The 72,089-nt window shown below is 41.2% G+C and overlaps 4 protein-coding genes across 4 annotated transcripts; 2 read left to right on the forward strand and 2 right to left on the reverse strand.

Moving 5' to 3' along the window:
- Nucleotides 1-21,045: 21,045 nt before the first annotated feature.
- On the reverse strand, nt 21,046-22,897 carry LOC137273412 (C-type lectin BjL-like). The gene is made up of 2 exons (XM_067806089.1): nt 22,723-22,897; nt 21,046-21,266 (listed from the first exon to the last, which is right to left on the reverse strand). Exons 1-2 carry the CDS (start codon nt 22,886-22,888, stop codon nt 21,046-21,048), a joined length of 387 nt encoding a protein of 128 aa, XP_067662190.1. The 5' UTR covers nt 22,889-22,897.
- Nucleotides 22,898-36,425: 13,528 nt separating this feature from the next.
- LOC137280228 (uncharacterized) lies at nt 36,426-40,306 on the forward strand. Its single transcript, XM_067811869.1, has 4 exons — nt 36,426-36,469; nt 37,073-37,135; nt 37,548-37,754; nt 39,975-40,306. The coding sequence occupies exons 2-4, from the start codon at nt 37,078-37,080 to the stop codon at nt 40,193-40,195; spliced, it is 486 nt and encodes a 161-aa protein (XP_067667970.1). The 5' UTR covers nt 36,426-36,469; nt 37,073-37,077; the 3' UTR covers nt 40,196-40,306.
- A 3,045-nt stretch (nt 40,307-43,351) lies between these two features.
- On the reverse strand, nt 43,352-45,474 carry LOC137280244 (uncharacterized). Its single transcript, XM_067811871.1, has 4 exons — nt 45,437-45,474; nt 44,976-45,038; nt 44,463-44,669; nt 43,352-43,631 (listed from the first exon to the last, which is right to left on the reverse strand). Exons 2-4 carry the CDS (start codon nt 45,025-45,027, stop codon nt 43,411-43,413), a joined length of 480 nt encoding a protein of 159 aa, XP_067667972.1. The 5' UTR covers nt 45,028-45,038; nt 45,437-45,474; the 3' UTR covers nt 43,352-43,410.
- Nucleotides 45,475-68,246: 22,772 nt separating this feature from the next.
- On the forward strand, nt 68,247-71,438 carry LOC137280260 (layilin-like). Its single transcript, XM_067811872.1, has 4 exons — nt 68,247-68,305; nt 68,849-68,911; nt 69,304-69,510; nt 71,113-71,438. Exons 2-4 carry the CDS (start codon nt 68,860-68,862, stop codon nt 71,325-71,327), a joined length of 474 nt encoding a protein of 157 aa, XP_067667973.1. The 5' UTR covers nt 68,247-68,305; nt 68,849-68,859; the 3' UTR covers nt 71,328-71,438.
- The last annotated feature ends 651 nt before the right edge of the window (nt 71,439-72,089 follow it).

The following is a 72,089-nucleotide window of genomic DNA, read 5'->3' on the forward strand; positions in this document are numbered from 1 at the left end:
AACTCAATCACTCACTCTGTCTAATTTCGAGGAATCAAAGTAGACTTTTTTCCGATAGTGTCTTAGACCTTGTTTTGCCTTCTTCAATAGTGCTTATTGCTTCTTTTTCGTCAACACAGCCTTTAGAATAAGCCATAATCCAATATATTCCTGATAAGAAATAAACCTTGTACACACCAGATGGAATCTTCCTTTAATACTTGATGGCAGATTTTTTACTGTACTGTGTCAATCTCATGCGAGATAGTTAACCCTTGGAATCCTGAAATTTTATTCCTAACAGCGGATTAAAAAACCTGCGAAACAATACAAATCTGTAAATAGCTTCTACACAGCGAAGCTTTTACATAACCAAGGGCAGATTACATATTCCTTATGAACTGAATAAAAGATAAACTACGTTTAACCGCTTCAATCTATATTCAGACAATGTATAAATGAACACTTTTATGGACGCTTCAAATCAGTATTTCAAAAATGGAGTGCATACCAATTACATTACCCATTGCATTAAATATTCCGTTCTCTTGTAACAAAGCATTTACTAACTACTGTTTTTACCAACCTGATAAATGTATTTACATATAATTGATGTGAAACTGCAACACGCACCAAAATCAATGAAAGCGAAGGTGACAGTCACATTATAATAAACAGATATTGAGCATATTTGGAGAGGTAAATTGCATTTCATACATTCATACATTATCAAGAAACATCAGTGAGCATTCGAAATTGTTACTTACTCTATGTAAGCCATACGTTTCGCCTCTTGTACTCGCACTCGGGAGATTTGGCTCCCAAACCCAAACCCGATCTCCCTCCTGGAGAGTGAGGGGTGGTGGGGTAACCTTGTGGTTAAAGCGTTCGCTCGTCACGCCGAATACCCGGGTTCGATTCCCAACATGGGTACAATTTGTGAGGCCCATTTTCTGGTGTCCCCCGCCGTGATATCGCTGGAATATTGCTAAAGCGGCGTAAAACCAAACTCACTCACTCCTGAAGAGTGTCAAAACACTAACACACGGAAAAGAAACGAAGCGTAAGTAAAATATGAAAACAGATATTAGAATGGGCAACAGGACAAGGCGGTGGCAGCAACCTAAGCGACTACATCGACACCGATGGAATGGTCAGCAACTCGCGATACGACCACCTCGTCTGCAACGTCCAGGACGAATGGACGATATCCCCAACCTTCGGCGACAAACTCTTTGACTTGAACGATGTCGAGCGCACAGCCGTCGTCAGAAACACGCAATACACGTCACCGACGACAACAAGTGGGTGCTTTTGCCCTCTCAAATCAATTGGATCATCAGCATCACGCTCTGCTCTTCCCTCATTGTTTCGGAAAACAAAGACCACTACCTACCGAAAGTCGTGAACGAGGGGACACTTCTCTTGGCTTACGTCCCTACGCAAAGACGTAGCGTGATCCCCAGCGCAATGTCGAGGAACAGAATATTCCCCATGCTATCGAGAAAACCCATAAAGGAAAACGCGAACTTGCAGGCGCTGAACGATTTGGTCGACATCCTAGAAAATGTGCCCGCGAATTCCACGCTGGTCATCCATGTCTACCTCGGCGAAGACCCGTGAAGGGTAGAATAGACCTTCAGCAACCCATTCTTGCCATAAACGGTGACTCTGCTTGTCGTAAGAGGCGACTAGGGGATCGGGTGGTCAGGTTGGCACATATCATCGGTTTCCAACTGCGCAGATCGATGTCCACACTGTTGATCACTGGATTGTCTGGTCTATACACGATTATTTACAGACCGCATTACATGCGGGTGAACGTGAATGCTTACACCAGCCTGCAGGGAGTCACCGTCAACGTGGAAGACACCATATCGATCGCCAAAAGTTTCTTACCCGAGTACCTACGTTTAGGTACAAGTGCATGTTATCAGAAAAGGCCAACTGAAGATTATTTAGTAACATACGGATAAAAAAAACCATGGGTGCCATTGCAAACGTGACTCCGCGAGCCACCATCGCGTTTTCGATCTAACGGACACGATAGAATTCGACCTTCGTACTGAAACCGCCTTGTACGTGTTGCACTTACAAAACAATGTGTACGCGCGTCTGGGGCGAGGATGGCAATGTCGTCGGACTGATAAATTATGTGGTTCTAATTGGGACTTTTGAGCCAGCGGATCTTGCTACGTGGATGTACGTTGCACTATTACCAGATAAAACAGGTAATCTGTTAGTCACCCATGATGACAACACAGAGTTCGATCCTTGTGAACCAGACTCATGGACCAGTGTGATTCAAGGTTCCACACTTATTGTAGAAGTCAATCTTACAGATCACCCCGCATTAAAAGTGCAATTTCTGCATGGGTTGAAAATACGCCATCGAAATAAACGTCGTCTTATCTACGTTCAACCTGGAAGAGTCTCCACTACAAACCTCGAGGGGTCATGATGTTTCAAAAGCATTTCATCGGATTAAACCGAATTCATGTGTACAAAAACGTGCACCTCATCGGTATGGGTCTGTACCCTGACGTGGACGACGTGGCGAAAACGCTGGAAACAACCGTAAACGGGTCTCGTTTGTGGCAGTTGCGCGAAATTAAACGACCAATCGAAGAGGAAATCGACACGCGGAGAGCGTTGTACAAAGAGTATCTCAGAGCCGTCAATTATGTGGACGTCGCTGACACCGCCCTGGCATGAGATTAGCCACTGTGGGCCATCCCCGCCGCACCCGTGGTACTGGGCATCGAAATAAGGGCCGGACCCATGGGGTTATCGAATTGGCGTTCAGGTACGTGTCTCGCAGACATCGACGAAACACGACGAAATCAGAGTTCTGGCCGAATCGAAGTTCAACACGATAGAAGAACGACTGCCGAGACCTGCTTTTAGTTCACCTTCAGACACTTCTCCATTCGCTTCGAGCACGCCCCAACGAGACACTGACAAACGACCCGTGAGATACCGAGAGCTGAGTATCATTCAGATGAAAACACCCACCAACTCGCTAATATATAACGTTAATATATAAGTACGACAGTACGTTGGGTTGTTCGACTTCCACCAGACCGACCCCATGCTCACTGCTTATTTGCTAAACTATTCGACCGATTTTCGTGACATTTTGTATGCATCTCGGCAGATGGTTACGCTATAACACAACGGTATTTGAAACCCTCTCGATCACGTCATTAGATTAATCAAGGCCTAATTACGACCACAAGATCAGTATTTTAGCCTTTTCCCGACCGACCCCGCTTCTAAGTCCAAACTGTCTGGCCGATTTTAACCAAATATTGCATGCACAATTAAAAAATTGTGAAGGATGTGATACAAAAAAGCTATTGTCTAGTATAGCTATAGTATAGTATACTTCTTGGCACTCAAACCTAATAACGCTACGTATCCCATGCATAACATTTGCTACAATCTGCAGAAACCTCCTACATAACGTACAGAGAAACAGCTACACGTCATCCTCCATCGAACAGATTCTCCATGTTAGTTACTTATATTCGGGAGGTCCTGTGCTTTTACAAAAGGATACTACCACCAGAATTAGGAGACATGGTAAAGACAACAGAAATATGGAGCACTGTGCTTACAAGAAGATGTAGCTCCCGCGAAGTCAAGCTGCAGATTGCAGTGATGATTTAGATTAACCAAAGTGACAGAATGGAGACAATGTAAACACAACAGAAATGGAGCACTGTAACTGCAATAGGATATTGCTCCTGAGAAGTCAAACTGTAGATTGTAGTGATGATTTTAGATTAACCCAAGTGACAGAATAGAGACACGGTAAGCACAATCAGAAGTATGGAACACTTTTCTTAGAATAAGATGTTGGCCCCGTGAAGTCAAACTGTAGACTCTAGTGATGATCTAGATTTTAACCAAAGTGGCAGGATGGAGAGAAGGTAAACAGACAACAGAAGCATGGAACATGCAGTGGTTTCCTCCCCTATCAAGCTGTTATATCATGGTATAAACTGAGGAACTACCTAACATTCGTATCATGGGTATTCTAGAAGTTTTAGGAATCATAAAAACTCTGATGTCCGGAGTAACGTTTAGTCTGATGACGTAAGAATCTACGTCGAAACTCCCTGAACGTAACAAACGAGAAGTAGCAATCCATGAAGTTGTATGCTTCATCTTTACCTTACTTTTGAACTTTGGATCTTTGTAAACCAGAATTTGAAAGGAAGAATACTATTCGCCGTCTTAATGTTGGTGGTAAAACTCCTTTTGTAACAGCAGAGGACCTCCGGTTACTTACCTTGAGAATCTGCTCGATGAAGGATGACCTACAGCTGTTTCTCTGTAAGTTATATAGGAGGTTTCTGCAGATAGTTGCAAATGTTATGCATGGAATACGTAGCATTGTTAGGTTTGAGTAACATGATTAAAACTGATGTATAAATCACTTGATTGTCTCCTAGGTCCGTCTGCTACATCACTTGACTGTCTGCTACGTCCGTCTGCTACATCACTTGATTGTCTGCTAGGTCCGTCTGCTAGATCACTTGATTGTCTGCTACATCACTTGATTGTCTTCTAGGTCCGTCTGCTACATGACTTGATTGTCTGCTACATCACTTGATTGTCTGCTAGGTCCGTCTGCTACATCACTTGATTGTCTGCTAGATCCGTCTGCTACATCAGTTCATTTTCTGCAAGGACCGTCTGTTACATCACTTGATTGTCTGCTAGGTCCGTCTGCTACATCACTTGACTGTCTGCTAGGTCCGTCTGCTACATCACTTGATTGTCTGCTATGTCCGTCTGCTACATCACCTGATTGTCTGCTAGGTCCGTCTGCTACATCACTGTATTGCTACATCACCCGATTGTCTGCTAGGTCCGTCTGCTACATCACTTGATTGTCTGCTAGGTCCGTCTGCTACATCACTTGATTGTCTGCTAGGTCCGTCTGTTACATCACTTGATTGTCTGCTAGGATCGTCTGCTACATCACCTGATTGTCTGCTAGGTCCGTCTGTTACATCACTTGATTGTCTGCTATGTCCGTCTGCTACATCACCTGATTGTCTGCTAGGTCCGTCTGCTACATCACTGTATTGCTACATCACCCGATTGTCTGCTAGGTCCGTCTGCTACATCACTTGATTGTCTGCTAGGTCCGTCTGCTACATCACTTGATTGTCTGCTAGGTCCGTCTGTTACATCACTTGATTGTCTGCTAGGATCGTCTGCTACATCACTTGATTGTCTGCTAGGTCCGTCTGTTACATCACCTTACTGTCAGCTAGGATCGTCTGCTACATCACCTGATTGTCTCCTAGGTCCGTCTGTTACATCACTTGATTGTCTGCTAGGTCCGTCTCCTACATCTCTTGATTGTCTGCTAGGTCCGTCTGCTACATCACTTGATTGTCTGCTAGGTCCAACTGCTACATCAGTTGATTTTCTGCAAGGACCGTCTGTTACATCACTTGATTGTCTGCTAGGTCCGTCTGCTACATCACTTGACTGTCTGCTAGGTCCGTCTGCTACATCACTTGATTGTCTGCTAGGTCCGTCTGCTAGATCACTTGATTGTCTGCTACATCACTTGATTGTCTTCTAGGTCCGTCTGCTACATCACTTGATTGTCTGCTCGGTCCGTCTGCTACATCACTTGATTGTCTGCTAGATCCGTCTGCTACATCAGTTCATTTTCTGCAAGGACCGTCTGTTACATCACTTGATTGTCTGCTAGGTCCGTCTGCTACATCACTTGACTGTCTGGTAGGTCCGTCTGCTACATCACTTGATTGTCTGCTAGGTCCGTCTGCTACATCACCTGATTGTCTGCTAGGTCCGTCTGCTACATCACTGTATTGCTACATCACTTGATTGTCTGCTAGGATCGTCTGCTACATCACCCGATTGTCTGCTAGGTCCGTCTGCTACATCACTTGATTGTCTTCTAGGTCCGTCTGCTACATCACTTGATTGTCTGCTAGGTCCGTCTCCTACATCTCTTGATTGTCTGCTAGGTCCGTCTGCTACATCACTTGATTGTCTGCTAGGTCCAACTGCTACATCAGTTGATTTTCTGCTAGGACCGTCTGCTACATCACCTAACTGTCTGCTAGGTCCGTCTGCTAGATCACTTGATTGTCTGCTACATCACTTGATTGTCTTCTAGGTCCGTCTGCTACATCACTTGATTGTCTGCAAGGACCGTCTGTTACATCACTTGATTGTCTGCTAGGTCCGTCTGCTACATCACTTGACTGTCTGCTAGGTCCGTCTGCTACATCACTTGATTGTCTGCTATGTCCGTCTGCTACATCACCTGATTGTCTGCTAGGTCCGTCTGCTAGATCACTGTATTGCTACATCACTTGATTGTCTGCTAGGTCCATCTGTTACATCACTTGATTGTCTGCTAGGATCGTCTGCTACATCACTTGACTGTCTGCTAGGTCCGTCTGCTACATCACTTGATTGTCTGCTAGGTCCGTCTGCTACATCACCTGATTGTCTGCTAGGTCCGTCTGCTACATCACTGTATTGCTACATCACTTGATTGTCTGCTAGGATCGTCTGCTACATCACCCGATTGTCTGCTAGGTCCGTCTGCTATATCAGTTGATTGTCTGCTAGGTCCGTCTGCTACATCACTTGATTGTCTGCTAGGTCCGTCTGTTACATCACTTGATTGTCTCCTAGGATCGTCTGCTACATCACTTGATTGTCTCCTAGGTCCGTCTGTTACATCACCTTACTGTCTGCTAGGACCGTCTGCTACATCACCTGATTGTCTGCTAGGTCCGACTGCTACATCAGTTGACTGTCTGCTAGGACCGTCTGCTACATCACTTGATTGTCTGGTAGGTCCGTCTGCTACATCACTTGATTGTCTGCTAGGTCCGTCTCCTACATCTCTTGATTGTCTGCTAGGTCCGTCTGCTACATCACTTGATTGTCTTCTAGGTCCAACTGCTACATCAGTTGATTTTCTGCAAGGACCGTCTGTTACATCACTTGATTGTCTGCTAGGTCCGTCTGCTACATCACTTGACTGTCTGCTAGGTCCGTCTGCTAGATCACTTGATTGTCTGCTACATCACTTGATTGTCTTCTAGGTCCGTCTGCTACATCACTTGATTGTCTGCTCGGTCCGTCTGCTAAATCACTTGATTGTCTGCTAGATCCGTCTGCTACATCAGTTGATTTTCTGCAAGGACCGTCTGCTACATCACTTGATTGTCTGCTAGGTCCGTCTGCTACATCACTTGATTGTCTGCTAGGTCCGTCTGCTACATCACTTGATTGTCTGCTAGGTCCGTCTGCTACATCACCTGATTGTCTGCTAGGTCCGTCTACTACATCACTGTATTGCTACATCACTTGATTGTCTGCTAGGATCGTCTGCTACATCACTTGATTGTCTGCTAGGTCCGTGTGCTACATCACTTGATTGTCTGCTCGGTCCGTCTGCTACATCACTTGATTGTCTGCTAGGTCCGTCTCCTACATCTCTTGATTGTCTGCTAGGTCCGTCTGCTACATCACTTGATTGTCTGCTAGGTCCAACTGCTACATCAGTTGATTTTCTGCTAGGACCGTCTGCTACATCACCTAACTGTCTGCTAAGTCCGTCTGTTACATCACTTGATTGTCTGCTAAGTCCGTCTGCTACATCACTTGACTGTCTGCTAGGTCCGTCTGCTACATCACTTGATTGTCTGCTATGTCCGTCTGCTACATCACCTGATTGTCTGCTAGGTCCGTCTGCTAGATCACTATATTGCTACATCACTTGATTGTCTGATAGGTCCGTCTATTACATCACTTGATTGTCTGCTAGGATCGTCTGCTACATCACTTGACTGTCTGCTAGGTCCGTCTGCTACATCAGTTGATTGTCTGCTGGGATCGTCTGCTACATCACTTGATTGTCTGCTAGGTCCAACTGCTAGATCAGTTGATTTTCTGCTAGGACCGTCTGCTACATCACCTAACTGTCTGCTAGGTCCGTCTGCTAGATCACTTGATTGTCTGCTACATCACTTGATTGTCTTCTAGGTCCGTCTGCTACATCACTTGATTGTCTGCTAGGTCCGTCTGCTACATCACTTGATTGTCTGCTAGGTCCGTCTGCTACATCAGTGGATTTTCTGCAAGGACCGTCTGCTACATCACCTGATTGTCTGCTAGGTCCGTCTGCTACATCACTGTATTGCTACATCACTTGATTGTCTGCTAGGTCCGTCTGTTACATCACTTGATTGTCTGCTAGGACCGTCTGCTACATCACCTGATTGTCTGCTAGGTCCGTCTGTTACATCACTTGATTGTCTGCTAGGACCGTCTGCTACATCACTTGATTGTCTGCTAGGTCCGTCTGCTACATCAGTTGATTGTCTGCTAGGACCGTCTGCTACATCACTTGATTGTCTGCTAGGTCCGTCTGCTACATCACTTGATTGTCTGCTAGGACCGTCTCCTACATCTCTTGATTTTCTGCTAGGTCCGTCTGCTACATCACTTGATTGTCTTCTAGGTCCAACTGCTAGATCAGTTGATTTTCTGCTAGGACCGTCTGCTACATCACCTAACTGTCTGCTAGGTCCGTCTGCTACATCACTTGATTGTCTGCTACATCACTTGATTGTCTGCTAGGTCTGTCTGCTACATCACTTGATTGTCTGCTAGGTCCGTCTGCTACATCACTTGATTGTCTGCTAGGTCCTCTGCTACATCAGTTGATTTTCTGCAAGTACCGTCTGTTACACCACTTGATTGTCTGCTAGGTCCGTCTGCTACATCACTTGACTTTCTGCTAGGTCCGTCTGCTACATCACTTGATTGTCTGCTAGGTCCGTCTGCTACATCACGTGAATGTCTGCTACATCACTTGATTGTCTGCTAGATCCGTCTGCTACATCACTTGATTGTCTGCTAGGACCGTCTGCTACGTCACTTGATTGTCTGCTAGGACCGTCTGCTACGTCACTTGATTGTCTGCTAGGTCCGTCTGCTACATCACTTGATTGTCTGCTAGGTCCGTCTGCTACATCACTTGATTGTCTGCTACATCACTTGATTGTCTGCTACATCACTTGGTTGTCTGCAACATCAATTGATTGTCTGCTAGGACCGTCTGCTACATCACTTGATTGTCTGCTAGGTCCGTCTGCTACATCACTTGATTTTCTGCTACATCACTTCATTGTCTGCTAGTCCGTTTGCTACATCACTTGAATGTGTGGTCTGTTTCGAGCCACGTCAGAAGGTTGGGTCCCGTTCCTCAAAGCCACCGTAGCGCTAAGGCAGTCCTAAGCCGATGTTACAGTATGTGAGTTAAGATTATCTTAACTCTACAATGGCTTTGAGGAAAGAGCACCAGAAAAACATGTGAATGGCGTCACTTATTTAATTAAGGAAATTTGGTGAGTGAGTTGGGTACCCTTAAGCCAGGGTGTACCAATACCAGGATATCAGTTGCTGTGTCCCATCCAGTTCGTTTGGAGAAGCATTTTAACTTTCACACCCAGGAATTCTGTCATGATGGATAATGGAAAGAGGTTATTCAGTGGAGTTGACTTTGTATCTATGCATTCAGTGATGTGATAGATATGCTGATCAGGGAACCTGCATAAAACCTGCTCCATGTCTACTTGCATGTGTGAATATAGAAAGGATAAAGGTGGAATGACTTGAACACCTGTGCACCTGTGATCTAATCCACAGCTCTGTCAAACTGATCATTAGTTTCCGAGAAAGTGTTTCAAATATACTCGCAAGAAAAAGAAACTGTGCATTGTTAGCGTTATGCCAAAATTTGCACATATAACAACAGTTAATACCCTGGGCCCATTAACAAACGCCGCACCCTATCACCAATCATCATGTAATATGGAAATTAAATTTTTAAGTTAAACAACTATGCCTAAAGTATGACTATGACAGACAAAAAGTGATTCACTTCGAGAAACACGTGCATCCCCGTGTGATCATGTGACCCAACATTTGCTCGAAATCACATTTTCAGGTGCAAATCCATTCCCTTCCCACAGAGGTTACGTGTCATATGTTCATATACGGTCATATTTCTCTCTTCTCATAAAATTCTAACACGAATTATCTGCCTTCTTTCCATCCATTCAGAAGACATGTTACATCGACTTAACTCCAACTTGACTAATCGAAGCAAAAAGCGGGGCAATGTATATCCCTCCTCTACCGGCGACTTGAGTTTATGTGACACATAAGACATTTAATGGCTAGCTTGCCCTTTGTCAACGAGGGCAATGGAGACGCCAGCGAGTGAGTTTAGTTTTAAGCCGCACTCAGCATTATTCCTGCTAAATGGAGGCGGTATGTAGATGTTTGTGAGTCTGGACCATACAATCCAGTGATCAACAGCTTGATCATCGATCTGCGCAGTTTGGAACCGATGACATGCGTTAACCAAGTCAGTGAAGCCTGACCATTCGATCCTGTTAGTCGCCTCTAACGACAAGCATAGTCACCTTTCATGGCAAGCATGGGTTGCTGAAGGCCTATTCTACCCCGAACCTTCACGGGCCGAGACCCCATAGAATCGCCATAACATGACTGAGTTCTGTCTTGGGAAGAGGTTCTAGCACACGGAAATTACCCAATGCTTACGAATGATTACTTTTGAAACAAAGTTGCTGATTGCACAACATAGGTCTGATTGCAACCAATCACGAATCTTGAACACTCGCATCATGAAAGGGCTGTATTATTATTGGGAAGAGATGAAAGGTAACCTTTGTGGGGTGCGAGTAGAGATTGCATACAACCACTCCTATGGAATGCTGTTCAGGGAGCGCATCAGTGACAGTGATTCTGTACAGCAAACGCATCAGTTACGGTGATTCTGTACAGCGAGCGCATCGGTGATAGGGATTTTAAAACCACCAAGACTTTTGCTGTGCAAGTCTTCTCCTATTCCTTTCAAAAAGTTGACTGAACCAAACAAGACATCCAGAGTCTTGACCGCCTGACCAGAAGGATCATGTCTGATAACAGAGCCCATCATCCTTGTTCCTCTCGTAATGGTTTATACATGCCAATCAATTCATAACGTCGGGTTAATGTGGAGGCTCTTCATGACAGAATTGTACTGTGTACTTTTGCTCATATTTATTTATCGGATGCTCCTCTAGTGATGCTTGTTAAGGCTCACGATGAAAGCAAGGAATTCCACAGTTATTTTGTTGGACACAATCTGAAATTTGAGGTTGATGTTGTTGATGTACTGCTGGACGGTACAGCAATAGGAGTAAACCTATGAAGCCAGTCCTTCACCAAGTCTGCCCAGAGTCGGTCTTTTGTGGAGAAGTTGTCTGAGAAGCCATTGCATCTTGTGTACATACAATGTGTGGAACAAAACAGCAATCTAACTGACTCATTTGCCTGTATGAAGGCGTCTCAAATGTGACACTGAGGGCTTCCTTTTTGACACTCAGGACCAGTCACTTCCCACTCGCAATCGCCAGAATGTGATTCTGGAATGTCGATTATGCAATATATTTACAGAGTCTGTCCAACAACTTGTCAGTGGATGCCCTTCCTTGGCACAAACAACATATCTTAAAAGACATGATGGCATGACTCGCTGCTTTTATCATCGTCTCCACCATATCTGTGGCTTTGATCCCGAGGTCCATCCATGGTAAGACCTGAACATGTCCAGGGCGTCCTGGAAAATGATGCTTGGAATATTTGTATACATGTAGATTGGTTGTTTAGTGTCTCTCTACATTAAGTCCATGACAGACGTGTAAAGAAGAGTATTCCAAAATAGTTGTAGTATGTAGAAGATTTAAACCTCAGGCGCCCACCGGTCCGAAAAATCGATAAACTAAGCCCTGGTTTACTATCCAACTCCCTTACTATATAACCTATAAAGGTGCATCACCAAATCACGGCGACGTGATCGAAAACAGAACAATTTCGCACTCGTCATTGAATATATCGTATTTTAAAAGTCTCACGAGTATCAGAAGCTTCTGTCCACATTTCTGATGTGTGTGTGAGGCATGTACACAGGCCTTTCGAGGGGATGCACTTGTTGTTTTTTTATTAAATCGTCAAAGACCGAGTTGCTGTGCCGGAAGTATACAAAAGTATGTCGTCAACACCAGGTCCGTGGATCTGATTGGTTAATAATGCAAACTAATACTTCACGTGGCTGGGTGTGTTTTGTACACAATAGTGTTAGCCAATTAGATCCCCTGTTTTAAAATACGATATATCACAAAACGTTTACATACCACAAGTAAATCCTATTTCGTTACAGTTCATGAAAGGAATAACGACGATTAAATGTCACTTCGTATAACCACATACGATCGGAGCATTCACTAGAGTTCACTGGTCATCGGTCCCCGAACGAATTCAAGGACACTGGCTTGGTCAGAAAAGTCACAGCATGAGCTGTCCGGTATTGGCGACTCTCACAGCACGGCAAGATCCAACATAATAATATTGTTATGGAGCCTCGTGGTAAGTTGAAAAATGTCTGCAGACAAGTAGACTTGCATGGGCAAACATTTCGTTTACCTGACGACCAGCAGACCATGTCGAACGATAGTGTCATAGATGGGTGGCGAAACAACTTCGTCTGTGATGCTAGGCAGTGATAGGAAGCCTTGTGGCGTATGACGTATAGAGGTCGTCGCCAAATGAAGTTTGGAGTCAGATGATTGATGGTGGCGGGGATCCGATGACAGTTGAGGAATTGCGTGACTTCTGCCCCAAAAGAACGTTGGCCAGCAAAAGAATTGTCACACCTGAAAAAACGTGTTAAACCACAACCAACGTATTTGCGACATGAAGCGAATGTAAACAGTAGATAAGTTATGGAGAGATGGCAATCTGGATTACAACAACCTCATTTGGAGATCTATGGAAGTATGTACCAAAGTATTAAGATTATGACGACAAAGTTCGATACATGGTACAGAACGACTCCAATTCCAGTTCGTACTTGGCATATTCATAATATGGAAATAACATCAAGAGATACACACATACTTCATTAATAAAAGACATGCACGTGATTTGTATAATCGCCGACAAGAAATTAAACACTTAAGACATAACATTTAGTAAATGTTTTGTGGTGCAAAAGATTATAACGAACAACACATATAAATTTGTGAGGGATTGGGGGAATACCTTGAAGCTCGAATGAAAATGGATTCGAACAGGTAATATTGAAGACACAGAACTGCAGAATAATGTAATATAAATAACTGCGGACTGTCCATGATGTGTGACTTGCAATATCTCTATACCAATGTACATCTATTACGATATTTTTGTAAGAATTAGTATTAATATATGACTGAACATTCCTATACTGACTCGGTAGTTATAACAGAGCTAAAAACATGATTGCATTTCATATGAAAAGAGAATACAATACATACTAATATAACATTAGAACATGGAATATTTACCGGATAACATCACCTGTAAAAATCTAAACCATTATGTAGTCTCAATGTACCTACTGACAAGTGTTAATTTCCTGTTGCACTTGATCACAGTATAAAATCTGACATACAGAACTATCAGCAAATAAAATGATGCATTTGTCTACACAAAGACTGATAGTTCAAAGTAATCTACTATTATGGCCAGGATGTTGACAGAGATATGGATTGAATCAGCGTTAAAGAGAAAGCGGCTCCACAATGCTGGAGGACCATAAGATACTTTGTCTGGTATGAAAAAAAGCTTTTAACCCACTGACATAAATCTCCACAGAAATATGCAGACTGTGATGTGTGGGGACAAACAGGGTTGGTGGAAAGGAATGTTTCAAACTGCCATCAGTTATAAAATATTATACGTTCTCTCATTCCCTGGGAAGGATGGTGTAAACGAACTTGAACTCTTTATTTACTGTATTGTCAAGTCATCAATATGGAATTTTAAAACCATATTTTTAAGATAAGCCGTAAACATTTTGAAAGATTTGAATGAGGACGAAAAAAACACCGATAGTCCGGTAAGAGTAAAGATGGCATTGGTATACCTTTGCAGATGCCTTTTTTGACAATTATGAATGTCTATGTCTATATGTCGAATTTGACAAGTTTGAAAACGAAGAGGCAAGAAATTTTAAATATACAAATCTGACAAGTTGGGCGCTTCCCAATGCTACCATTGCAATTAAGTTAATATAATAATTTAATACCACTGATTTCTAGAGTCACCGAACAAAGCCCATTCAATTCAATTCAAGTTCAATCAAGGATTTAATTCCTAGTGTGTCTTTATTTGATTTTTTAAACCAAAAATGGTAATCACAAGTAGGAAATTCAATGTAGTGATATTTCGTTTCTGAAAAGCCCACCCAAATAATCCGGTAAATTGATAACCTACGTGACAAATGACAATTGATAAACCAAATAAATTAATTCCATATACATCTTGGAGAAAGGAATGAGTTTGAATAGCAACAATACGCGAAACAAAAATTGACTCTGCAGTCCAAAAACAATTAACAATATTACATTTCATGAATTTCCTATTGCTAGACGTCTAGAATATAAAACGATCGCATAAAATTTTGAAAGAAATAAAGTACCTTTCTGCACATCTTGTATTTGTCCAGCAACTAACTTTGCTAATGTTTCTGTGGTTCATTACAAAACTATGAGGAACAAATAATATACATATATGTATTAGATGACCTCTGAAAAACTTCAGCTTGTTAGTTACATGCAGCCATAACTGGTTGACATACAGCGCCAGTCGTTGTGTAGCAGTGCCGAAAAAGTGAACGAATAATTGATCCATCAAATAAAAGACATTGTCCGTTTTGTACAAAGTCCATATGTAAAACATTTTGTAATGGTCCGCAAATATGTACAACGTCTCTTCTGGACAACGCGACCTGTAACCTTTCCCGGACACTTTGTAGGAATATACACAACCTGACCTACACATGAGTAACCTGTGAATGTATTCATGAAGTAGTTGTATACAACGTGACCCTAGCAGCCTTTGGTCACTAATTATAATGTCTATGAATGCATTCTTCATTATCAACCAATATGTGACTGTGTGGAGTCCGAGTATTCTGAATATGCAGAATAACGAATAACATGCTAGCCGTGGGTTCGTTATTCAAACGCTCTACATGGAATTTGTAATGTAGTTCTGACACATACACTGAACCTCATGCAGTAAAAGATTGCCTGATCCATTCACAGGTGTGCCAAATGTGCATGAGGTGTTCAGTTATTCAGATTTCTGAAAACCTAGCATCACCTGTGTTCATTATTCATTGTATGAGCTCTATCAAATATGAGATTAGAAATATGCCATAGAGTATTTGCGGAATAACGAATAACGAATAACATGCGTTCATTATTCAAACCCTCTACATGGAATATTTATAGCAGTGTTGTCACATACACTGAAACCCATGCAATAAATATGGAATACTGTAAGGGACATTCTCGCGATCTCGACCTTTGGAAACAAGCCTAAAAAGCCAAAAGTGCGAGAATACGAGATCGCGAGAACGCGAGATTCGCGAGAATGTCCCTTACAGTATTCCATAAATAAAGGATTGCGGGATCCATTCACAGGTGTACCAAATGTGCATGGGGTGTTTATGATACAGAACCTCTGAATAACCCAAAAACTAACAACACTGGATTTGGTATTGAATATGTATGCCTATCAGTTGTATCAAATGTAAAACAAATAGAGTCAACCGTACTTCCATAGGGTGCGTTTTTCGTTATTTGTTCTTTTTCCGATTTTCAAATGCCACGTATTACTAACTACAGTATATCGTTCACATGTTCAATGTCTCAGTATAGGATATCAAGGTGTACATCATGTATTTAGTTACAAAGACGTTTTTTCCTCCATAACATTCTGGGCACACAGTGCAAGCCTGCCTCCAACTGACGCTGTAATTTTGATGCTAAGTGTAAATTTGATGCTAAGTGTAATTTTTGATTTGGGCAGATAGTAACTACACCCTGAGTTAATATTAACCAAGTAGAAGCAATGTTAACGGTTTGTGTGGTATTAATGAACGATCGCTAATCTCTCCTTATTCCGACAGTTGACCAAGGTTTAAATTTCCAACATCTGTAGCTCGAGATATTATCAGTTTTATCATGAGGAAGTGGGCCTTCGGGTTATCTGTTAAATTTGTTCAGATCAGAAGTGCCCACCAGTCCTTATTACAAACGTCTCTTACTTGAGTCAGGCAAGAGGACCTGTACCAAGTGCGTTACCAGATTCAGTGGTTGTACAGGCCAACAGGCGATTTTACATAGAGATAGTTTAGCACGTTCCTACAATATGTGACTAGATGTGTCTAAATTGCTAACAGCTGAGGAGATGATGTAAATCCAACTAGGGTCCATGTCGGTAGCTAAGGTACTGTCAGTCCCCATGGTCCCTAGTATGGTGATCTACCTTCAGTTGTTGGCAATCTATAGCCTTTTTTATATTGTATTGTCCGAATAGTCATATTAGTTTTAACTTTCCCCGCTAGTTTTAATTGAAATTGTGATATTCTAGTTGTTTTCCTGTCCTTCGTTGACAGATTTTACTACATGCATACATTTCATTTAAATGTTCTCGTCACGATATGGCTGAGCTATTGCCGATGTAACGTTAAATAGTAACTCACTCACTCACTCACTCCTACAATATGAATGTCAAACTTAACATATTTTTATAACATGGTCATAATGATTGTGTTCAGCTCATTAACCAGCACGTTAGCTGATTCTTATTTTGTTCCACAGTGCTAGTGAAATATTTCAGCCAAAGAACGGGAGCTTGTTACAAGCAGTGTGAGGCAATCTTGAAGTGTCAGTTTGCAGTCAGTTGAACCAAAATATCTCTTTTTGAACATCCGAATGAATGTTTCAATGTTTAGTTTACAGCATGTTTTATTTCTCAGACATGACCTGTTTGCGTACACAGCAGGCACTGGCGATCACTTCAAGGCTTACCTTCAGATCAACAAAACAGGGCACAAAAACGACGGCATCGACAGTCCCGAGGTGCCAGAAGGTGGTAGTCGTCGAGGGGAAGATGGCCAACTTGAGCATGCTGTGTACATTTTGAAATGATGATCCGCCTTAATGTGTGTTAACAGACGATGTGTTACAATGTATCTATGTTTTCATGAATTGCGCAACTGGCCAGGTGATGGTGACCTGAGAGCTGAAGGAGAACATCTCATTGCCCTCCGCACTGACAGTGTCTAATGCTAGTTCACAGCATATGTCAGTGTTTGCTGGAAACTGTGATCGTTGTCAAACATTGATTCAATGATTTTATTTATGAAATAGGTGAACGGTGTTTCCCATTAATGATTTGCGCATATCTAGACAACCACTTCCTCGGTGTAACAGAGTTAGACTACAATGCAGAATACATAAGCGCACATTGTCAGTGAAGGAGTATTGTCATTTAGTCATGTGGTTGTCTGATTGCTATCTTTTGTATTGTGATACGTGTACCTGTCTGTTCATTGCATGCAATATGCCCAAAAACTCCAGACTGACGAAACATACCTTTCCCATGGAAAATACAGTTTGGGTAACTCACTACTTTTCACTGAAATGATAATTATCATTGAAGGGTGTACATCGTATGCTAACCCTTTCCTTAGAGTGCACAGACTACTGATCTACTTTCTTTAATTTTGATATTATTCCATATTATTATTATTATTATTATTATTATTTAAAGTGTCTGTGAAAATCCGACTGATCGATGCTTTTGCTCAATGAGACACCCAAGAAGCCACTGTCGGTAAGGTATTCTTAATTCAAACACGAATAACAGGTTTGGGACAACCGTACATCTTTAAAATGAAGCTCATGTCTTAATCATAGTCGATTTGATATAGACCCTTTACACACAACTAATGAAATAGCTACATGTGTCACCTTACTTGTAGACGAACGTACCAGTGCTGGTTAGATTTCGTTGTTCAGAACATGCTGAATAACTATATACCTCATGCACATTTGTACACATGTGAATGGATCACGCAATATTATATTACATGACTTTCAGTGTATATGACAGCACTACTATAGAGATTCCATGCAGGGCGGATAAGTAACGAATCCTCTGCTAGCGCACACGGTGGATATTCATTGGACAAATCATTTTACCTGTGTGTTCTAGACACTAAACACTAGACCCTGCGCCTGAACCCACGATTGATGAAGCAAACTTTCCCCCCAAAACAACATGCATTTTAAGCCTATTATAATTTTTGGATGTAGTTTGCCAAACCTGAGATTTAGGCTGGTAATAGCAAGGAGAATTCCAAAATTGTGACTTCACATAAGTATGGTCAAACGTTTGTTCAGCATAGTGGGAAATTTCCTGGCAGATAGTAATTAGAATCAAGAGCGCGTTGGAAATTTCCGAACTGTACTGAACAAACTACGCATTTTATAACAAACTAATTGATCATGAGTTTCGTGACATTGGTTGACTCATCGATCTTAGCCAGTGTGAAATAACCCCACAACGGGCGTTAATAAATAGAGGAAAACGTCCGCATTCGGCTAAAATAACCTTGTTGGCAGTTCTGTAGCCAGCACGTAAAAAAATTTACTGAGCTTTGAATGTACCTTTCCAACATTCTTGTCTATGTTAATGCCTCATATTTCAGAGCCGTACGACAACATTGGTTGGATATTTTTAACAGTTTAAATGATACGTGGATCGGTAATTCTTTATATACTCTCCAAAAAAGGAAACGCAAAATTAAATTAAAAAAATGACATTTACACTTTTGTACACATGTGTAAACTCAAACATTTTTTTGCGTTGAGCATAGTTCCTGGAATGTTTTATAAGATCATGTTTGACCAAATCAGGCAATTGGACTATCGCATGCTGTCGAATCGAAGAGTGAGGTGGCAAGGATCTTCTACGTTCATCCCAGCACAATAACTCGACTGTGGGATCGATTTCGTCAAACAAATTCGACAAATGGCCGTCCAAGATCAGGAAGACCCTTGAGTCACCGCACCTGCCCAAGATCAGGTAACCTACCTACGTACCTAGAGATCTCACATACGCGTAGCACCTGGGGTTGGTCATACGTGACGTAACACCACATGGTGGGCAGCAGTAATGACTGTGATGGCTGTTATTCTCATGAAATATGGACAACATACAACATATAACGATATATGTTGTAGAATGCTTTTATCGATGTACTGCATGATATTAGATGATGATACAGAGTGAACGGTTTGTATTCACGGAGTGAAATGGCACAGACAATTGGCTTCATCACGCACCATCTATTTTGTTTAAACATCACTGAATAAACTTGATTAATCACTGATAATGTTCAGTGTTTGCATGTGCACCAAAACGTCTTCTATATGATAATAAAGATGGCGTATGTTTACAGAACCTCCCAGATGTTGAGTTTTAAATGCCACTCAAACAAGTTCACTCTGGTTAGAACAGCGTTTAACTGCGTACTGTTTTCAGTTTCGATCGCACGAACGTTTAACCGTATCCTTTTACCAGACCATTGACTGTGGAATGGTTCTGTTACTACATAGAGGTACCAAGGTGCTTTACTGTCAGGTGCGTCTTCTCTATCCATGGGAAGGAGAGATTTTGGTTCCCGTTGGTGAAGATAGTCAATTAAAAACTTCATCATCTTTATTAATTCAGAGACACTTTAGCAGTATTTCGTATCCTGAATTACAATCAAGTCGCATAAGTATAAATGGTTAAGTTCTCAATAGACTAAGTTCCATGGTTATTTTAATTGGAATATTCTTAAAAGTGGCATAAATCGCAACTCACTTAATGTGGTAAGATGTTGGAATGATTGCATGGATGATGGTTTGGATGTGATGGCCGCTCACACAATGTCATAATTTAAGTGGTCGGTGTCATTAAATTCGTTAAGATAGTTCGAGTGCAGTCATGGTATAAAGTATTTAATTCCTTTAGTCACTCCACAGAATTCAGTGTATCCGGTATTTCACAATATGACGATTGCATACGTGCATGATTGTTGTATGAGAAGGGACAGAATGGCGTTTGTAGTCCATCATGCTCAGACAGGACTGAATTGTGGATAATATCGCTATCACACTCTTGTTTTCTCACTCTATCGCTTTCTCTCGCAGTGAAATCACTTTCTCACCTCGTGCTATCACTTTCTCATCTTGCAATTTCGCTTTTTCATCTCGAGATATCGTTTCCTTGCTTTGCCGCTTGCACATTTTCACGTGGGGAAGCACAGTCCTACTCAACTACCACGCATATCAACTCTCGAGAGCACATCTTAAGTTTCATTTCCAATCTAATGGCAGCTCTTATGACATGTTGTTTATCACATGGCTGACTCCCACGCACGGTTTTCGTGGTTCTGTGGACTTCCATAGTGGCTTTCAAGTGTCATACAAAGTATGTCTGGCTTGTTTGTTCGTTCCCCTTGACAAGACCTCTAGTAACATACCTTGACATGTTGCTTGACATATGTGGCATAAATTCACCAACTTTGTATACGTGACATAAATTCACATACGAACTTGGTATATGTGACATAAATTCATAAGTTTAATTTTACGTTACTTTCAGCAATATGCCAGCTACACGGCAGCGGTCTGTAAATAATCGAGTCTGGACCAAACAATCCAGTGATCAACAGCATGAACATCAATCTACGCAAATAGGAACTGCTGACATGTGTCAAAAAGGTCAGCGAGCATGACCTCCCGACCCCGTCAGTCGCCTCTTACGACAAGCGTAGACGTGTTTTAGGGCAAGCATGGGTTGCTTAAGACCTATTCTAACCCGGACTTTCACGGGTCACAGGCGGATAAGGATGTGTACAGGGACATATATGCCTATCTGGTGGATGGGAATAGAAAGCTGTAATCAAACCAAACAATCAAGTGATCGATGAACGCATTTATTGTTTTAAATCATCGACTACCCATCATTCATTATTAAATGGCGTCTGAGTGATGGTCGATGTACACGTTAGTTGAGACGTTGTGGTCGCCGTTACAAGGGGACCTCGCAGATGTATCGACGCTTGCGGTGACAGTAGAGATCGCTGATGCCGCAACTATCCAGCTGACCACAGTCCTTCCCCCGACCGTTGTCCGGCTCGTTTTTCCCCCAAGCGGGCACATTTGTGGATTCAGAGGTCCATTCAAACTGAGACGATTCCGAGCAGCTTCCAGTTCGTTTCAAACCAATCCACACTCGGAATTTCTTTGAACCTGAAAAATTAAGGTATGAGTTGAGAGTTAGTCAAATGAAAATCCCAATTATTTAAAACATTTATGGCATAACTTTAAGGTTTGGTAGAAATGATTGTTGTATCAATGGAAGCAGTGGCCTGTGTTCTAGTTGTGAGGCTCTTGAAGGACATCCTTCACAGAATTCAGGTTCTCAATATTTACTCGAAATTTTCACCCCTGAGATGAAGAATATATTGCTATTTCTTTCTAGTTTGATATCCGGAATTAACGTAAAGAGGGGGTAGGATAACATGGGGCAGAGTACCCAGGTAGAAAAATTTGGATCAGTCTCAGCCTTATCTTACTATATAACAGTTCTGTTGTTTGTTGTTTAACGCCGCTCTCAGTACAGCTCTGCAGTCATACTAGTGTCTTACCAAATGAAGGGTGTCGAAAAATAAATCAAGTAATTAACTAAAATGGGCAAAATAGTGGCGATGCGTGCCCTTTGTATACGCGATTGTTGTGAACCGTGAACGTTTACCAACATTCCATCAGCTCCCACCCATTGTACCCATGTGGGTGGGGAATCGAACAGGATCTCCGTCGTGATGAATGAATGCTTTAACTACTCGGCTACCTACTCCTCCTTGCACGACTGTAACATGGATATTGATGTTTATACACTGCCCTGACATCTCCGAAGATGAAGACCCAAAGTGAGGACGGAGACACATTCTAAACCATTTGTTGCTACGGAAAAGAAAATACAGTTCTCTTGTCTGTTTGATAATGAATATTACATTCAATAAAGCTAGAAACTACCCCGATGGTGTTGTGGTTAGGACGTCCGCACGGAGAGCGGAAAATAGTGGGTTTGATTCGAGGCCGCGTTGCACCAGAAGACGTTAAAATATTGTACTTGTTGTTGACTGCCTGGCGCTCGGCATTAATGGGTACAACAAGGACTGGTCGGCTGGGGGTCAGTATAAGATGTCTTAGAGGAATATTCATGCTTAACTGGGGCATGGTATCTCAGTGAGCTAGCACTAGAAAACAAGCTTAAGTGTGGGTTGTATAATTAGCCACACACATGCACGTTGTAATATAAGAGAAATATTCTGATGTAAGACCTTCCATTTTACCTCATCTCACCAATAATGTTGGTTTTAATGCATTTTAAGGCATCATCTTGTTGATGATGAGGAGGAGCAGGAGGATGAGGGAGATGCACCAAACGTATAACCTAAAGCTTGTTTGAAGAGTTGCACGAGAATTTGAGAAACACATAACCACCTAATCCGATCAGGTACCCAAACTGTGTCAGAAAGGCATGTTTTATTGTAAAATGAATAAAATGTCGTGATTGTAGCTTGGATGGAATGTAGAGCATTAACAAACTAGCAAACACTCCTCTATTTCTACTTATTCAGTGACTGCTTCTCTCCCCTTAAGTTGCTGATTCCCCAGTTTGGTAGGAGGGTAAATCTCTTACCTGCGTCTGTTCCTTTGTCTCCCAGGGCAGTCATGTATCCAGCGACGATGCCATACTTCTTTGGCGTGTCCAGGCTGACCAGGCGCCCACCTTTCGTCTTCTGACACTCAGCCTCGGCGAATTTGTACTTCATTGTGTCCTTGAATTCACTGAGTCGGAAGCACATCTTGGGATTCCTAACCTTAGTGTACCCTTTAGGACACTTGGCTACAAAATGCAGGCAACGAAATATCAATAAAGCTCAACACATTTTTGTTAAACAGAGTTGCCTGGAAACATTTATCGTTTGTCAAAACATACTGGAGTTTTGGTCTTGTTTGATGCTTTGATATCTCAAAACGAAGTTTTATGCCGTTTCCTGTTGGGAAATGTTATTCCAACTATATGACAACAGCCTGTAAATAATCTGGACAAGACAATGAAGTGATTAAATGGGCAAACTTCAAATGGATTGGAAAATGACACAACATTGTCCATTATGTCACTTACCGTGACCATAAATACATTCAGTATGTCGCCATTGACAACCACAACAGGTTGATAAACTCAAACATGGAAATGAGCAATAGTTCTCAAAATGAAAATCCAGACCTTCGCAATCATATACAGCCTACCTGCAAGTGCAGCGACTGCACAAACTGCAAATATGATGAGTCGCAGCATCATTGACTTTCAGGCTGAAACAGAAATTCCAAATAACAATAAAATGCTCTTGTTTTCCTTGAAATTATCTCGACTGAGATGGTAAAGTCGTTGATCCTCGTGACCCATGAAGACTCGGGTTAAAATTGGTCTTCTACAACCCATGCTTTTCTGTAAAGGCGACTAACGGGATCGAGTCGGTAGGCTCGCTGATTTGGTCATCGTACCCCGACTGCAATTGATGTTGACCACTGGATTATTTACAGACTACCGGCATATAGCTGGAATATTGCTGAGTAAGGCGTTTAACAAGTAATTCCTGTCACGTCATCAACAATCTCTACAGTGTGCCCTACACATTATGGCTTTTTAACCGGCCATGTTTGCTGATATGGTTCATGCATGTCTTATTGAGTTTTATTAGCAGATGGGTAATGACATCAATCACTGGAATGTCTGAACTAGAGTCGACTAAATACACAGTTTACCATAAACAAACGGGAATATTGGCCATTGTGACACCATGAAATACCGTTCATTACCTGAACTGTACTCGCACCTAAACGCTAACACAACGCAAGCTCAAAGTGAAAACATCATGAACATTATTAAAGAAGAGTGACTACTTTACCAACAGTTGGAAGTAAGACGGTCGCTGCCAGTAATGCCTGTTCAGTGAGGAGTACAGACAACTGTCTTTTATAGCACAGGGGAGGCTTTTTAACGATGTAGTCTCTGCATTTGCATAATACACTTGTAATGGTTGAGTTAATATCTGCTACGTGATCCATTTTAATAGAGTTATGTATTATTAAGAGAGCAGCTGAATATCAATAATGCTTAATAGACGATACATGAAGGTCGTTTATCACTTGTAAAACCAGCTTATCATATTTTTGCACGAGCGGATGTAAAATACACAATTCAGCAATCTGTCAGTATTGTCAATTTCCGCTGTAACACAGATCTAACAGTTGTTTTAATAGTTCTGAAAAGTTATTGGAAATCCTACTGAAGATTATTTAATTTAGAGAGAGAGAGACAGACACAGAGAGAGAGAGAGACAAAGAGACAGGAACCGAGTGAAAGAGAGACAGACAATCACAGCGACACAGAGAGGAAGAAAGAGAAAGAGAGAGATTCACACAGACACACACAGAGAGTGACAGAGAGACAGAAACAGAAACAGAGATACGGAGAGAAAGACAGACAAAGAGATATAGAGAAAGACAGAAGCCGCTTAAGGAGGCTCAAATCAATAATATCCGACTCCAATCCCTCTAGAGGGACAAAGGCACAATCTCACTATCGGCTCACAACACTCTACCCACGAGATCCTAACTTAATTCAATAGTGTATTCGTGTGCTAGCTTAAAAACGGAAGGATATGAGTGGTTTGTGCTTGGCGTCTTGTTTCAGTGACATTAACAGGCCGATGACGTTCAAGAAGATGTTTTTCTGACATTAACCTCAGTTATAAGGGAATGTTGCGACTGACTGTACACTGCCACGTTGTCTCGCTCAGATGTGGGAACAAAAGGTTACGATATCATACCAATGGCAGGTCAACAATCTTCATCAGATATGCATTTACGAACAAAATAGAACGCTAAACTAACAGCCTCCTACCACATGGACACTCTCCTACCATATCAACAGTCTCCTACCATTTCAAGAGCCTATACCATTTCAAGAGCCTCTTACCGTATCAACAGTCTCCTACCATATCAAGAACCTCCTACCATATCAACAGTCTCCTACCATATCAACTGTCTCTTACCGGATGAACAGCCTCCTGTCACATCAACGGTCTCCTCCAATATCAAGAGCCTCCTACCACATCAACAGTCTCCTATCATATCAACAGACATCTTCCGTATCAACAGTCTCCTACCATATCAACAGTCTCCTACCATATCAAGAGCCTCCTTACATATCAACAGTCTCCAACCACCTACCACATCAACAGTCTCCTACCACACCAACAGTCTCCTATCATATTAACAGATTTTACCGTATCATCAGCCTCTTACCATACAACAGTCCCCTATCAGTTCAACAGACTTCCACCATATCAACAGTCACCCACCATATCAACAGTCTCTTACCACATCAACAGACTTCTACCGTATCAACAGTCTCCTACCATATCAACAGTCTCCTACCATATCAACAGCATCCTACCATATCAACAGTCTAATATCATATCAACAGACATCTACCGTATCAACAGTCTCCTATCATATCAACAGCCTTCTACCATATCATCAGTCTCCTATCATTGCAGCACACTTCTACCATATCAACAGCCTCCTACCACATCAACAGTCTCCTACCATATCAACAGACTTCCACCATATCAACAGACTCCTATCATTTCAACAGTCTTCTACCATATCATCAGTCTCCTATCATTGCAACACACTTCTACCATATCAACAGTCTCTTACCATATCAACAGTCTCCTACCATATCAAGGGCATCCTACAATATCAGCATCGGGCATCCTAAAAGATCAACTGTCTCTTACCATATCAACAGACATCTACCTTATCAACAGCCTCCTACCATATATAGAGTCTCCTACCATATCAACAGTCTCTTACCAATGCAACAGCCTCCTACCATTTCAACGGCCTCGTTCCATTTCAACAGTCTCCTACCATATCAACAGCCTCATTTTAAAAGAATCCTACAATTTCAACAGCCTCATACCATTTCAACAGTCTCCTACCAAATCAACAGCCTCCTACCACACCAACAGTCTCTTACCACTAAAATAACAGCCTCTACCACATGGACACTCTCCTACCAAATCAACAGTCTCCTACCATATCAACAGCCACATACCACATCAACAGTCTCCTAACCTATCAACAGTCTCCTACCATATCAACAGTCTCTTGCCATATGAAGAGTCTCCTACCATATGAATAGGCTCCTACCATATCAACAGTCTCCAACCATGTCATTAGCCTCATACCATATCAAGAGCCTCTTACCATAGCAACAGTCTCGTACCATATCAACAGTCAATAGCTTCCTAACACATCAACAGTCTCCTACCATATCAACTGTCTCCTACCCTTTCAAAAGCCCCCTGCCATTTCAAGAGCCTCCTACCATATCAACAGTCTCCGGCACCCTAGCACATGAACAGTTTCCTGCAATATCAACAGTCTCCTACCATATCAAAAGCCTCCCACGATATCAACAGCCTCCTAATATATCAACAGTCGCGTACCATATCAGGATCCCCCTACCATATCAACAGTCTCCTACCATATCAACAGCCTATATAGCTACTAATGTGTGAAAATAGAGATTGTTCTAAATGTTTGTGCCACAGTCACTCATACTGCTACGAAAATGGTTTCTGCATATACCAACAGTCATGTGCAATATAAAAGTTCACAAAATGGCCGCCATGTAATTTTCGCCTTCTGTGATGGGATGTAAATAAAGTCAAAATAATTCCTGATGTCTTACCTGATAGTTTCTGTATTTAGTAATACAGCCTTTTACAAGTACAGCTCCCCTTCGCTTAGGCAGAGTAGAATACAGTGATGTTGGACGTGATCTATGAGATCCTGCTTTGCTTTTATTTAATATAACTGTCTTTGTAGCCTGATTTGATTTTCAGCGTTCTCCATATATTTTCAGTGATATTATAGTCCCGGGACTGAGGTGGCCCATTCATTGTCTGAATATCACGTTTCCATTGAATTGTCTGTCTAGAAACATGGACAGGAATGTCTTGCAATATAGTCTCTTGCAATATATAGCCCACGACATGCTGGAACTTTGGCTATTACTGGCCAAAGGTTGCTGTAAAGCATACCAATATACCTTGTTGAAATGATGTGACCATCTACAGTGACAGGGGTTCCAACATCTTCAAAACAAATACATCAACACAACATCACACTGAGACAAGGAGCATTGTCATCAATATACACATCAAGGAACCGGGGTTTCCACATTTCTTCATTGTTTCTCCAAACAAAAACTTTCTGATCTTTCCTTACAACAACTTGAGTCTCATCTGAAAATATTACCCTGGACCAATCTCTATTTGCATTCCGTCTCAAATGTGTTCTGACAAAGGCGTCTTCTCTTGAACCTGCTTTGAGAGGATATGGTGGTTTTCTGCTTCACAACTCTTCTATGAAAACCATTTTCATGGAGCCGCCTTTGTATTGTCCTCTTGGATAGTCTTACTATCTGGTTCCAAAGTGAAGATATTTCCAGAAGAGACTGCCCCTGTTACATTTAACAATCTTCAATAAAGCCCTCGTATACCTGTCAATTGTTTTTTCTCTCCAGTCACTTTCCTGATGATTTTCTGTAGTTCCTCCTTGAGAATACATATTCAAGATTTTACTGGCAGTAAACCTATTGATTCCAGTTACCCTGCCTTCTGAATTCAAACTTAATATGAGCTTTCTCTGACAGGATGTACGATTTTTCCCTCTGGGTGCCATGACACTTTGAGAAGACGTCATACTAAGCACTCGAGAGTTATTCCCCTTTTGTTTACAACATTAACAAGCGTTAAGTCAAATTTGTACCCCCTAAAATTTGACAATATAACTATTGCCAAGATGAAATATACTTTCATATAAATGAATCCACTGCTGCTGGCAAGAATCACTAGCAAGGCTGTTGACATGGTAGGAGGCGGTTGATATAGTAGGAGGTTCTTCATGTGGTAGAAGACTGTTAATATGGTAGGAGGCTGTTGATATGGTAGGAGGTTCTTCATATGGTAGAAGACTGTTAATATGGTAGGGGGCTGTTGATATAGTAGGAGGTTCTTCATATGGTAGAAGACTGTTAATATGGTAGGAGGCTGTTGATATGGTAGGAGGTTCTTCATATGGTAGAAGACTGTTGATATGGTAGGAGGTTCTTCATATGGTAGAAGACTGTTAATATGGTAGGAGGCTGTTGATATGGTAGGAGGTTCTTCATATGCTAGAAGACTGTCAATATGGTAGGAGGTTCTTCATATGGTAGAAGACTGTTAATATGGTAGGAGGCTGTTGATTGGCCATTTTGTGAACTTTAATATGGCACATGAGTGGATATGTCTGGATGTCCCAATATCCAAACTATCGACTTGAGACACAGCCACAATTCAGTGTCTACTAAACAGATGAAAAGGGGTTAAAGTTAAGGTTAAATGTTAAAACGTGGGTCTGGGGAGGCAGGGGACGGTGTTTAAACGTTTGGTTGTGAAACGTGTGGCAAGTGGCCTCAGCATTGTAAATAGCTATGGATTATTGAGTTTATACTTTAATATGTGACTGGAGTGTAAGGAGTTTAGATTGGTAGGGGATAGACGTGCTGTGCAACATGGGGATAAATAATGAAGTGTGGCGTGTTTGAATAGGGTGTTTCATTCAGTCAAAAGGGACCAAAAGTGAGTTAATACATGTCATCAATCTATCTGGAGGTTCTTTTATGTCGACAACTGCACATTTTGTTAATTGCGGAACTTCTCCTACTGAGTAGTAATGTGGAGCGTAACCCGGGTGCGAGGATCACGCCTCAGAGAAGTTGGCTGTGTCCGCCTCAGGTGTGAGACACACTGGTGTTCCGAGAAGTGGACAAACTCACAAACGCAAAACGTGGCGTTATCACAGAAGGTAGAGCAGCTCGAATCCTAGTCAAGGAGAGAAACTAAGTTCCTCTATGGTAAACTGGGATGATTCAGAAGACAAGGTGAGAAACTTTCTGAAAACTAAACTTGAAGTAGAGTCAGGCCATTCCCATGGTATTGCCACTGAACATGCTGGCCGCCTATTCACCAAGAGATGCCCACGACCCACAATTGTGAATTTCTCTGGTTTTGAAGATAGATGATATGTCAGTGAAATAGCCATGAACAGGCTTAGAGGTGATAGACAGGTTCGGGTACTCCCGACTTCACACAGGCCATAAAGGATACACGGATAGATACACACTGGCGAAGAAACAGGGAACACAGACACCGACCTATGAGACGTGCACACTCACCCTCATGTGCTCGCCCTCAGCACACGTGTAGTCCAGGTGGTTAGACCGTGGAGGCGAACAGGCAAAACGACGTACATATGTTTTACTAAATGGATTCAGAAAAACAACAGCTCAATGCATTGCAAACACTATCTAAGGGCTAAGAAGGATTTTAAAACACACTGTGATAGGAAGAAATCAGATTATGAAAAAAAAGTGTTTTAAACGAAATATGTGATGTTGCAAAGAAACAAGACTGTCGTCATTTTTGAAAATCTATAAAGAAATATTGCTAGGGAAAATATTTCAGAAAATAAATCAGATGACGAATGGTTTAACTTTTTAAAAAAATCTCCCCGCGAATGGCACTGATAATTCCTTTGGCGAACATGTTCACAACTGTATATCTGATTATGAGATATTATGAGCAGTAAAAAGTCTGAAATGTGGAAAATCAGCCAGGACAGATGGCATTCCAGTTGAAGTTTTTAAAGAATGTGTATCGTTTTTGCTTCCTTTAATAGTCCGTTTTATCGAGTTCTAGACAGTGGTGTTTTCCCAGCCTGTTTCACAAAGCCCTCTTACCGGCCCGACCTCGTAAAGCAGGTCGTAGACCACCTCGTAATTTTTTACACCGTTTCACAAAGACCTCGTACATTTACACTGTGTCGTAAACAGCCACAAATTTAGGACCCTGATTGACCTGTCGTAAATGCTTTAGGAGGTTGTAAACACTACTAGGACAATGATGGCGTCAACGACTATGGTACAGCAAATGATTAAAACACGCTAACTAATAAGGCCTAAGAAATTTTGAGATCATGATTCAAAGCATTATTTGGTGTACAGTATAATTTCAAATGTGAAAATTCGGATAATCACTATGATTATTTGATTTAAAAATAACATGCTAACGATTACTGATATCAGTTTTTCATGTTGTTTCCAATAATAAATCTGAAACGCAGCCGATGAACCTAGAATCGGTTGTGATGCTTTCGAAACTATACTCACACGAACGCCTAAGTGCGCTTTCCGCCGTATTGGATAGTGTTTACAAAATCTCGTTTCGCGAAGGCCGGTACTGAGACGCCCATGTCACGAATATTCCGTAGTCAGCTGCGACAAATGCATCACTGAATTACCGATACATGTTAACATGATATTACATCTGGTCTTTGGCCACCAGTGCCAACAGAGACAAAATAAAACGAAACATACTTGGGTTGAAGACAAAGACAGCGCTAATTTGAAACGTAAACAAACAAATTCCGATTTTACAGTGTAGCACTTTATAAACAAGTTCTGACATCCAACCGGCTCTCCATTTCTTTGAATGGCTCAATACCTGTATGTATAGAAAGAGTATCATAGCAGGAAATTAAAAACAGATACAATTCAAAGATTTGATACTTAATTAAGTAATTGTCAAACTTTTCCTGCTGCGTGACGCCATAACTGAAGCAAAATTGCGCAGAACAACGGTAAGTATCAGTGTTTCTGGCTTCTTCTCTTGCTTACACTGAAAACGATGAAAACATATAACAACACACTGATAAACAGAGTCATTCTGATTACTTACATATCATATTTATGCTCAAACGATCCCAGAAATGAGGAATGAGTCCTCGCAAAATCCTGTGTACCCTTGTCAGCGAAGCCGCCATTTCGTAAGAAATCGGTCATTGGTTGTGATGTCATACGTCAACATTGTTGTACATATTAGGCCATTTCTTGGAGGTGAAGGTCGGATGGACAAGAGTAAACAAAAACGTTTCCGAAAACAATTTCAGTACTATGAAGTATGTTTAGCGTATGGTCCAGATATGTTTTCATGAAACCAGTATCTACCTTTAGCCTTGTTCAATATCACATCATACGTGGATATAGGGTTTACGGTTTTATTCTTTGAGAGTTTTTAACTGATTGAATAAAAGTTACGAAAGAAGTTGACACATTTAGTGTAACGGACCACGGTTAAACCTTTACACAAAGACTAGTGTTATTAGATCAAACGTAGACATAACGGCAACACGGTTAATGGACAGCGATTAATTCAAACCTTACACTTAAACTGCTAATATTAATGGAACTGATTTATACATTTTATCTTGTAATTTTCAGTGGAATGTAGTGAGAGAATAAAATTATTACGATAAGATAATCTGTGCTGTCAATTAAAAACATGGCATTTGCACTGTTATTGAAACTGTGCTTCTATTTTGAAATACTTCGGGAATAACAGGATGCGCAGGTGTCTGTTTGGTCTCGCTGTATGCGTTGCTATGCAACAAAGTACCTCTTAAACGATGTGCAACATGGATGTAGGACCCCGTGGTACGACATGGATACGACGTCTTTGTGAAACGGTCGTAAAGGAGGTAGGAAGAAGGTCGTAAACAAGGGCGTATGGGCTACGACCTCCTAAATTTAGGAGGCTTTTGTGAAACGCAGCCCAGGAATGTAGGATTGATTGCACCTCTGCATAATTCTTGCGAAAGGGGTGATCCAAACAATTATTAGATTCCCAGAGCCTGTGAAACAGTATAGTTTTGCAAGCTGAACGAGCCCTACATGTCTTAAGGAAGGACGTGTAGATCAGCGGAACACAAAGATACGTGAATGAAATTTTGTGGAGAAATGCATTGCTATCTTGTCCATATTCTATGCGAACAACAGTCACCGCAGTCATTACTGCTGTCAAACAGGTGGTGTTAAAGTCAGTACCTCCTATGACCACCTCCAGCTGCTACCACTGCCCGACATCTCCTGGGTACAGATCGAATCAGTCGTTGGATGTTTTGTTGTGGAATCCTTCTCCGTTCCTCCTGCTGCATGTGGAACAACTGTTGAAGATTCTGTGGTGGATCACGACGTCGACGTACCCACCTATCGATCTAATCCCAAAGGTCCAAAGGTGTTCGATTGGGTTTAGATCCAGGGATCTGTAGGGCCAGAGGAGGACATTGATGTTGTTATTGGCCATGGTGGCACGTGCTGTGTGGCGCCTGGCGTTGTCCTGTTGGAAGAGCTGCTGTTGACGGTCAACAAGGTGAAGGACGTGCGGACGGAGAATCTGGTCGATGTATCGATGGGCCGTCAGATTGCCTTGGACAAGCACAAGTTCCGACCTGTAGGTGTATGGAATCGCTCCCCACACCATAAAACTTTCCTCACCAAATCCGTTAACCTGTCTGATGCAGTTAGGAATAAAACGTACGTTCATGACGTCGTCTGCAGACACTGCCTCTACCATCACGTCGCCTGAGGAGATAACGGGATTCATCGCTAAACCATATGCGCCTTCAGTTTGCCAGGTTCCTTATGGCAGCACCGTGTTACACCATCTCAATCGTCGACGTCGATGCAGTCGCGTCAAGGAGGGGGCAACTTTTGGACGTTTGGCACCTATTCCTACTTCTTGGAGACGGTTCCTGATTTTCTGATCGAACACTCTTCGGACTCCAAACTGTTCTTGTGCTGTGTGATGGCGGTCACGTAGGTGGGTTGCCCGAATGTACAGATCTTGGGCAGGTGTGGTGACTCTAGGTCTTCCTGATCTTGAATCGATCCCACAATCAAGTTATTGTGCTGGGATGAACATTGAAGATCCTTGCCACCTCACTCTTTGATTCGCCAGCTTGCATGATTTCGATCGTCAGCGTTGAGGCGTCCCATTTTCGTGTACTGTACTTGCAAAGATCGTGGATGAAATTGTTAAATTCATTTGGGACGTTTATAGTCACATGCTGTACTCATGCTTTGCAAGTGGGAAACAATAATTCTGTCTGATAGTCGTGCTGCGCAACAATCATGCGCATCATAATAATCCTGGCTGCTAAAACCGCTCAAAATCATTGTTGAGATGCGTTTGGTAAAACATCATCTTCTAAAACATTCCAGAAACAGAAACACAGAAACATTCAAAGCTCTGTACGATTTTTTACGTGTTCGCTGTTATTACCACCCTAAATCTCAGGTTTGGCAAGGTACATCTAAAATTCATGTTTGTTTCATGATTCGTGGATTCAGGCGCAGGGTCTAGTGTTTAGTGTCTAGAACATACAGGTAAAATGATTTGTCCCATCAATATCCTCCGTGTGCGCTAGGTTTCGTTTTACTTACGCTCTGCATGGAAACTCTATAGTATTGCTGTCATACACTGCAACTCATGCAATAAAGGATTGCGGGATCCATTCACAGCTGTACCAAATGCCCATGAGGTGTTTATTATTCAGAACCCAATGAAACAGCTAAATCTTTTACCTTACTTGGAGACGACCCTACCAGTGCTGGTTAGCTTTCGTTGTTCAGAATATGCTGAATAACAAAATACCCCATGCACACTTGTACACCTGGGAATGAATCGCACAAGCTTTTATTTCTTCAGGCTCAGTTTACATTGTATATGACAGCACCACTATAGATATTTGATAGAATTTGTTGGCATGCGTTGAATAACAAACCAAGTGCTGGGTCCTGAATAGTTAACACCTCGTGGACATTTGGTACACCTGTGAATGGATCATGCACTCTTTTACTGCATGGGGTTCAATGTACTAGTATATGTCAGCACTACAACAGAAATTCCATATAAAGCGTTTGAATAACGAACCCACGGCTAGCATGTCATAGTCTGTTACCCCCTAAGCCTTTCCTTGGTTATTTTTCTGATATATTCTCTATCTTTAATAGCAGATAAATCCACATGATAATAGACCCCATCCAAAAAACCCACTCCCCCACCCCATCCCACCCCACCCCACCCCGCTATCCCACCCCCATCCAGCCCAGATAGTTTCATGACATGTGTTAACTGACTTTTAGAAGCTTTGGGCTGTGTGAAACACTCCATTCGCCCACACCACACTTCAATATTTATCCCCATGTTGCACAGCACGTCTTGCCGTCGCCACTACAGCGCCCGTTCTCTATCCCCTACCAATCTAAACTCCTTACACTCCAGTCATACAAAACAGTATAAACTTAATTATCCATGCGTATTTACAATGCTGAGGCCACATGCTACATGTTTCACAACCAAACGTTTAAACACCGTCCCTTGCCTCCCCAGACCCACGTTTTAACATTTAACCTTAACTTTAACATCTGTAAATAATGACCAGACAATCCAGTGATCAATATCATGGACATCGACCTGTGCAACCGGGTTACGATGACATGCGATAAAAAAAATCAGCGAACCTGGCCACCCAACCCCGTTAGTGACAAACATGAGTTGCTCCCATTCACTACGTTCGCGTCCTTTATCTATTTTTCGGATTAGCTGTCTAATAGGAGGCTGGTCATTTGGTAGCAGACTGTTCAACTGGTAGGAGCCTGTTCAGATGGTGGGAAACTATTAATTTGGTAAGAGACTGATCATTTGGTAGGAGAGTGTTTATTTAATAGGAGACTGTTCATCTGGTAGGAGGTTGTTATTTGGTAGGAAACAGTTCATTTGGTAGGAGGACATCCTTCATAGAATTGTGGTTCTCATTTTTCCCGAAATAATAGCCTCCGAGTTGAGGAATATATTACCATTTCTTCCAAATATTATGTCCGTAATTAAGGGTGTCAAATATCAAATGAAGTAATATAATAAAATGGTCAGAATAGTGGAGATGCATATCCCTTGTAGAAGTGGTTGTTGTGAGAGAGCGAGGTTAGCTTTACGCCGCTTTTACCAATACTCCAGCAGTATCACGGCAGGGACACCCATTGTGCCAATGTGGGGAATCGGACAGGATCTTCGATGTGAGGAACAAATGCTTTAACCACTGGGCTACCTACTGCGCCTTACATGACTGTAACATGACATTGATGTTTATACATTACCCTGAGAGCTCCGAAGTTGAAAGCCCAGGGTGAGGAATATTACACTCAATAATGTTGGAAACTACTCCTATGATCTTGTGGTTAGGGCGTCCGCCCGGAGAGCGGAAGATCGGTTCGATTCCAGGTCGAGTTATACCAAAAGACGTTTAAATATGGTACACACATTCACGTTGTAATATGAGGGAAATTCGACCTTCTATTTTATCTCATCTCACCAATAATGTTGGAGTTTTAAAGTGTTGATCTTTAAATGAGGAAGAGGAAGAGTAGGAGGAGGAGGTAGAAGAAGAAGAAGAGGAGAATGTTTATAATGCATCAAACGTATAACCTAAAGTTTGTTTGAAGCGTTGCACGAGAAGTTAACAAACAAATACCCACCCAATCCAATTAGCTATCTAAATTGTGTCTAAATTGTGTCAGAAAGGCGCGTCCTAGGGTAAAATGAACAAAACGAAGTGATTGTAGCTTGGGTGGAATGTAGCCGAGAGTGGTGTTAACAAACTTGCAATAGCATGCACTCCTCCATTTCTTGTTATTCAGTGACTGTCCCTCTCCCCTTAAGTTGCTGATTCCATTCCCCAGTTTGTGTGTCTAACTCTGACATTCTCTATGTGTCTCTGTCTCTGTTTCTTTCTCTCTATGTCTCTGTCGGTTTTTCTCTGAGTCTCTAACTCTGACATTCTCTATGTGTCTCTGACTCTATCTTTCATTCCGTGTCTCTGTCTCTGTTTCTTTCTCTCTATGTCTCTGTCGGTTTTTCTCTGAGTCTCTAACTCTGACATTCTCTATGTGTCTCTGACTCTATCTTTCATTCCGTGTCTGTCTCAGTTTATTCTCTCTGTGTTTCTGTCACTTTCTCTCTCTTTCTCCGTTATTATCCCTTTGCCCCTGTCTCTCGTTCTCTCTCTCCCTCCCTCTCTTTCTCTCTGAATGAAATAACGTTCGGTAGGATGTTAAGTTTTTTCTGAAATCTTCAGCGTAAAACAAGATCTGTATTACAGATTGCTGAATTCTGTATTTTACATCTGCTGATGCAAAAAGCATCTATTAAGCATTATTGATATTCAAATGCTCTGTTAATAATACATGACTCTGTCAAATATGGATTACGTAGCAGATATTGACGTCTCAACCATTACAAGTATATTATGCAAATGCCGAAACTACACCGTTAAATAGCCTTCCCCTGTTCTATATAAGACACAATTGTCTGTACTCTTCACTGAACAGACAGGACTGGCAGCTACCATCTTACTCCCAAGTGTTGGTAAAGTAGTCACTCTTCAATATTAATTTTCACTTGAGTTGTGTTAGTGTTTTGCTGCGTGTGTAGTTCAGGTATTGCACATTTATTTGTTTAATGTATACCGCCTCAATAACCAATTTCCCATTTCGCTGATAGTGGACTGTGTATTTAGTGGAGTCTGGTCCAGACAATCCGGGAATAGATGCCATGAGTGTCGATTTAATCAGTACGACATGCATGAAGCGTATCAGCAAACATGACCAGCTGATAAAAAGTGACACAACTCTGTACGGCACATTGCAGAGTGTCGAAGATTTGCTCCAGCCTTGTCAGGAATTATTTGTAGTTTAACGCCATACTCAGCAATATTCCAGCTATATGACGGTGGTATGTAAATAATCCAGTGGTCAACACCAAAGAGCATCAATCAACGCAATTGGGACACGATGACGTGAGTGAACCAAATCAGCGAGCCTGACACCTGATTCCGCTAGTCGCCTTTCACGACAAACATGGGTTGTACAAGACCACTTTTAAGCGAGGATCAACTACCTTACCATCTCAGTCGAGATGATTTCAATGAAAATAAGAGCATTCTATTGGTATTTGAAATTTCTGTTTCAGAGTTAATGTCAATGATGCTACGACTCATCATATTTGCAGTTTGTGTAGTGGCTGCACTTGCAGGTAGGCTGTATATGATTGCAAAGGTCTGGGTTTTCATCTTTAAAAGTATTGCTCCATTCCATGAGTTTCTCAACCTGTAATGGTTGTCAATGTCGACATACTGGATGTATGTTATGGTCACAGTAAGTGACATAACTGACAATGTTGTACCATTTTCAGATCCTTTTGAAGTTTGCCCATTTAATCACTTCATTGTCTTGTCCAGATTATTTACAGGCTGTTGTCATATAGTTGGAATAACATTTCCCAACAGAAACGGCATAAAACTTCGTTTTGAGATATCAAAGAATCAAACAAGACCAAAACCATCATCCAATATGTTTTGACAAATGATTATGATTTGTTTCCAGGCAACTCTATTTAACCTAAATGTGTTGAGCTTTATTGTTATTTCCTTACCTGCATTTTGAAGCCGACTGTCCTAAAGGGTATACTGAGGTTAGAAATCCCAATATGTGCTTCCGACTCAGTGAATTCACGGACACAGTGAAGTACAAATTCGCCGAGGCTGAGTGTCAGAAGACGAAAGGTGGGCGCCTGGTCAGCCTGGACACGCCAAAGAAGTATGGCATCGTCGCTGGATACATGACTGCCCTGGGAGACAAAGGAACAGACGCAGGTAAGAGATTTACCCTCCTACCAAACTGGGGAATCAGCAACTTAAGGGGAGAGAAGCAGTCACTGAATAAGTAGAAATAGAGGAGTGTTTGCTAGTTTTTTAATGCTCTACATTCCATCCAAGCTACAATCACGACATTTTATTCATTTTACAATAAAACATGCCTTTCTGACACAGTTTGGGTACCTGATCGGGTTAGGTGGTTATGTGTTTCTCAAATTCTCGTGCAACTCTTCAAACAAGCTTTAGGTTATACGTTTGGTGCATCTCCCTCATCCTCCTGCTCCTCCTCATCATCAACAAGATGATGCCTTAAAATGCATTAAAACCAACATTATTGCTGAGATGAGGTAAAATGGAAGGTCTTACATCAGAATATTTCTCTTATATTACAACGTGCATGTGTGTGGCTAATTATACAACCCAGACTTAAAGGTCACATATACTCTAATAGGGTACAAACGCAAAATCACTTGCTGACATCGTTATTAATGAAACCCCGTCATTAAAAATGCTCATTTCGATCTTTAATTACTTTAAATCGACCTTTCTGTCAACAGTGCAAAATTCTCAACCGCAAACGAAATTTCAGCCAATCAGAGAGGCGCGTCTCCGTGACGTAATAGTGGGTATATAAATGAGGGTCTGTGCAGCATTCATCTACATTTCAGGGGTTGAACTATTTCGTTTACAGGTTTGTACAAACCTGAAATCGCGAAAACTGTTGAGAAAAATGAAAGCTATATGTTCTCACAATCTACTATCATTTAGTTTTGTCTCCTGCTTTGCCTAGTTTTCGAGTTACAACCCTTGTTTTCATAGACGATTCTGTAAAATCACTTGGTGTCGCTAGGTTGTAATCCGTGTTAGGTGGTATAAACCTACACGTTATTTGTCATCATTCACTTGATGCTCAGTTAATGAATTTATGACAGGTATAATTAGTGCTAACGCCACTTAGATTACCCGACACAGGCCCCCATTTGGCATTTCTTTTGTCTGGATCGCTCAAAGGATTAACCGATAACACGCTGATTGATTAATCATAGTTTTATGGGGATTTAAGTAGGGGATTTGTCAAAAGGTAATGTTTATGTGTGTACATTTACTAATCTATACTGAATACACTCTGTCGTGTCTGTGTCTGTGTAAAACAACGCCCTTCTTTCAAAGGATTAACCACCAATACATTGATTGATTCCACATTATTGGCTAACTAAAAAACTTTTTAAAAAGAATGACACACATTATGCAATTAGTTGCCATGTGTGCTATCTTGGGTAACCAATGATACTATACAACAATGTGAAAAAACTGAAACGATACATAACACAACTGGTACCAGATTTTAACGTCTTTTGGTATAAAGCGGCCTCGAATCAAACCCACTATTTTCCGCTCTCCGTGCGGACGTCCTAACCACAACACCATCGGGGTAGTTTCTAGCTTTATTGAATGTAATATTCATTATCAAACAGACAAGAGAACTGTATTTTCTTTTCCGTAGCAACAAATGGTTTAGATTGTGTCTCCGTCCTCACTTTGGGTCTTCATCTTCGGAGATCTCAGGGCAATGTATAAACATCAATATCCATGTTACAGTCGTGCAAGGAGGAGTAGGTAGCCGAGTGGTTAAAGCATTCATTCATCACGACGGAGATCCTGTTCGATTCCCCACCCACATGGGTACAATGGGTGGGAACTGATGGAATGTTGGTAAACGTTCACGGTTCACAACAATCGCGTATACAAAGGGCACGCATCGCCACTATTTTGCCCATTTTAGTAAATTACTTGATTTATTTTTCGACACCCTTCATTTGGTAAGACACTAGTATGACTGCAGAGCTGTACTGAGAGCGGCGTTAAACAACAAACAACAGAACTGTTATATAGTAAGATAAGGCTGAGACTGATCCAAATTTTTCTACCTGTGTACTCTGCCCCATGTTATCCTACCCCCTCTTTACGTTAATTCCGGATATCAAACTAGAAAGAAATAGCAATATATTCTTCATCTCAGGGGTGAAAATATCGATAAATATTGAGAACCTGAATTCTGTGAAGGATGGCCTTCAAGAGCCTCACAACTAGAACAAAGACCACTGCTTCCATTGATACAACAATCGTTTCTACCAAACCTTAATGTTATGCCATAAATGTTTTAAATAATTAGGGTTTTCATTTGACTAACTCTCAACTCATACCTTAATTTTTCAGGTTCAAAGAAATTCCGAGTGTGGATTGGTTTGAAACGAACTGGAAGTTGCTCGGAATCGTCTCAGTTTGAATGGACTTCGGGATCCACAAATGTGCCCGCTTGGGGGAAAAACGAGCCGGACAACGGTCTGGGGAAGGACTGTGGTCAGCTGGATAGTCGGGGCATCAGTGACCTCTATTGTAACCGCAAGCGTCGATACATCTGCGAGGTCCCCTTGTAACAGCGACCACAACGTCTCAGCTAACGTGTACATCGACCATCACTCAGACGTCATTTAATAATGAATGATGGGTACTGTATGAGTGAAAACAATAAATGCGTTCATCGATCACTTGATTGTTTGGTTTGATTACAGCTTTCCATTCCCATCCACCAGATATGTATACATGTTCCTGTACTCATCCCTAGGCGCCTGTGACCCATGAAAGCCCGGGATAGAATAGGGTTTCAGCAACCCATGCTGGGCATAAAACGCATCTATGCTTGTCGTAAGAGGCGACTGACGGGATCGGGTGGTCAGGACCTTTTTGACACATGTCAGCAGTTCCCATTTGCGCAGATTGATGTTCATGCTGGTGATCACTGGAATGTTTGGTCCAGACACCATTATTTACAGGCCGCTGCCATGTAGCAGGCATATTGCTGAAAGCAGCGTAAAATTAAACTCACTCACTCACTCGTTCGTGAATCTATGTCTATGTCACGTATACGAAGTGGGTGTATTTATGTCACATGTACCAAGCAACATGTCAAGATATGTTACTGGAAGCTTTGATAAGGGGAACGAACAAACAAGCCAGACATACTTCGTATGACACATGAAAGCCACTAGAGAAGTCCACAGAGCCACGAAAACCCTGAGTGGGAGTCAGCCATGTGACAAACGTCATGTGATAAGAGCTGCCATTAGATTGGAAATGAAACTTATGATGTGATCTTGAGAGTACGGAGAGAGTATGGTGACTGAATAAGGCTATTGCTTTCTCACATTAACATTTGGAGGCAGAAAAGCAATAGAGCGATACCTCGAGATGGGAAAGCGAAATTGCAAGATGAAAAAGTGATAACACAAGACGAGAAAGCGATAGCACGAGATTAGATTGCGAGATCGAGTGAGAAAACAAGCATGTGATGGCGAGATATTCCACAATTCAGTCCTGTCTGCACATGATGTACCACAATGGGAGTTCAATCCCCATTCGTAGTTAGACTGTCCTTTCTCACTGCACGTTTACAATCGTCATATTGTGAAATACCGGATACACTTAATTCTGTGAAGTGACTAAAGGAGTTAAATAGTTTATGCCATGACTGGACTCGAATTGTCTTAAGCGACTTAATGCCCCCAACCAATTAAGTTATGTCACTGTATGACCAATGTATCGGAAGTGCCAGATGAAAGGGAGGGACCTCTGAGAAATAAGGTATTGTCATGAGTATCTTGTATGTTGATTTACATCAAGAGATTCCAGGCCATCAATACCATCATTTTAAATAAATGCAACCATTGTATCATCCTACCACATTAAGTGAGTTGCGATGTATGCCACTTTTAAGAATATTCCGACAAATTTGAACTTTTGCAGCTCAATGTATTACATGTACATCACATTCAGAGAGTTCAGAAGTATGTGACACTGTAAGTGCCATATATAGACAAGTGTATAATTATTATCAGTTTTCGTTGTCTGGTAGCAGGTGGAGGTGTTTGAAATGAGGTATGGAAACTTAACCATTTATGTTTATGTCACTTGATTGTATTTCAGAATGAAAAATACAGGTGGGGTGTCTTTGAAAAAAATATAGATGATGAAATGTATTAACTGACGATCTTCACCAACAGGAGCCAAAATCACACCTTCCCAAGGGTAGAGGGAGACGCACCTGACAGTAATGTACCTAGGAAACCTCTATGTAGTAACAGAACCATTCCACAGTCGATGGTCTGATCTGAGCCAATAAAAGGATGCAGTTGAACTTTCGTCTAATCAAAACTGAAAATAGCTAAACGCCGGTCTAACAATAGTGAACATGCTTGAGTGGCATTTTAAAGTTGCTCAACAAGGGGGAATGTTCAATGGATATACAACTTCTTTATAATCACATAAGAGACGTTTGGTGCAGATGCTAATACTATTATCAGTCAAAAGAACAACACTGCAGGTAAGGCCTATGTATACATGACAGTAAAGTTTTCGCTGTCTGGTTATAGTTGGAGGGATTAGAAAAGAGGTTAGAAATGAGGTTCAGGAACTTAACCATTTATGTTTATTTCACTTGATTGTATTTCAGGATAAGAAATACAGCTAAAGTGTCTCTGAATTAATAAAGATGACGAAATTTATCAACTGACTATCTTCACCAACGGGAACCAAAATCTCTCCTTCCCATGGATAGAGAAGACGCACCTGACAGTAAAGCACCTTGGTACCTCAATGTAGTAACAGAACCATTCCACAGTCAATGGTCTGGTAAAAGCAAATAAACGTTCGTCTAATCAAAACTGAAAATAGTGCGAAGTTAAACGCTGGTGTAACCATAGTGAACTTGTTTGAGTGGCATTTAAAACTCAACATCGGGGAATTTCTGGGGACATACATCATTATTAATATTATATAAGAGACGATTTGGTGTATCGCTTCTCCTGATATCGCTTTCTCATGTTGCAATGTGACCTTCTCATCATCTAGCTTTGCTGACTTTTCATTTCCAATTTAATCGCAGATCTTATCACATGATGTTTATCACATGGCTGACTCCCACGCACGGTTTTCGTGGCTCTCTGGACGAAGTATGTCTGGCTTGTAAGTTTGTTTGTTCCCCCCCACCCCCACCCCCATAAAGGCCTCTAGACTTCGTATATGAGACATAGGTTCACCAATTTTGTATATGAGACATAGATTCACCAATTTTGTATTTGAGACACAGGTCACGAACTTGGTATATGTGACTTAAATTCACGAATGTGACAGATTCATGAACGAGTGAGTTGAATTTTACGCTGCACTCAGCAACAAGCAGAATGGTGGCGGTCTGTAAATAATGGTGTCTGGACCAAACAATCCAGTGATCAACAACATGAGCATCGATCTGAGCAAGTACGAACCGATGACATGTGTCAACCAAGTCAGCGAGGCTGACCGCCCGATCCCGTTAGTCGCCTTTTACGATAGGATAGTCGCCTTTTATGGCCAGCATGGGATGCTGAAACCCTATTCTATCCCGGGCTTTCATGGGTCACAGGCGCCTAGGGATGTGTACAGGGACATATATACATATCTGGTGGATGGGAATGGAAAGCTGTAATCAAACCAAACAATAAAGTGATCGATGAACGCATTTATTGTTTTCACTCATACAGTACCCATCATTCATTATTAAATGGCGTCTGAGTGATGGTCGATGTACACGTTAGTTGAGACATTGTGGTCGCCGTTACAAGGGTATCTCGCAGATATATCGACGCTTGAGGTCACAGTGGAGGTCACTGATCCCCCAAGTATCCAACTGACCACAGTCCTCCCCCCGACCGTTGTCCGGCTCCGTTGCCCCCCAAGCGGGCACATTTGTGGATCCCGAGGTCCATTCAAACTGAGACGATTCCGAGCAGCTATCAGTTCGTTTCAAACCAATCCACACTCGGAATTTCTTTGAACCTGAAAAATACAATGTAAGTTGAGAGTTAAATGGACGTTAGTCAAATTAAAATCCCAGTCAAAACATGTATGTCATAACGTTTATGTTTGGTTGAAATGATTGTTCTATTCATGGAAGCAGTGGCCTGTGTTCTAGTTGTGAGGCTCCAAAAGGACATCCTTCACAGAATTGTGGTTCTCATTTTTCTCGAAATTATAGCCATTGAGCTGAAGAACATATTACTATCTGTTTCAAATATTACGTCCGGATTTAAGGGTGTCAAGAGAAACAAATCAAGTAATATAATAAAATGGTCAGAATAGTGGAGATGCATATCCCTTGTATACGCGACTGTTGTGAGTACCTGTTGTTGACTGCCTGACGCTCGGCATTAATGGGTACAAAAAGGACTGCACGTCTGGGAGTCAGTATAAGGTGTCTAAGTAGGTTATTCATGATTAACTGGGGCATGGTATCTCAGAGAACTAGCACTATAAAACAAGCATAAGTCTGGGTTTGTGCAAGCAGCCACACAAAACACGTTGGAACATAAGAGAAATATCCTGAAGTACGACCTTACATTTCACCTCATCTCACCAGTAATGTTGGCTTTAAGGCGTTGGTCTTTAAATGAGGATGATGATGATGATGGTGATGATAAGGAGGAGGAGGTTTATAGTTCACCAAACTTATCACCTACAGTTTCTTTGAAGAGTTGCACGAGAAATAGTTAACCGCAGCATTAACAAACTAGCAATAGCAAGCACTCCTCCATATCTACTTATTCGGTGACTACCTCTCTCCTCTTAAGTTGCTGATTCCCCAGTTTGGTAGGAGGGTAAATCTCTTACCTGCGTCTGTTCCTTTGTCTCCCAGGGCAGTCATGTATCCAGCGACGATGCCATACTTCTTTGGCGTGTCCAGACTGACCAGACGCCCACGTTTTGTTTTCTGACACTCAGTCACGGCGGATTCGTAGTTCACTGTGTCCTTGAATTCACTGAGTCGGAAGCACATCTTGGGATTCCTAACTTCCGTGTATCCATTAGGACAACTGCCTACAAAATGGATACAAGGAAATAAAAGTAAAGCTCAACAGGTTATTGGTAAATAGTGTTGCCTGGAAACAAATAATTATCATTTCTCAAACATATTGGATGACAGTTTTGGTCCTGTTTGGTGCTTCTCTTCTCTCGAAGTTTTATGAAGTTTCTAGTTTTAAATGTTATTCCAGCTATATGACAACAGTCTGTCATCCAGTCTATAACCACTGACAACCACAACATGTTGGTAAACTCCAACATGGAACGGAGCAATACTTTTAAAGGTGAAAATCCAGACCTTTGCAATCATATAAAGCCTACCTGCAAGTGCAGCGACTGCACAAACTGCAAATATGATGAGTCGCAGCATCATTGACTTTCACGCTGAAACAGAAATTCCAAATAACAATAAAATGCTCTTATTTTCATTGAAATTATCTCAACTGAGATGGTAAAGTCGTTGATCCTCGTGAGCCATGAAGACTCGGGTTAAAATTGGTCTTCTACAACCCATGCTTTTCGGTAAAGGCGACTAACGGGATCGAGTCGTCAGGCTCGCTGATTTGGTCATCGTAAGCCGATTGCACAGACTGCAATTGATGTTGACCACTGGATTATTTACCACCGCCACCGCCATATAGCTGGAATATTGCTGAGCAAGGCGGTAAACATCAAACAAATACTGTTCGTTACCTGAACTGTACTCGCACCTAAACGCTAACACAACTCAAACATATAGTGAAAATATCATGAACATTATTAAAGAAGAGTGACTACTTTACCAACAGTTGGGAGTAAGACGGTAGCTGCCAGTCCTGCCTGCTCAGTGAAGAGTACAGACAACTGTGTCTTATATAGAACGGGAGAAGGCTATTTAACGATGTAGTTTCTTTATTTGAATAATACACTTGTAATGGTTGAGACGTCAATATCTGCTACGTAATCCATATTTAATGGAGTCATGCATGATTAAGAGAACTGCTAAATATCAGTAATCCTTCATAGACTATACATGAAGGTCGTTTATCACTTGTAAAGCCAGATTATCATTTTTGCAGCGGTGGATGTAAACTACACAATTCAACAATCTGTAACACAGATCTAATAGCTCTTTTAAGGTGAAAACTTCTGAAAAGTGATTGAACATCCCACTGAAGATTATTTTTATTTAGAGAGAGAGAAAGAGAGACACATACACAAAGAGAGACAGGGGCACAGGTAGAAACACAGAGACGGGGACACAGAGAGAGAGGGAGACAAGGAGAGAGACACAGAGACGAAGACACAGAGAAAGAGAGACAGAGACAAAGGAATAATGACAGACGGAGACAGAGAGAGGAAGTGAGACAGAGACACGGAAAGAAAGAACAGACAGAAACACAGAGAGTCAGAGAACAACAGACAGACAGAGACAAAGAGAAAAACAGACATAAAGAGAAAGGAACAGATACAGAGACACACAGAGAATGACAGAGACAGAGACACAGACAGTGACAGAGAGAGACAGAGAAAGACAGAGAGATAGAAAGAGAGAAGCCGGTTAAGGAGGTTCAAATCACCAATACCCGACTCAAATCCCTTTACAGGTTCAAAGGCACAACCTCAGGTCACTCACTATCGTCTGACAACACTCTATCCACGAGATCCAAACTTAAGTCAGTAGCGTATTCATGTGCGAGGTGAAAATGGGAAGGATATGAGGGGTTTGTGCTTGGCGTCTTGTTTCGGTGACATTACCAAGCCGAGGACGTTCAAGAAGATGTTTTTCTGACATTAACCTCAGTCATAAGGGGATGTTGCAACTGTCTGTACACTGCCAAGTTGTCTCGCTCAAATGTGGGAACACCGCATCACGACATCATACTAATGGCAGGTCAACAACCTTCCTCAGATATGCATATACGAACAAAATAGAACACTAAATGAACACTCTCTACCTTATCAACAGTCTCTAACCAAATGAACAGTCTCCTACCAAAGAAAAAGCGTCCTGCCAAACGGACAGCCTGCTACCAAATAAACACTCTCCTAACAAATAAACAATTTCTTACCAAATGAACAGCCTACTACCTGACGAAGAGCATCCAACCAAATAATCAGTCTTCTACCAAATAGACCCTCTGCTTCCCAATAAATAGCAGTCTACCAAATAAGCAGTCTCCTACCAAATGAACAGCCACCTACCAAATAACAATAACCAGAATCGTGTACTGCTAAATAAACCAAATAAACGGCTCCCTATGAAGTAAACAGTCTCCTACCAGTGAACACTTTCCTACCAAATAACAGCCTCCTACCAGGTGAACAATCTCCTACCAAATGAACAGTTTTCCACCAACTGAACAGGCCTCTACCAGTTGAACAGTCTGCTACCAAATGAACAACCTCCTACAAGACAACTAAAAGTCATTATGAATGGCAATGTAAATTAGTATGTGTAATTGAGTTTATACTGTAATGTGTGACTGGAGTGTAAGGAGTTTAGATTGGTAGGGGATAGAGGACAGACGTTGTAATGGCGACGTAATGTAAAGACGTGCTGTGCAACATGCGGATAAATATTGAAGTGTGGTGTGGGCGAATAAGGTATTTCACCCAGCCAAAAGGGGCCAAAGGTGATTTAATACATGTCACCAAAGTATCTGGGATGTCTATTATCTCTACAACTGCACATTTTGTTAATTTCAGCACTTCTCCTCCTACTGAGTGGTAATGTGGAGCTGAATCCGGGTGCGAGGACCACGCCTCAGAGTCAACTGGCTGTCTCCGACTCGGGTGTGAGACACACAGTTGTGCAAGGTAGCAGCTACCATGGAGATGTTCGGTGAGATATAGAGGAGCTATTAAAATCCTTGAACTTGGATGGGTTGTCGACATCCTCGTGCGATTTTGAAAGCAGCAGCTGTGGCCTTTTAGATGTATATATTCTGAATATAAATGCAACGTTTAGAAATAGATATCCGCACATGGAATATATATATGTCAATGAAACTGCCTCAATAATATATTTATAACATGCTTTTATCCATGTTCTGTTTGATATGAGATAAAGATGATACAGAACAGACGTTTAAATGGCACGGAGTGAAATGGCATAGGCACTTGGTTTCATCATACACCATTTCTATTGCGTAAACATCTATTGGCTTACTGAGCAAACTTTACTCCAACTTTACTGTCACGTATACATAGGTCTTACCTGCAGTGTTGCTCTTTTGATTGATAATAGTACTAGCATCTGCACAAAAACGTCTCTTATGTGATTATAAAGAAGTTGTATATCCATTGAACATTCCCCCTTGTTGAGCACACCAACTTTTAAATGCCACCCAAGCATGTTCACTATTGTTAGACCGGCGTTTAGCTATTTTCAGTTTTGATTAGACGAAAGTTCAACTGCATCCTTTTATTGGCTCAGATCAGACCATCGACTGTGGAATGGTTCTGTTACTACATAGAGGTTTCCTAGGTACATTACTGTCAGGTGCGTCTCCCTCTACCCTTGGGAAGGTGTGATTTTGCCTCTTGTTGGTGAAGATCGTCAGTTAATACATTTCATCATCTATATTTTTTTCAAAGACACTCCACCTGTATTTTTCATAATACAATCAAGTTTCCATACCTCATTTCAAACACCTCCACCTGCAACGAGACAGCGAAAACTGATAATAATTATACACTTCTCTACATACAGCACTTACAGTTCTAACCTCTCTGAATGTGATGTACATGTAATACATGGAGCTACAAAAGAAATGCAGGTTGCAATTTGTTGGAATATTGTTAAAAGTGGCATACATCGCAGCTTACTTAATGGGGTAGGATGTTGCAGTGATTGCATTTATTTAGGACGATGGTTTGGATATGGTTGAATGTATGGTATTACGTTGTGTTAGTACTGTCCACTTATGATAGAAATCAACATAAAAGAATTCTCATCACAATGTCTTATTTGTCATAGGCCCATCAAAGTCAAGATTGATTACAGAATAGTCTCATTTCCTGGGTTCCGTCCATAATGCGCATTTTATTGCAATGTACAATCCAGAATGTTTAGACTAATTCATTTAACATGACACATAACAGGGGCAGTCTGTGTTAGTTACGGTATGCTGCCTAAACCTCGACATAAAATATAGAAATACAGTGTTATTAAAGTTTAAAATGGCAATTCATTTGTAAATGCCATTTTCTCATGTAACAAGGAATTGGAATTCAGTCTAACCTGACTTTTGTTTGTGGTGTCTATTTTCACTTTCACACGAGAAAATTCGGATCGGCTGAAAAGTAGGTCATTGTCAGAGTAGGTCAATGAGACTAATGTTTGGTATGCTTTCATCTGGCACTTCCGCCACATTGGTCACACAATGTCATGACTTAATCGTCTGTTGTCATTAAGTTGGTTGAGACAATTAAGTCCAGTCAAGGCATAAAGTATTTAATTCCTTTAGCTACTTCACAAAATTAAGGTATCCGGTATTTCTCAATATAACTATTGTATGACAAATAGTATGACAAAGAACAGTCTCCACCTGTATTTAATTTAGATATTCTCTAAACACCATACAACATTCACTGGCAAGACCATTACTGAAAACCGTTCAATACTTTTGAGAAACTACGACTGGCGATTGAACTCCTGTCTGCAGTCCATCATCATACCCAGTGTTACGGTTAAAAATTGACAAAAGGAGTAAGAAGTCACCTCAAAATCAGCAAAATACAACACTGCGAAGTTTGATATTTCAATAATTTGTATTCAGTAAGAACAGCAAGATACAAAAGACACACAAGAGAGGTTTCAAGTAAAATAAAAATGAGTCAGTCTACGGTAATGGGTCACAAATATAATGTCAACTCACTGAAGTCTTAAAGTGAGAGTGAGGAACAGTTATGTCGAATGTAACACAGCGAGCGGTCAGGCAGCAGTTATGAAGATCAAGCGTTGACGTAGAGGCAGTGTTGTGTACTCCAGTAAATGTGTGTAACCTTCAGGGACGGAAATAATTCTTGAATTGCTAATGTACAGTGGCACTTGTAAAATCACTTGCCTTGATAATGTTTCCACTATATACGAGTTTCTTGTTGATTATTTTAAAAAATAACATAATTAACAATGGAAAATCCACTGGACACCAGTACAGTGTGATATACAAATTAGCTTGCCCGACAGAAAAAAACACTAGTCTGGGCTGTCAGGCAATGGGTTGTTTCCACCCCTGACCGTGTCTGATAACACGGCAACTGGCCTTTATATATACATTCAGTCATTCCCTGAAAGCTCGAGCACTCACGACCATCACCATCGACGTGGAATGCTCTAGAACAGTATTTGTCTCAGAAAACTTTTTTTTGCAGAAACTTTCTGTTACAAACATAGCAAGATTACTAAGAACATGACATGTAATGAAGTGAAGAACATGAGAAACATCCTGCAGAATTACAATCATATAATGCAAAAACATACATACACCATCATCCAGTCATAACACATTTACAGCCTGGAAAGTGCATCTGAACAAACATTGAGTGAGTGAGTTAACTTTTTACATCGCATCGGCAATATTACAGCCATATAGCGATGAAAACAAGGTAATCAAAAGGACAGTAAAACTAACTAGATTATCACAGATATATTGATGTCATGAAATCTAAAACATTTAAACTAGAGAGGACGATACAGAGAATAAAAACAGGCTATAGATCGCCAACAACTGAAGGTAGGTCACCATACTAGGGACCATGGGGACTTACAGTACTAGTACTTTTGCTACCTGCATGGACCCTAGTTGGATTTATACCATCCCTTCAGCTGCAGGCGATGAAGTGAATTTTAGCCAAAATTAAAATGACAGGGATACTACAATTAAAATAGATGGTCAATTTAAATTACCTTTGAATGCCTTGGGACTTACGCACTTTCTCAGGAGGACAATAATTTTACTCTACTTCAACCCCCCTTGAAGGTACAGCCACTAACAATCCCAGTTAATAATCCAAATGACCACTTATAAAATATTTATCTATTCACAAATCGGATAACAAATCTAATTTTTTTAAATATGCGATAATTAAATGATGATTAACATTACTAAAAAGATCCTTCATGGTTCGTGTTTTAAAATACTTATCCCTTGTGATGGAATATTCAACACAGTCAAGCAAGACATGCTTGACTGTGATTCTTTCATCACAAGGGATACAGAACGGAGGATCCTCATCTTTCAATAGATATTCATGAGTATATCTAGTGTGGCCAATACGACATCGCCTTATGATAACCTCATCAAATCTAGACTGACAACCCAAGTAGGTGTAACCAATGTGGGGTTTAATTTCATGTAATTTATTGATACCTACCTGGGTGTCCCACTTCTTCTGCATAAGATCCCGGATGTAAGATCGGATGACATCATTATAATGAGAGTATGGAATAAGAAGTGGTGTCACAGATTTGGTGAGTGCTGCTTTGGCAGCAAGATCGGCAAGTGTGTTCCCAGAAATGCCAACGTGGCTGGGTAACCAGCAAAAGACGACGTCGTATTGGCCAGTAGCAAGATCATTATGCAATTCAATAATTTCAATTAAAAGTGGATGTTTGCAACAAGTATTTTGAAGAGTCTGAAGGCAAGAAAGAGAATCTGAATAGATTATATACTGTTTCTGTTTATAGTGTCTTTTAATGTACTTAAGAGCCATTATGATGGCGTTAGCTTCAGCAGTAAAAATAGAACTGTTATCTGGCAATCGAGAAGATATTGTTCTGGATCCAGTGACAGTGGCACAAGCCACTGCGCCACCGTCCTTGGACACATCTGTAAATAAGGATTTATATGCCTTATATTTAGTATGTAATTGATTACATTGTTGTTTATATTGTAGTTCATTAGTGTCTGATTTTTTAAATGTGGTCAATGTTAGGTCTACTTTGGGCCTAACCAACTGCCAAGGAGGAGAAGAAAGAAGGTGGGAAGGAGCTATAGTATCTAGATCAATGCCGGCAGCAACGATAAGTGGTTTTATTCTTAAACCAAGAGGTGGAACAATAGATTTCTTATTGTATAAATCCTCATACAGAGGATTGAAAACACAGTTATAGGCAGGGTTTGACTCATTGGAATGTAGTTTTGTTACATACTGTAAGGCTAATTTTACACGGCGCTGCTCAAGAGATGGTTCATCAGCCTCGACATACAGGCTGTCAACAGGTGAAGTACGAAAGGAGCCAAGACAAAGTCTTAGACCCTGATGATGGACGGAATCTAATAATTTTAAGTTGCTCTTGCAGGCTCCACCATATACAATTGAGCCATAATCAAGCTTCGAACGGATAAGTGATCTATATAGATGTAGAAGGGTAGCTTGATCACCTCCCCACTTTGAATTAGACACGACCTTCAATAAATCGAGTGCCTTCAGGCATTTAGTTTTGAGGGATTTGATATGCGGCAGAAAAGTTAAATGTGAGTCGAAAATCAGACCTAAGAACTTGGCCTCCTTAACAACTTTTATGGGAGTGCCATTTAAGAAGAGTTCTGGGCCCTTGTGTGGTTTATATTTGCGGCAAAAATGTATACAATTGGTTTTTGATTTAGAAAATTTAAAGCCGTTTTCAAGACACCATTTGTTTATTTTGTTTAAGCACAGTTGCAATTGCCGTTCAATAGTAGGCATATTTTTCCCACGACAAGAAATATTAAAATCATCCACAAAAAGTGAACCATCAACTGAATCATTTAAAATTTTAGCTAAACTATTGATCTTGATACTAAATAAAGAGACAGACAAAATACTGCCGTGTGGGACACCCTGATCCTGATGGTAATGATCAGATAGGGTAGAATCCACTCGGACTTGAAACTGCCTGTCAGTTAAAAACTGTGATATAAACTGAGGCATACGGCCCCGTAAACCAAAGTCATGTAAGTCTTTTAAGATGCCGTGCTTCCAGGTGGTATCATAAGCCTTTTCTAAATCGAAAAAGATCGACACTGCATGTTGCTTGCTGATAAAGGCATTCTTGAGAAATGACTCCAGTCGAACTAAATGGTCAACGGTACTGCGATTTTTACGAAAACCACATTGGATATTTGTGATTAAATTATTAGATTCCAGGTACCAAGTTAATCTGTTATTGGCCATGCGTTCCATGGTTTTGCAAACACAGCTAGTCAAAGAAATTGGCCTACAATTTGATGGATCGGTATGGTCACGCCCGGGTTTGGGAATAGGTATAACTATGGCATCACACCAGGATTGAGGAAATTTACCTGATGTCCAAATGTCATCGAAAATATTCAATAGTGTCTCTAAACAGGATTCTGGTACGTGTTTTAGGAGCTGATAATGTATACCATCAGTTCCTGTAGCAGTATTATGGGATTGTTCAAGAGCAGTATGAAGCTCATGAATAGAAAAGATTTCGTTATAATCTTCCCCATTATCTGAATGAAAATTGAGAATTGTCTTCTCCTGCTGTTTCTGGTATGTTTGAAATTGAGGAATATAGTTAGCTGAGGATGAATGTTTCGCAAGTGTTTCACCCAATTTATTTGCGATATCAGATTTATCCGTCAGCAGTTCATCTCCGCATTTGAGATGGTGTATGCTTGATTTGCTACCCTTACCTTTAATTTTCTGGATCATGTTCCATACCTTTGGCACTGGCGTTCGTGAATTTATCTTCGAGACATAATTTCGCCATGATTGGCGCTTGTTTTGCTTAAGAGTACGCCGGGCTTTTGCATTGAGTATTTTAAATTTATTCAAATTATGGACCATTGGATGACGACGGAAATATTGCTCAGCCTTCTTCCGTGCCTTCCTAGCTTGTTTGCAGTCTGCAGTAAACCAAGGTTTACGTATGTGGGGAATGATAGAGGATTTCGGAATACATTCATCAGCTATTTTGTGAAGTCTATCGGAAAAGAGCTGTATAGAGTTGGGAACATCAATGAAAAGATCTGGTGTTAGCTTTTCTGAACAAAGAGTTTCATAGCGAGCCCAGTCTGCTTTAGCAAAATTCCATCTCGAAGACGGAGGAACATCAGATGGTGTAATTTACTTTAATACAGTAGGAAAATGATCGCTACCACAGGGGTCATCATGAACGGACCATTCGAATTCATTTAGTAAATTTGAATCAACAGCTGATAGGTCCAAGCGGGAATACGAGCCAGTTCCAGGGTGTAGATAGGTTTTAGTACCATCGTTAAAAAGGCATAAATTGTTATTTGAGAAAAAATCTTCAAGTAATTTTCCTTTTGCATTAGTGTCATTACCGCCCCAAAGTGGGTTATGACCGTTCAAATCACCCATTATTACACAGGGTTTGGGAAGTTGGTCATAAAGTGCCTGAAGATCAGACTGGTGAAGAGAATAGGACGGTGGGATATACAAAGAACACAAGGTGAAAACAATATTCAGTGTCAAACGTACTGCAACAGCTTGGAGAGGGGTGTTTAGAGAAACTGGACTGTGAATTACCCCTTGTCGTACCAGAACAGAAGCACCTCCGGTTGCTTTGTCACCTGCAGTTGAAAAGTAATGGTACGAGTCGTACTGTCTTAAATTTAATGTATCAGTTGTTTTGAGGAAGGTTTCTTGTAAACAAAAAGTTGATGGTCTGTAATCCTGAATTAATAGCTGGAGGTCATTATAATTGTTCCGAAGTCCTCTAACATTCCATTGTAATAAACAGGTGGAGGAAGTCATGGTGGTTTAACAGGAGATCGTGAATAAGGGGAAGGTCCTCTGCACTGTAATGGAGAGGTTTCCATATCCAGAGATTCAAAACTGTTACGAACCTCGACAGAATTGTTCAAGGATACGTCAAGGTGCTTAAGGGCTTTTGCTTCTTTTCTTTTATGTTGTTTTCTTTCTGCTTTGGAAAAGACAGTTTTGTTTGGTTCAGTTTTTTTCCCAGTGTAGGGTTCTGGCACAGATTCTGGTCTACGATCAACTGTTTGAGACTGAGGGGTAGATGGTACATCAGTCTGCGTGTCAGTTGTTGAAGTTACCGCACTGAGCGAGTAGAGGAGTGTTTGCTGATCGGTGACCCAGCTAATAGCTGTCTGGCACACACTATCCACTTTTTGGATAGAAGAAGAAACCGCGACAGAATATGGCTTTGTTAAATTGTTGTTTTGTGTCTGGTCGGCAACTAATTTTTTGGCCTCAGAAAAAGAAATGTTGTTTGAATATTTGATTTTAATAATCCTAGATTCTTTCTCAAACACTGGACATTGCTTAGAGTAAGACATATGCTCACCACTACAGTTTGCACATTTCATGGCATTTGTGCAATCAGTGTTCTCGTGATTTCCACTGCAGCGGGAACAAATTGGGGAGCTGTTACAAGAACTTGCCCCATGACCAAAATGTTGACATTTAAAAGAATGGAGTGGATTTGGGATATATGTATCCACACCGATGTTAAGATATCCAGCTTTGATGGATTTGGGTAGTTTGGAAAGCGCAAAAGTAAACAGATAGGTGGTAGTAGGGATAACCCTGTCATTAACTTTTCTAGTGAAACGTTTCACGGATGTCACCCCTTGAGTCTTGAGTTCTGCCACAATCTCCTCTTCTGACATGTCAGACAAACATTTTGAACGATCTCAAACAATGCTTCGACAGGAATTTAATGTCTTGTGGACAGATACAACAATCTCAGTATCAGCGAAATGGTTTGCTTTGAGCAAATTTAGAGACTGCTGCCTTTTAGCACATTCAATCAACAAAGAACCAGAACGGAGACGAGTAATATTTTGCACAGTGCCACATATCCCTTCCACAGCCTTAGAGACAACAAAAGGGTTTATCTTAAGCGGGAGACCATTAGCACCTTCCACAACCAGAAATGGTGGTCATGAATCTACATTTAAAACAGAACTTTCATCATCAGAAGACGAAATAGTGTCTGTATCAATATGACGTCTTTTAGTTGAATACCGAGAACCAGTGATTTGTGGGGATGCCATGTTGAAGGTAAACATTCGACATCCCTGCTCCCCACCCGCCATCGAGTGTCAACGAGGACAGTGCTGTAGTGGAAACCAACTACAAACACTAGGGCTACAAGGATGTTATACCACGAGGAGGGTGCCAGAACAAACATTGTCTTTGCCTTTGCCTTTAAAGTGTTTGATCAAAAGATTAAACCCTTGCAAGGCCAAACTCCACCTCATAAGTCTCTGGTTCTTGTTCTTCATTTTATGAAGAAAAGTCAAGGTATTGTGATCAGTAAACACTTCAATTGGCAAAGTAGTGGTACCTAGGTACACGTCAAAATGCTGTAAAGCTACCACAAGACCCAAGTCTCCTTCTCAATTGTAGAATAATTTCTTTGGTGCTTGTCAAATTTCTTTAAAAAATAACAAACTGGATATTTAATTCCTGAGTCATCCTCTTCAATCAAGGCAGCACCTGCACCTACATCACTTGCATCAATTTGCAATTTAAATGCTTTCTCAAAATTTTGTGCCTTCAATACTGGAGAATTCATGAGTATGGCTTTGACTTTTTCAAATGCTGACAACTGCTATCCCACTGGAATTTTACCTTTTCCCCACAAAAAGTTGGTAAGTGATGATACAACATCTGAGAAATGTTGACAAAACTTTCTGCAATAGCCTGCCATACCCAAGAATCTCATGAGTTCTGCCTTAGACTTAAGCACTGGAAAATGTACAATTGCTACAACTTTAGCATGAACTGGCTGTACCTGACCGTACCCAACAACGTGCCCTAAATATTCAACTTGTGCCTTCCCAAATTCACACTTGGCTAGAGTCACAGTCAATTTTGCCATGGACAGTATTTCAAAGAAAGCACGAGTCCTTTTCAGATGATCTTCCCACTCCATGACATCATCCATGTAAGCCCTTTCTCTGTCAATACCAGATGTCACATTGTTGACGATTCTCTGGAACGTCCCTGCTGCGTTCTTCAGACCAAACGGCATAATTTTGTATTGATCTAGTCCATCTGATGTAGCGAATGCCGATATTTTCTTTGCATGGTCTGTGAGTGGAATCTGCCAGAAGCCCTTCAGTATGTCAAACTTACTTATATATTAAGCTTGACCAATGTGATCAATGCAATCGTCCACTCTTGGAATAGGACATTGACAGCTTTCATGTCAGCACAGCAGCGCCAACCACCTCCACCACATTTCGGCACAAGAACACATGGTGAAATCTACGGACTGTCACTCGGTTCAGTAATGTCATTGTCCAGCATGTATTTCACTTCCTTCCGTAGATTTTCATCCTACACTGGATTCATCCAATATGGGTGTTGTTTCACAGGCAAGCATCACCTACATCTATATCATGACTAACAACATTAGTTCGACCAGGCACATCACATATAAGTGAGAGAACTCACGAATCAAATCTGACATCAGAACTTTCTGTTCAGGGGATAAGTGTGATAATTTAGGGGATAAAGGTGAGCTAACACATCAGAATTTCTCAACTTTGGTGAGACATTATCTCTAAGGTCATCAAACTTCACATTGCTAACACCATCATCAATGTTGTCAACATGTTAAACATTGTCCTTTATACAATCAGTACCTGGGGAGAGTGTGGCAATACAACTGACAAGTTTACATGACACGATCTCTTTTGTTTACGACGGTCAGGCGTCAGGATGACATATTCTGTGTCGCTAACCTTTTTACCAGCAACATACGGACCTTGATATCTTGCTCTCAGTGGCTGACCAGGAATGGGAAGTAAAACTAACACTTTCTCACCAAAAGTGATATTTCTCTCTTTTCACTTTCTGTCCTAGTTTCGATCCATTTTTGCTTGTGATACTTTCAAGATTTGTCTGGCCAGCTCCAAGTCTATCCCGAAATGTAGACACATAGTCTAACAGATTGATCTCAGGACTGCCATTGAGCCATTGTTCTTTTAAATGTTTCAGTGGCCCACGCACACAGTGACCAAATACAAGCTCAAAGGGGCTAACCCCTAAGCTTTCTTGAACTACTCTCTGACAGCAAACAACAGCAAATGCACACCCAAATTCCAACCTTTCTCTGTCTAAAAACAATAAGTCTTGATAATTTTCTCCAACGTTTGATGAAACCTCTCTAAAGCTCCCTGTGACTCTGGATGATAAGCATTAGACTTAACTTGCTTAATACTTAACTGGTACATAGCTTGTTGAAACACCTTAGACATAAAGTTTGAACCCTGATCAGACTGAACAACATCTGGCAAACCAACTATGGTGAAAACTTGATCAATCACAGGAGCAACAATCCTTCGAGGCAGAACTGCTACAGGGAATCTGGTAGAAGCACACATGATTGTGAGCAAATACTGATTACCACACTTAGTCTTAGCTGGTGGGCCAACATAATCAATAATAACTCTACTGAAAGGTTCCTCAAAAGTCGGTATAGGTTTCGAGGAAGTGGAAGGAATTTTCGGATTTGGTTTTCCAACAATTTGGCATGCATGACAGGTTTTACAAAATTCAGCCACATCTTGTCTCAAACTGGGCCAAAAGAAATGTGCAAAAATTTTCTCACAAGCTTTGTTTACACCCAGATGACCTGCCATGGGACTTTCATGTGCCAATGAAAGTACATGCTTTTGAAATACGTGTACCTTTGGTACCACAATTTCATGGAACAATTTCCATCCATCCTCCACAGGAACATCTGGCGACCTATATTTCCTCATCAGAACACCATCCTTATAGTAATAACAAACTGGAACCTTGCTAACCTCCACAAAAGAAACAGTCTTACTAGCCAACTTCTGCACTTCAAAATCCTCACCCTGTGCACTAACATCCTGCTCTCTGGAAAGAACGTGATCACCACCTGACAAACTATCAGACTTATCAAGAAGACCTGAAGAGCTACTACTCTTTGAAGATAAGTCATCAGTCTCTACCTCACATAAAGAATGATTCATGAATGTACCAGACAAATTATAAATGGAATCATTCAACAAAGAAGTCATGGAGGAAATGCCTTTCGACACTGACCGAGTCACTGCACAAGAAGGAAAAATACCCGGAAATTCATTCTCCAAGTTTTCTGTACTAACTGAACTCTACGTCAAAACAGTGACAATTGGCTCAGCACCAACTTTGCACCCCATAAGATCACTACAGATCAACAAATTGACACCCGGAATTAAGAGAGAGAGAGTCAAGAACACCAACTTTCACCTCATCTGAAACCATATCTGAAGTCAAATTCAATAAAGGGAGAGGAGCAGAAGAATTGCCATCTATACTCTGAAGCAAAACATCTGAGTTAGCTGAAGGCTCCTCAGAAAAAGGCAAAATATCATTCAAAATGAGAGATTGAAGAGCTCCTGTATCCCTCAAGATAATAACGGGCCGTGGGGTAGAATTATCTCCCATAAGCGACACAGAACACTTAGACACAAAGAGCCAAAACTCCTTAAACAGAATCTGGGGACTTACTCTCACAAACAAAACTCTCTCAGAACCACCTGGAAAGAAAGGCTTAGGTGTGATGGACACAAAAGCATTCGAGGAACCTGTAGCCTGATTTCTAAGCTGGAGTTTGTAACATGCATGTCCTGAAGTCTTACCCGTGGAAAAGCCCTTTTGGCCAGAAAATGTTGCATTACCCGCAGACCTAAAAGAACTCTTGTGAGTCAAACAATAATCATCTGCCAACATTGCTGCCTTATGTAAGTCATCAACCTTCTGTTCATCCAAGTAAGCCTTAAGGTCAGATTGAACACTCTGCTTGAAATGTTCCATCAAAACTTACTGTCTCAAACCATCAAAATTTGTGACTTCCTTAGACTCACACCACCTATTAAACAATGTTTCCTGTTCTCTAGCAAACTCTACAATATTTGTCATTGTCCCTTTTGTGAGCATTTCTAAACTTCTGACGATAAGCCTCAGGCACTAACTCATAAGCTTTCAAAAGTGTACTCTTGACAAGATCATCGTCTGAGCTTTCTTGTGCTGACAAAGCTGAATAATCATCCTGAGCTTTAGCCTTCAAAACAGTTTGCAATAGCATGACTCCCTAGGCCACTTGAGATTTTATGCAGTCTTTTCAAAATGTAGAAGATATTTGTTTACTTCTTTCTCATTAGCAGGGGGTACCAGTCTAGCATGCTTTGCAATGTCAAAAGAGGAAGAATCTGAGGGTAGAGAAGGGTTTTCAAGCTTTTTCAGTGCAATATCTTTGTCGACTTGCAATTTCTTCAGTTCTAATTCCTTTCCGTCCCTTTGCATTTCTCTGTTACCTTCTCCATCTCAAACGTTTTCATTTCTTTTTCTATCTCCATTTGAAACCTTTTCATTTTCATCTCTTTTTCTATTTCCAACCTTTTCAGTTTCAATTTTTTTCATTTCCAACTGGTTTGAACCGAAACATCATGTTCAAATATTCTCTCATCTGTAGTGATTCAACACAATTTTCCAAATCTGAAATTTCCTCATTGCAGGTTTGGCATCAAGTTTGAGATGTGTAGAAATTTCCAATAAATCTGATTTCCGCAACTGACAGATAGTCTCATAGTGAATGGACCATGCAAACTTCTCAAGTTCAAACACCATTTTGCTGGTTCCACAATTAAATTTCACAAATGGTCTCAAATGTCAAATTAATTCTAGGTCCCAAGTTTGTTTCAGTTACAAATTTGTCATGACAAACGCTGTAAGAAGTCCCCTCAAAACCAGCAAAATATAACACTGAGGAGTTGGATATGCAGTGCCCTAGATATTCTCAATGATATCTCATCTCCATTACCTATGGTTTTCACCATTTATTTCATGGGGCTATAAGTTTGTAAAGGAAGCATCAATATTGATTTTGACTGATTGAAAATACATAATGTCATCATAGATTCTTCTAGTTTATGTGGTGCAATGTCGAACAGGGTGGGCAGATGTTGGTACCTGCCTTTACTTCTGTTATACTTCAAGGCCGCTGTCTTTATTTGGGTATTTCTGTGGAATTGAATACAGTTTCCTTCAAAGTGCCCATTGCAGGACAAAAACTACACCTGGTCATATACTCCATGATACCTGATCATATATTGATAACAACTGAAGCAGATACTGTGAAACCTGCCCCAGGAATGGTTTCGAAGTTTCAGAACCCAGTTTTCGGTTTCGACATAATTGAGTGAATGATTTTCCAGAGACCAAAACCGGTTTAACATAATGAAATAGGCCCTAAGTTTTATAAAATCACGGTAACTGCTGTTTACTGATCATGACGACTGCAAAGTATGTATAGTTTGATTTATTTAAAATAACCTTTCACTGTTGCTGACGACAGGTGGATGTGTCACCACTGTCACTTGATTGATGACGGGTGTATGCAGTTCTAGAAGTGCATCAAAGTGAATGATATGATCTCTGAACAATTCCATGCAAGAATCAGTGGTATTGCACCAATCCAGTGGTGGATATTGAGTAAGAAATGTTGACATGCAGTTTCATGTCGCATACCATGTAAACATGCAATGGCGAGCCTGTCTACTCCCATCACGATGTTGTACCTGACCCTCGCTTTGCTTCCGCGAGCTGGTGTTTAACCCAAACCAGACCCAACTGAGAGACAATCAGATGATGGATGAGTTACTCAAAGTAGTGCCTCACTGACAAAGCTGGACAAATGCCAAGTCATTGTTCCTTTACCCCACCATTTGTATCTTTAGTATGGTTACTGTGAAGTTTGTATGGTAGTTGGAATATGATACTGCTTCATGACATGTATGAGCTGATAGTGAATAAACAAGAATGTGAAGAGATAAAATGTGTCGTTTGTTCTTGTATCATCTTGTTTTAATATAAAATTATGATATCCACGGAATGATGCGTCAACAATATACATTTTTCTTGTTCATCTAAGCAACTGAATTATAAAACCTTTTGATTTTTCTAAGTTAATCTTCAAAACTAAGTTGCAGACAGGAATGGAAACCAACAGTATATGCATGACCACAGCTTCTTGTTAGTTTCCGTCTCCAGAACTATAAGTGAAGAGTATCCGTTATGGATTATATCTGGGAACTAGGTCAGCCAGTTTCACTGAATGGGTAAACCAACTGGATGTCAGGATGTCAACTTTATGCTAAACAATTACACTTTTTATGTTACTTAGTTCAAAACACAGCACAGTTTTTATGTTGGTTTCCATTTAATGGAATCTTCAATTGCAAATTGCAGATAAGGAAACCAACAAGAAACCCCTGACCTTAGTTTCATTTTAGTTTCCGTTTACAGAAACACCAAAATCACAGAATCCAAAATGGAATCTAGTTGGAAATTCATTTAGTCAGTTTCAGTGAATGGAAACCTTCTGGATTCAACAATTACCCCAAACACGGATGGTTTCCAGGTTTCGGGAAGCTAAGTCGTGTTTGTAGTGGTGGTGCAACACAACAGCTGTATTTATCGTCAGGTAGCGAGACCCAACAGTCTATTTTGGACCCAATGTATCACAATTTTAGGGAACTTGGTTACTGTGAGAGTGGAGTGTTTGTGATTTGTGCGTGGGAACCTGTGGGATATGTCAGGGTCTTTGATAAATAATCGTTTTATTGAGACAAATGATCCCATAAAAACGTTAACGTAATACAAAGTGTTCCAGTGACTAAGTGTTCTTCTTTCGTCATAAAGTATGTGCTGTTTCATCTGTGAAAAAACCCTAAGTATCAATTTCCATGAATTGATCAAATATCCCAGAAAAAGGAAAAGTCATTCATTGTCACAGATAATTCCCAACCCCCCAAAATAGCTGACGGGGTATGATTCGCCCAGTCTGTTCAGTGAGTCGGATTTGGACCCAGTGTTAGTAAATTTTGATTCACCTGTCTTCTCTTGCAATATTGATTTTCTTGATATACAGGCTAATTATTACTTTACCCTTCCCCTGCAGCTGTTGAGACTAAAATCACAAACACTCTGTGACGTATCACAAAGTTTCTGTCGAAAAAAAAATCACAAAGACTCTGCTTTGACTGTAACCAAGTTCCTCCCTACCCATGTATCAGGCCATTTCAGAACGTACTCACAAGTTTGACAAAGTCAAGGCGAACAAGCATGTACACAACAAGTTGGACAGTATCAATACGTCAGTTGTAAATATGGGTGCACAGCGACATGCGGTAGAGGAGTGATGTGATTCTCTTGCAAACGAAAATGTAAAAGGTAAAGATCGTGATCACACATTAGTAGAAAAGGTTGACTATTTAGAGAATCAACTCAGACGAGTGAATGTGATCTTTCATGGTGTTCCTAAATCTATGCCGAACGAATCCTGGAATGACTGTGAAAACATTATAAGGGATGTCATTTGTAATGATTCGGGTATCGATGATTCTTAAACATGCATTAATTGTGCTCATCATATTATCGACGGCAAAGCGATTGTGGCTCGCATACCCGATGATCACTTATCACTCAGTATCCAAATATTCCAGTTAATACTTTTTTTAAGTTCTTTCATACAAACGTGAAGCCAGTTTTACTTTATGGTGCAGAAGTGACGGGTTATCAAGAATGAAAGTTGATTGACAAATTTCATTCACATTTCTGTAAATATGTTCTTGGCATAGATAAACATGTTTCTAACAATGCCGTATTAGCAGATTGTGGAATTTGAAGACTCCCCATCACTGTAGCCTTCTGCATTACCCAGATTGTCAGAAGAGCTGTGCACTCTCCTGATCTGCGCCAAGTTATCACGGGGTACCACACCGAGAACAATGGGGGGCCTGACGACTGTGTACTTGGGATGGAAGCGAGACATTTCAAAGGTATTTATCATGCTTTTCCTGAATCTTGCCAATCACATTGCTGTCAAACGGAGGGAAAATTCAATGATACAAATAATTTCATTTTCTTTATCCAAAAAGACAAAATCAGGTTTGTTGGTTGGAATTCGTCTCAGTCTGTATATTGGCCTATTCCAGAGAAGTTTGAAAGCATCATTTTCCAGGACGCCCTGGACATGTTCAGGGTCGTACCATGAATGGTCCTAGGGATCAAAGCCACAGGCATGGCGGAGACAATAGTAAAAGCAGCGAGCCATGCCATCATGTCTTTAAAGATATGCTGTTTGTGCCAAGGAAGGACATCCACTGACAATGTGTTGGACAGTCTCTGTACATTCATTGCAAAGACGACATTTCATATTGATATTTTCTTTAAGAATCACATTCTGGCGACTGCGAGCGGGAAGTGACTGGTCCTGAGCAGCATAAAGGAATACCTCAGTTTCACATTTGAGACTTGCCTACTTCATCCAGGCGAAGGAGTCGGTTGGGTTGCTGCTCTGTTCCACACACTGCTTGTACACACGATGCAATGGCTTCTCAGACAGTTTCTCCAGAATGGATCGACTTTGGGCAGACTTCACATGATTTACTCCCATCACTGTACCATCCAGCAGTACATCACCATCACAAAATCAACCTCAAATTTCAGATTGTGTCCAACAACCTTGGCACCCTTGAAATAGCTGTGGAATTTCTTGCTTTCATCATGACATCTTGACATGCATCACCAGAGGACCATTCGATAAATAGATATGCGCAAAAGTACACAATAACATTCTGTCATGAAGAGCCTGCACATTAATCAAACCCAGACCTCCAGAATTGATTGGCATATATAACTGATTAAGAGAGGAACGAGGGCGGTGTGTTCTGTTATCAGACATGATCCTTCTGGTCAGGCAGTCAAGACTCTGGATCTCTTGTTTTCTTCAATCAACTACCCCAAAGGAATAGGAGAGGACTGGCACAGCAATAATATTGGCGGCTTTGTCGTTGTTTCGAGCATTTAGCTCTGAGCTCCGAATTTTCTTTAAACGATTATACTCGGTCCGAGGTTTCTCTTGAATCTGGGCATTCTGGAGCTTGTCTCGAACTTGCATTCCAAGATAGGTGTACGCCCGATCTTCCACAAGATGCTCAATAACTCCTCCCCCTGTAACCTGACCAATCCATCACAAGTTACCTTGCCACGCTTTAAATGGAGAGTATTAAATATGTCGAATCCAAGTGTCATGCCTATATCATTTCAGATTGGTATCTCCTTTGGTAAGGAGCTCGATGTCATCCATGTAGAGGAGATGAGTGATAGGTGCTGGGGATCTGTGCTGAGGAGGTCCGGGATGGTAGCCCTCCTTCCTTTTGAGCAGAAACCTCAAAAGATTTAAAGACAGACAAAGAACTAAAGGACCTGAAATATTCCCCATCTGACTGGAATAGATTCGAAGTCTGCACATGCCCTTGCGAGTACATCTCAAGTTGAGTCTACCAGTAACTTATCAAAGACTTGACTAAGTCAAGTAGTAGCTCAGGGAGGTCAAAACACTCGTGTGGGACCGAGTCATATGCTTTTTTGTAGTCATAGGGTGGAAACGTTTGGGATCAATCAAGTTTCCTTTCTTGGAGAGAAGTATTGTGCAACCTATGCAGAACCACGAAGGAACATCACCTGTGTCCACAGGAGAACTGAAACAGTGGAGTAATGGTGTTTGGACACAAGGGAACAGTTTCCAATACTGGTCTCGAATACCATCAGGCCCTGGAGCTGTGTTAGATTCAGACATTTTAACGACACTTTTGAGGCATTTCTGGTGAAATGTATATGTTTTCTAGTTTCTGTCAATTTTACTTGAAACCATATTTTCTTTGGTTTATTGTTCTTAGTATTGGGTGATTTTTCTTTGAAAACTGTGTGAAGTTCCTCCAAGGTTCGAGTGGCAGCATATACGCTGCTAATTAACTTCAATGAACAGCCCGCAGAAAGTTCAAGATCAATTTCATTTTGGGGGAGAGACACGTTTAGTTGTTTAACTGGCCTCTGTTTCTCTAAAGGTAAATCACAAATTTCCTCATAAATAGAACTAAATGAAATATAAACAGGATTTTCGGAAATGTCTTCAGCTAAAGAAGAAGAAGAGTGAGGGTCCAAAATTTCGGAGTCAATTGGCTCTTTGTCGGAAGAGTTTCAGTCAGCAAGAAGAAAGAGGTTGACACGGACGTCCATCAGAAGTTTTGGGTCAGCTGTCACTTGAGCATTTTGCTCTTGCAAAGGTTCTTGACGGGCGCCAGTTGTTTGTTGAACTGGCTCATGATGCATGAGATGTTTTAGCCGCCGGAGTTGATCTCGGAGATTTTGCTCCGTCAGGTAAGCATACATGGGCATGGCATTGTCCCAATGCAGCTTAAGCGATTTGCCATTGATGCATGGATTATCAGGCCATCCGGTCGCCTTCGCACACTCAATTCGTGTGAATTGTAGATGTTCTGACCAACGGGTGGTTGTATGCAATCTCGACTCACACCATTCTCTTCCCGCAGAGGTTACTTGTCATATCTTCCTACGAACCTCTGTTCTAATACGGGCATGGTGCGTGTGTTCAAGATTCGTGATTGGTTGTAATCAGACTTAGCTGGGCAACCAGCGACATTCTTTCAAAAGTAACCATACGTAAGGTCTCGGTAATTTCCGTATGCTTCGGGAAATTTAGAACCTCTTCCCCAGCGCGATGAGCAAATGTTTCTTTGAATAAGCCGTCAGCAGCCCGTGCTTGCCATAAACGGCGACTAGGCTTGTCGTAAGAGGCAACTGATAGCATCGGGTGGTCAGACTCGCTGACTTTGTTGACACATGTCATCAGTCCCATTTGCGCAGATCGATGTTCATGCTCTTGATCATTGGATTGTCTGATCCAGACTCGATTATTTATATACCGCCTCCATTTAGCTGGAATATTGCTGAGCGCGGCGTAAAACTGAACTCACTCACTCACTGGCGTGTCCATCCCCCTCGTTGACAAAGGACAAGCTGGTCATTAAATGTCACGTGTGTCACATCAACACAAGCCGGCGGCAGAGGAGGGATTACACGGGGAAGCACGAGCTTCTCGGCTTGCATCACAACAGTCGTACTTTAGGCATAGTTGTTTAACTTTAGGTTATAAATTCGTTTTGCAATCACATGATGATCGGTAATAAGGTGATGTGTGTTTCTTAATAAGCCCAGGGTATCAACTGTTGTTATATGTGCAAATTTTCTCATAATGCTAACAATGCAAAAACCTTTCTCGGAAACATCTGATCACTTTGATTGAACTGCAGATTAGATCACAGGTGCACAGGTGTTAAAGTCATTCCGCCCATATCCTTTCTACATTTACACATGCAAGTAGACATGGAGCAGGTTTCATGCAGGTTCCCTGATCAGCATATCCATCACATCACCGAACACATGACGTTTTAGATATGCAAAGTCAACTACACTGAATAACCTCTTTCCATTATCTACTGAGACAGAATTTCTGGACGTGAAAGTTATAAAGCTTATAACGAAAAGCATGGGACACAGCAACTGATAATCAGGTGTGTGCTTAATTAAGAGACGCCATTCATCTGTTTATCTGGTGCCCTTTCCTTAAAGCCATCGTGGCGCTAAGATAATCGTAGAACCTAAACAACCTAAACATAGGTTTACGACTGTCGTAGGCCTAGGACACAGGTTAGGACATTTGGTAGGAGAATCTGGAAGGAGACAGTTCATTTGGTAGGAGAATCTGGAAGGAGACAGTTTATTTGGTAGGAGAATCTGGAAGGAGACAGTTCATTTGGTAGGAGAATCTGGAAGGAGACAGTTTATTTGGTAGGAGAATCTGGAAGGACACACTTTATTTGGTAGGAGAATCTGGAAGGAGACAGTTTATTTGGTAGGAGGTTGTTTATCTTGTAGGTCACAGTTCATTTGGGAGGACACAGTTCATTAAGTAGTAGGTTGTTCATGAGGTAGGAGGTTGTTTATCTTGTAGGTCACAGTTCATATGGGAGGACACAGTTCATTAAGTAGTAGGTTGTTCATGAGGTAGGAGGCTGTAAGGGGAAGACTGCTTGTCTTGTAGGACACAGTTCATTTGGTAGGAGGCTGTTTATATGGTAGGAAACTGTTGATTTGGTGGGAAGTGTGGTTCATCAGATTGGAGGCTGTTTGTTTGGTAGGAGGCCGTTCAGTCTTGGAGAAGGCGAGACAACTTCGCAGCGCACACTCAATTGCAAAGTCCTCTATTAATTTTTAATCTCCCATCTGTTACTCTTTATGTCTCTCTCTCTCTCTCTCTCTCTCTCCCCCCCCTCTCTCTCTCTCTCTCTCTCTCTCTCTCTCTCTCTATATATATATATATATATATATATATATATATATCTTTCTGTGTGTGTGTGTGTGTCTATCTTTTTTTGTGACTGTCTTTATGTGTCGGTCTCTGTGTCTCTGTCTATCGATCTGTGTGTCTGCCTCTCTCTCTGTATCTCTGTTTCTCTCTCTCTCCTTGAATCAAATAATCTTTAGTAGGATGCTCAATCAATTTTCAGAACCTTTCACCTTAAAACAACTATTAGATTGTGTTACGGCTGCAGGTGTCGTCTCTTGTGCTATTCACCTGCTCTGTTAATAATACATGACTCTATTCAATATGCATTACGTAGCAGATATTGACGTCTCAACCATTACAAGTATATTATGCAAATACAGAAACTACATCGTTAAATAGCCTTCCCCTGTTTTATATAAAACACACGTGTCTGTACTCCTCACTGAGCAGGCAGGACTGGCAGCGACCGTCTTACTCCCAACTTTTGGTAAAGTAATCACTCTTCTATAATAATGTTCATGATATGTTCGCTTTGTGCTTGAGTTGTGCAAGCGTTTTGGTGCACAATGTAGGTATTGAGCAGTATTTGTTTGATGTTTGCCGCCACAATGACCAATAATCCACTTCGTTGAATGTCAACTGTGCATGTTGTCGAGTCTGGTCCAGACAATCCAGTGATCGATGCCATGATCGTCGATTTACTCTATAGACAACAATGAACCATATCAGCAAACCTGGCCAGCTGATAAAACAATCTTTTTATTACGGCACATCCAACCAACCATCATAAAATTAACACGCAGCTCTGCACATTGCAGAGACTGTTGAAACACTTGCCCCAGGAAAGACGAGTATCGTGAAGACCGATCCTGTTCGTTGCCTTTTACGACATGCATGGGTTGTAGAAGACCAATTCTAACATGGATCTTCATGAGTTCTTCAACGTCTTCTATAACAACGTTACCATCGCAGCCGAGATGAGTTCAAGGAAGGAAGACTATTTTTTGTTTATTTGCAATTTCTGTTTCAGAGGCAGAGTCAATGATGCTGCGACTCATCATATTTGCTGTTTGTGTAGTGGCTGCACTTGCAGGTAGGCTGTATATGATTGCAAAGGTCTGGGTTTTCATCTTTAAAAGTATTGCTCCATTCCATGAGATTCCCAACCTGTAATGGTTGTCAATGTCGACATACTGGATGTATGTTATGGTCACAGTAAGTGACATAATTGACAATGTTGTACCATTTCAGATCCTTTTGAAGTTTGCTAATATTAATCACTTGATTATTTACAGACTGCTGTCATATAGCTGGATTAACATTTTCAAACAGGAAAAGGCATAAAACTTCGTTTTGAGAAGCACCAAGCAAGACCAAAACCCTCATCCAATATGTTTTGACAAATGATATTGATTTGTTTCCAGACAACACTATTTTACATCAATCTATTGCGTTTTTGCTTATTTCCTTCCCTGCATTTTGTAGGCAAGTGTCCTAAAGGATACACGAAAGTTAAGAATCCCAAGATGTGCTTCCGACTCAGTGAATTTAAGGACACAATGAAGTACAAATTCGCCGAGGCTGAGTGCCAGAGGACGGAAGGTGGGCGCCTGGTCAGTCTGGACACGCCAAAGAAGTATGGCATCGTCGCTGGATACCTGTTTGGGCTGGGAGACACATCAGGGGACGCAGGTAAGAGATTTACCCTCCTACCAAACTGGGGAATCAGCAACTTAAGGGAAGAGAGGTAGTCACTGAATATCAAGAAACGAAGTGCATGCTAGTTTGTTAATGCTGTGATTTCTGACACAGGGTGGGTACATGATCTGATTAGGTGTTTATCTGTTTCCTAACTTCTCGCGCAACTCTTCAAACAACCTTTAGGTTATACGTCTGGTGCATTACAAACCTCCTGCCCCTCCTCCTCATCATTTATGGACCGATGCCTTAAAACTCTAACATTATTGGTGAGATGAGTTAAAATGGAAGGTTGTACTTCAGAATATTTCTCTCACATAACAACATGCATGTGTGTGGCTAATTATACAACCTTAAGCTTGTTTTATAGTGCTAGTTCACTGAGATACCATGCCTCAGTTGAGCATGAATATACCACTCAGACACTTTATCTTGACTCCGAGCCGACCAGTCCTTGTTGAATCCATTAATGCCGAGCTCGAGACAGTCGACAACAAGTACCATATTTTAACGTCTTTTGTTATGAAGCGGCCTGGAATTGAACCCACGATCTTCCGCTCTCCGGGCGCACACTCCAACCACAACACCATCGGGATAGTTTCCAATATTATTGAGGGTAATATCAAACAGACAAAAGAAATGTATTTCTTTTCTATAGTAACAAAGGGTTTAGAGTGTGTCTCCTTGCTCACCCTGTGTTTTCAGCTTCGGAGATCTCAGAGTAATGTATAAACATGCTTGTCCACGTTACAGTCGTGCAAAGGGCAGTAGGTAGCCGAGTGGTTAAACGTTCGGTCCTCATGACGAAGATCGTGTTCGATTCCCCAAATCGGTACAATGGGTGTCCCCGCCCTGATGGTGCTGGGATACTGGTAAAAGCGGCGTAAAACTAACCTAACTCACTCACAACAGTCGCGTATACAAGGGATATGCACCTCCACTATTTGAACATTTTCTTATATTGCTTGATTTGTTTTTTTCGACACCTTTCATTTGGTAACAAACTACTACGCCTACACAACTGATGTACTGCGAGTACAACAAACAACAAACACTACAACTATTACACGGTAAAGGAAGACTGAGACGGGTATAAATTGTCTTCCTTTGTGTCCTACCCGATATTAACCGACCCGATACCCCATATTTACCGACCCCATACCCGTTACTATAATTCCGGACATCAAACTTGAAAGAATTGGCAGCATATCCTTCAGCTCGGAGGCGAAAATTTCGAGGTTTTCAAAATTTTAACTAAGTCTAATATTCAGATGACATGACGGTAAGTTATCTTCGAAGAAAATATAACCTTTAATCATGAAAGCATAACATATTACATCCCTGAATTTATTAGTCACACGATCATAAGGGGTTCAAACACCTGGATCCAACTCATTACCCACACGTCCCGGGGACCTGGGTTATCTGTTCCAGTCCTATAGTAAAAGTCCGGCAGCTCACTGGAAGGGAAAAATTGAGAATAGAGAATTGAGAAATTTCTGTGAAGGATGTCATTTTGGAGTCAGTCTACATAGCTGAGATTTTCATTCGACTAACGGACACACGTCCATTTAACTCTCAACTCATATTTTTTAGGTTCAAAGAAATTTCGAGTTTGGATAGGTTTGAAGCGAAGGTCGTCGGGATCGTCTCAGTTTATATGGACCTCGGGATCCACAAATGTGCCTGCTTGGGGGGTAACCGAGCCGGACAACGGTCGGGGGGAGGACTGTGGTCAGCTGGATACTTGGGGGATCAGTGACCTCCACTGTGACCTCAAGCGTCGATATATCTGCGAGATCCCCTTGTAACGGCTACCACAACGTCTCAGCTAACGTGTACATCGACCATCACTCAGACGCCATTTAATAATGAATAAATGAATGTAGTCGATGCTTTAAAACAATAAATGCGTTCATTGATCACTTGATTGTCTGGTTTGATTACTGCTCTCCAGCCCCATCCACCAGATATGTATATATGTCCCTGTACATATCCCTAACCTCCTGTGACCCGTGAAAGACCGGGGTAGAATAGGCCTTCAGAAACCAATGTTTGCCATAAAAGGCGACTGTGCTTGTCGTAAGTGGTGATTAAAGGGATCGAGTTGTCACGCTCTCTGAATTGGTTGACACATATCATCGCTTCCCATTTGCACAGATCGATGTTCATGTTGTTGATCACTGGAATGTTTGGTCCAGACTCCATTATTTAAAAACAGCCGCCATTTAGCCAGCATTGTGCTGAGTGCAAGGTTAAATTAAACTCACTCGTTGGTGAATCTGTCACACATACCAAGTTTGTGAATATATGTCACAAATACCAAGCTTGTGAATTTATGTCTCATATATACAAAGTTGGTGAATCTGGAAATGAAAATGTTACACACACACACACACTGTACCTAAGGCGTTGCCAGCATCTCAACATGGCGGTAGGTAGATCGCTTGGCGATTACGTCCCTTGAATTAGCATGCATACAATCAAGATTACTTAGGACACTGACAAAAGAACTTTACCAGCCTCACCTTTGGTACAGTGACACTGAAAAAGGTTTCTTGGATATACGAGTC

This window comes from Haliotis asinina, chromosome 1 (assembly GCF_037392515.1).
Source record: "Haliotis asinina isolate JCU_RB_2024 chromosome 1, JCU_Hal_asi_v2, whole genome shotgun sequence".
NCBI lineage: Eukaryota > Metazoa > Mollusca > Gastropoda > Lepetellida > Haliotidae > Haliotis > Haliotis asinina.

Excerpts from the sequence above, each read along its gene's own strand:
- LOC137280244 (XM_067811871.1), bottom strand. The coding sequence starts at position 45,027 with ATGATGCTGCGACTCATCATATTTGCAGTTTGTGCAGTCGCTGCACTT. Across the intron at positions 44,670-44,975 it reads TGCAGTCGCTGCACTTGCAG|GCAGTTGTCCTAATGGATAC; the intron begins GTAGGCTTTATA and ends TCCATTTTGTAG. Across the intron at positions 43,632-44,462 it reads AGACAAAGGAACAGACGCAG|GTTCAAAGAAATTCCGAGTG; the intron begins GTAAGAGATTTA and ends TGTATTTTTCAG.
- LOC137280228 (XM_067811869.1), top strand. The coding sequence starts at position 37,078 with ATGTCAATGATGCTACGACTCATCATATTTGCAGTTTGTGTAGTGGCT. Across the intron at positions 37,136-37,547 it reads TGTAGTGGCTGCACTTGCAG|CCGACTGTCCTAAAGGGTAT; the intron begins GTAGGCTGTATA and ends TGCATTTTGAAG. Across the intron at positions 37,755-39,974 it reads AGACAAAGGAACAGACGCAG|GTTCAAAGAAATTCCGAGTG; the intron begins GTAAGAGATTTA and ends TTAATTTTTCAG.
- LOC137273412 (XM_067806089.1), bottom strand. The coding sequence starts at position 22,888 with ATGTGCTTCCGACTCAGTGAATTCAAGGACACAATGAAGTACAAATTC. Across the intron at positions 21,267-22,722 it reads AGACAAAGGAACAGACGCAG|GTTCAAAGAAATTCCGAGTG; the intron begins GTAAGAGATTTA and ends TTAATTTTTCAG.
- LOC137280260 (XM_067811872.1), top strand. The coding sequence starts at position 68,860 with ATGATGCTGCGACTCATCATATTTGCTGTTTGTGTAGTGGCTGCACTT. Across the intron at positions 68,912-69,303 it reads TGTAGTGGCTGCACTTGCAG|GCAAGTGTCCTAAAGGATAC; the intron begins GTAGGCTGTATA and ends TGCATTTTGTAG. Across the intron at positions 69,511-71,112 it reads AGACACATCAGGGGACGCAG|GTTCAAAGAAATTTCGAGTT; the intron begins GTAAGAGATTTA and ends CATATTTTTTAG.